At 36.1% G+C, this 72,089-nt stretch overlaps 1 protein-coding gene across 2 annotated transcripts; it reads left to right on the forward strand.

The window, feature by feature from the left end:
• The first annotated feature begins 18,550 nt into the window (after window positions 1–18,550).
• On the forward strand, window positions 18,551–29,588 carry LOC132564314 (sodium-dependent glucose transporter 1-like). 2 transcript variants are annotated; one of them, XM_060228980.1, is made up of 3 exons: window positions 18,551–18,842; window positions 22,051–22,336; window positions 25,629–29,588. In XM_060228980.1, exons 1-3 carry the CDS (start codon window positions 18,720–18,722, stop codon window positions 26,780–26,782), a joined length of 1,563 nt encoding a protein of 520 aa, XP_060084963.1. In that variant the 5' UTR covers window positions 18,551–18,719; the 3' UTR covers window positions 26,783–29,588. The 2 variants fall into 2 exon arrangements, with proteins under 2 accessions (XP_060084963.1, XP_060084964.1); XM_060228981.1 differs by lacking the exon at window positions 18,551–18,842 and adding an exon at window positions 21,680–21,719.
• The last annotated feature ends 42,501 nt before the right edge of the window (window positions 29,589–72,089 follow it).

The following is a 72,089-nucleotide window of genomic DNA, read 5'->3' on the forward strand; positions in this document are numbered from 1 at the left end:
GTACCTCTACACCAAAGTAACCAGAAACTGATGCTGTACCTCTACACCAAAGTAACCAGAAACTGATGATGTACCTCTACACCAAAGTAACCAGAAACTGATGTTATTCCTCCAGACCAAAGTAACCAGAAACTGATGTTAAACCTCTACACCAAAGTGACCAGAAACTGATGTTTTTCCTCTAAACCAAAGTAACCAGAAACTGATAATGTACCTCTACACCAAAGTAACCAGAAACTGATGATGTAACTCTACAACAAAGTAACCAGAAACTGATGTTGTACCTCTACACCAAAGTAACCAGAAACTGATGTTAAACCTCTACACCAAAGTAACCAGAAACTGATGCTGTACCTCTACACCAAAGTAACCAGAAACTGATGCTGTACCTCTACACCAAAGTAACCAGAAACTGATGATGTACCTCTACACCAAAGTAACCAGAAACTGATGTTAAACCTCTACACCAAAGTAACCAGAAACTGATGTTAAACCTCTTACCAAAGTAACCAGAAACTGATGTTATTCCTCCACATCAAAGTAACCAGAAACTGATGTTATTCCTCTACACCAAAGTAGCCAGAAACTGATACTGTACCTCTACACCAAAGTAACCAGAAACTGATGTTATTCCTCTACACCAAAGTAACCAGAAACTGATACTGTACATCTACACCAAAGTAACCAGAAACTGATGCTGTACCTCTACACCAAAGTAACCAGAAACTGATACTGTACCTCTACATCAAAGTAACCAGAAACTGATACTGTACCTCTACACCAAAGTAACCAGAAACTGATGATGTACCTCTACACCAAAGTAACCAGAAACTGATGTTGTACCTCTACACCAAAGTAACCAGAAACTGATGTTGTACCTCTACACCAAAGTAACCAGAAACTGTTGTTGTACCTCTACACCAAAGTAACCAGAAACTGATGCTGTACCTCTACACCAAAGTAACCAGAAACTGATGTTGTACCTCTACACCAAAGTAACTAGAAACTGATGCTGTACCTCTACACCAAAGTAACCAGAAACTGATGTGTACCTCTACACCAAAGTAACCAGAAACTGATGTGTACCTCTACACCAAAGTAACCAGAAACTGATGACCTCTAACCAAAGTAACCAGAAACTGATGTTGTACCTACACCAAAGTAACCAGAAACTGATGTTGTACCTCTACACCAAAGTAACCAGAAACTGATGCTGTACCTCTTCACCAAAGTAACCAGAAACTGATGCTGTACCTCTACCCCAAAATAACCAGAACCTGATGATGTACCTCTTTACCAAAGTAACCAGAAACTAATGCTGTACCTCTACACCAAAGTAACCAGAAACTGATGTTATACCTCTACACCAAAGTAACCAGAAACTGATGTTAAACCTCTACACCAAGGGAACCAGAAACTGATGTTAAACCTCTACACCAAAGTAACCAGAAACTGATGTTATTCCTCTACACCAAAGTAACCAGAAACTGATGTTGTACTTCTAAACTGATGTTATTCCTCTCCACCAAAGTAACCAGAAGCTGATGTTGTACCTCTACACCAAAGTAACCAGAAACTGATACTGTACCTCTACACCAAAGTAACCAGAAACTGATGCTGTACCTCTACACCAAAGTAACCAGAAACTGATACTGTACCTCTACACCAAAGTAACCAGAAACTGATGCTGTACCTCTACACCAAAGTAACCAGAAACTGATGTTGTACCTCTACACCAAAGTAACCAGAAACTGATGCTGTACCTCTACACCAAAGTAACCAGAAACTGATGCTGTACCTCTACACCAAAGTAACCAGAAACTGATGCTGTACCTCTACACCAAAGTAACCAGAAACTGATGTTGTACCTCTACACCAAAGTAACCAGAAACTGATGTTGTACCTCTACACCAAAGTAACCAGAAACTGATGCTGTACCTCTACACCAAAGTAACCAGAAACTGATATTGTACCTCTACACCAAAGTAACCAGAAACTGATGCTGTACCTCTACACCAAAGTAACCAGAAACTGATGCTGTACCTCTACACCAAAGTAACCAGAAACTGATGTTGTACCTCTACACCAAAGTAACCAGAAACTGATGATGCTGTACCTCTACACCAAAGTAACCAGAAACTGATGCTGTACCTCTACACCAAAGTAACCAGAAACTGATGCTGTACCTCTACACCAAAGTAACCAGAAACTGATGTTATTCCTCTACACCAAAGTAACCAGAAACTGATACTGTACCTCTATACCAAAGTAACCAGAAACTGATGCTGTACCTCTACACCAAAGTAACCAGAAACTGATGCTGTACCTCTACACCAAAGTAACCAGAAACTGATGCTGTACCTCTACACCAAAGTAACCAGAAACTGATGCTGTACCTCTACACCAAAGTAACCAGAAACTGATGTTATACCTCTACACCAAAGTAACCAGAAACTGATGTTATTCCTCTACACCAAAGTAACCAGAAACTGATACTGTACCTCTACACCAAAGTAACCAGAAACTGATGCTGTACCTCTATACCAAATAAACCAGGAACTGATATTGAACCTCTTGCATATAACATTTTTCAAAAATATTTTAAAAAATAATGCATTAATATTCATTGAAGGACAAAAATGTTTGCAAACTTAAGAAATATTTGGAAGGTAATAAAAATGAATAAATACAAATAAAAATGACAGAGAAATATCAGAGAATGAACTCAAGAAATTAGATAGATATATGTTTTACTTTGGTGATCAGTTAGGTCTTGAAATGTTTAAATTGCCTGTTTTATCATTTAGACAAGTCATCTTCTGAGTATTCTCCAGTTTGAAGGTTATCTGTGTATTTTCAAAGACAACATGGTCGATATTATGCTTGATAGTCAAATCCAACACTTCCATACTAAGGCATACTAACATTGGGTATAAAGAGGTATACCTTTTTCGTATCATTTCCCACCGAGAGACTATTTGTTTCATAACAGGTCAGCAAAAGCTTATTTTCTTTAAATGTATACAAGATATCTAAAACACCAGAGACCTACATGTATATATTATTTCATAATTCATGTATCATACTTAATGTTTCTATTTTTCTCCTTTCTTATAACTTTCTTATAACTTACAAAGTTGGTAAAAAGTTAATCTCCTGACACATATACATGTATATGGTAGCTGCTGAATGTGATGTATTGAAAAGCTGTTCTAAATAGCTCGATTTGGTCATTACTATTGCATACCTTGTCCTAAAATGTCATATACAGTTATATGTATGATAATATAATGTGCATGAATTAATATAGATGTGATATTATAGATATAGAGGTAGATTATCTGCCTCCATATATTATGTATCTTTTTATTACCTGGTACACGTAGAAGGGAAGATAAAAGGGAGATAATCAGTTAGAGTCAAAATCTAGTGTGGGTATAGGCTGTAATATGAAAGAATGCCCTATATGGAATTTTTCAAACCAATTAATAACATGTATCAGTATGATGTAAAGATGAAAGTAAATGGCTTCATCGTCTTACTAAAACAGGATTCAAGAAGGACATAAAAGTGTTTCATTGGACATACAAACAAGTGTTTGTGATTTTCTCTTTATCAATCCTTGATGACATTTCAAAGCATTCAAGAATAATTTATGAGATGGCTAGTTTTCAACAATGGAAGTATTTTTTTCTCCTTTGAAAATGACTTCTTGTTAGTCCACATTGACAGCAAAGATGTCTCCCGACTGTGACACGTGTATATAAGTATGGATCTCTTCCTCAGCAGGTTACAATGTGACAGGATTGACTTTCAAACACCATTTAACAATCATATGGCTCAGTTCATTATCCTTGACAGTTATTCATTTTTTTAGTTTGTAATTTAATAGCATTGATTACTGCAAACTGCAGTTTGGATTGAAATGAATGACCTGTACTTGAATTTGAAAATAAACTTTAAACATTATAGTATCTGCACTAAATTTTATGTCACGTGTCTGAGTCCTGTACATAAGTTTAAAAGTTTCTTTTACTGATAAGGTCAAATGGCATAGAGGCATTTCAGTGTATATGAAAAATTAGAACCTTCATTAAATCTTGTTACAATGAATATATATGCTATATACGGGTATCTTGTAAATATACACGCATGTAAATTATTATATAAATATTCATTTCAAAAATTCAAAAATAAACTTCCCGTGAAAATAAATAAAGATACAAACAAGCAGAATATTAAGTTATTTTTAATCTTAATCCTGCAAAGATTTAATTAGTCGGCATATTTGTTTGATAGTGCATGCTTTCACTGTAGTTAATAACGTCTGGGAAATGTTTCATTTTAATATCTAATAGCTTTTCATATCTTATGAATTATGTTCTTTATATAAAACAAAACAAAAAAAATTCTTGTTTCTTATAAATGGCTTCATCTCTACTGCAAATTAAAGAAAAACCAATTGTTAACTCTGACCAGAGACTTACCTAGATGTTGGTTTCTTTATACATTCGAAAGGTTAGTTTTCTGTTTAAATCGTGTTATTACTTAACAAGTAAAACAAATCAATGTCACCTCATATACATGTAGTAATGTTATTTTGACATATTATTTTAATATATGTGCTATATACATTTGTTATTGTTTTAATATTATCGTTAGGCGTTCGCGTGTCAGAACAGGAAGTCAGCCTTTCGTATTATTCGGTACGTGGCGCATTGCGACATGGATTTTAGCGCGCGCGCGAGTGTGGCACGTGAAAGTGAGAGTGGAGCGCGAGATGGATGTGACGTTTGTATTTGTAAACCAGTTTGTCCAGTCTGTCTTATCTATTATTAGTATATTTACGGGGGATATTGGGTGATCTAAGAGCGCACTGGTCATTTTGGGCAGAGCGGCCGATGCGGCAACATCAAGAAGTTTCCTAGTCATAATTGCTATTTGTGGGACACTAGCTGTAGGAGTAATGTAAGTACCCGATACTTAGTATGTAACTATAAGTATAATTTAATATAGTATCTATTTAATAATATATTTAATTTACGTAATAGTTTTGTTTCAAGTAAAAGTAAATGTTTTCGGAATCAAGTAAATTCAAATATTGGGTATGGTCAATTTACATTTTGTAATACACGTATAAGTCTATAGTTTTAAAGAAGAAGACTTTGATATGTATCGTACTTTCCTTTTGTATAGTGTAAGCTTCGAGCCAGAATTGGTGCTCAGCGGACTTCGTCCGGAAAAAAACCTCCTTCGCATTGAAGAAGTGGGTATTTTATACGTGTGTATTAATGTCTAATATTATATATTCGTTAATATATAATTATTAAGCTGTAATTTCTGTATAATTTATAGGAATGTAGTTAACAGTGTAATTGTTAAATTAGTTTTTTTTATATTATAACTGACTACGGTCAGGATGACATTAATTGATTGTGTGATAATTCGAAGTAATATATGTTGTATCTGTTGCAGGTTTCTTTTTTTTATTACTATCTGTGAAAATAAAAGCTTAAACGAACCCTCGGAGTTGTGGTTTTGGTATGGATGAAGCACGACTATTACATACACACACAGATATTCAACAAGTGAATTTTTATTTGTGTAATATGAAGATTTCGGTAGAAGAAATAATACCTTCTACAGGACGTATATTAGAATCTATCGTATATTATTCTGAAAAAAATGGGGTCATTGTCAATACGAATAAATAGAAAGAAATATATATATATAAAAAGTATATGTATATTATATGATTTTGTAGCTTAGCGAAAGCAGCTCTCATATCATGAAGAGCATATCCGGATTTTTCTTTCAGGCACTCTGCGGCCATGAGCAGAGCAGTGTAAACGAGACAGTGGGACAACACTAGTCATGGCTTGCCGGTACAAAATCGAACCACTGAAAATGTGAACAATTATTAAATTTTTACCTTTTTTTTGAAAGTGTCTTGCAGAGAAAGTTAGATACTTTGTACTATAAATCAGTGTTGAATAAACAGTCAGATATTGTCATTTTACATAATCATTGTGAATTCCTGCATAGGTGTCATTCACAAGATTTGCCGGACACTTTCTTTCCGTAAAAGGTATCAATTTGGGTACGGTATCAATTTGGGAAGCGTAACGTTAGAGACGTTTGTGCTTTTGCTGTTGAATGACGACTACTCTGTCCTAACTTATAGCATTGATATCACTGGATAATTTGGTATAATTGATTAATGTGGTATAATGGTATAGTGGTAAATTGGTAGACTATGGTATAATGGTAAAGTGGTGAATTGGTAGACTATGGTATAATGGTATAGTGGTGAATTGGTAGACTATGGTATAATGGTATAGTGGTGAACTGGTAGACTATGGTATAATGGTATAGTGGTGAACTGGTAGACTATGGTATAATGGTATAGTGGTGAATCGGTAGACTATGGTATAATGGTATAGTGGTGAATCGGTAGACTATGGTATAATGGTATAGTGGTGAATCGGTAGACTATGGTATAATGGCATAGTGGTGAATCGGTAGACTATGGTATAATGGTATAGTGAATTGGTAGACTATGGTATAATGGTATAGTGGTAAATCGGTAGACTATGGTATAATGGCATAGTGGTAAATCGGTAGACTATGGTATAATGGTGAATATAGTGGTGAATAGTATGGTATAAAATCCTATGGTATAATGGTAGACTATGGTATATGGTATAATGGCATAGTGGTAAATCGGTAGACTATGGTATAATGGCATAGTGGTAAATCGGTAGACTATGGTATAATGGCATAGTGGTGAATCGGTAGACTATGGTATAATGGTATAGTGAATTGGTAGACTATGGTATAATGGTATAGTGGTGAATTGGTAGACTATGGTATAATGGTATATAAATATAATTTACAATAGAGGTTTAATTATTGGGTTTTACTCATTATAAATCAAGAGTCTCACTGAGATTTACTCGCTATAGAAATCAGAGGTTCACCTACTGTGATTTACCCACTATAGAAATCAGAGGTTCACCTACTGAGATTTACCCACTATAGAAATCAGAGGTTCACCTACTGAGATTTACCCACTATAGAAATCAGAGGTTCACCTACTGTGATTTACCCACTATAGAAATCAGAGGTTCACCTACTGAGATTTACCCACTATAGAAATCAGAGGTTCACCTACTGAGATTTACCCACTATAGAAATCAGAGGTTCACCTACTGAGATTTACCCACTATAGAAATCGGAGGTTCACCTACTGTGATTTACCCACTATAGAAATCAGAGGTTCACCTACTGTGATTTACCCACTATAGAAATCAGAGGTTCACCTACTGAGATTTACCCACTATAGAAATCGGAGGTTCACCTACTGTGATTTACCCACTATAGAAATCGGAGGTTCACCTACTGTGATTTACCCACTATAGAAATCAGAGATTTACCTACTGAGATTTACCCACTATAGAAATCAGAGGTTCACCTACTGAGATTTACCCACTATAGAAATCAGAGGTTCATCTACTGTGATTTACCCACTATAGAAATCAGAGGTTCACCTACTGTGATTTACCCACTATAGAAATCAGAGGTTCACCTACTGAAATTTACCCACTATAGAAATCAGATGTTCACCTACTGTGATTTACCCACTATAGAAATCAGAGGTTCACCTACTGTGATTTACCCACTATAGAAATCAGAGGTTCACCTACTGAAATTTACCCACTATAGAAATCAGATGTTCACCTACTGTGATTTACCCACTATAGAAATCAGAGGAAAACACAGGTTTACTTATTGAGTTTTACTCACAATAGAAAGCAGAGATTTTAAGTTTTACCTTATGTCATTTCCTAAAGAGATCCACGATGGCTTGCATCCTTCATTGATAAGTATGCTGTTAATTTTGGCGAGGCCTTTTTCCAAGAAAGGGTGTTCATATTCTTCTTTGAATGGCTTTCCAAACCCTGGTAGATTATCGAAGTCTCCCTTCCTCATAGAATCAATAACATGATTTTCCACTATTTGTTCTATATCTCGTCTGAAATTTAAAGCAATGTCAATATGTGTCAATCAATTACATGTGTGTATCGTACACGGAAAGTGAAACCATGAAATATTCCATTCCTGGAGTATAACATTACATAATTATAACCATAACCTCCATTATAGATAATATTCTATAACTAATCATATTAGTGAATGAGGATACCAGAAGCTACAATAAAACCATTGTACAATATGACAAAGGATAGGACTGATAAATATATAAAAACAATGAAAGGGTCTAATTATCATTAATAATCCTATCAATTTTATTTCTTATATCTCAGATATTCTCAGTGACTTCCCTGTTATCGGAGTAATGACATCAATTACTTGTTTTACACGTATAATAAGACCTATCACAGATCTGATTAATTGAAATTACTTCCTTTCCGACAACATAGCTTCATGGTGTCAAATATGTATTGATGTCTTCAAATAAATAAAGGACGAGAATATCCTCCACAAGATTTGTTTTCATCAGATCCGTATTAAGCTTCTCACGATTTAAAAGTAGGTAAGGTATGTTGTGAACAAACAAAACATTTTGATGACATTATAACACTACATGCAAAATATTGGAAGCAAGGTAAATTTAAAAAAAAAAAAACAAAGACTACATTTATTAATCTGAAATTGATGGAAAAGCAGACCTAGTGATCTATATCCACGCATTTCACATGCGTTTTACACAAAACTGACAGCTTACTGTCCATTTCTTCTGATTGTTAAGTTAAATACCTACGGGCTAACCATCTCTGTGGTTTTTCTCCGATGTTTCACTATTTTACTGTCCGTCCTGTTGTATATACTCAGCTCGTTGCGAATTTCCTTTTCCAGTTCCTGCATATCCGTATCTTTGCTTGGCCTTACTATAGGTTCGACAGAAACGTTTAATTTTATGTTAGTACAATTCCCAACATTATGTTCCTGACCGACGAGGGGATGTCCGAGCGTCCAAAGCCTCGAGTGTCGTAGTGTCCGTACACATAGTGAACACAGCATTGTACTAAGGTTGAAATGGATTTATGTATCTGTTGATATAGACAAAAACAAGTTAGTGCACGTGATTGTAGACATAAATTCACAACTTTGTTATGTATACTGTGAAAGCATATATAGCTCTGGGACTGAATGTTTCGTGGTTAATATAGCTTACTAAATCTACTTATTTTTTTTATATATTTCCTGGACTAGATTGATTCGTGGATAAGAGTATCCAACGCAGAATATAATGTTGTCTTTCTGTGTAGGATGTTACAATCCAAATACAGCAGACATACTGGAATGTGACATCATCTATTCCTTTAGATCCTAGTACCAGCCATACACATCTACAAACATTATACATATCTATGATGGGATACCTACAAATAACTAGTACACCAGATACCGCAGCCATCCATCAGCCTTACATCGTAATAATACGAACGCCCAATCCTGCCTAGATAGCATTGCCATCCGCCGATAGAGGCTGTGATAAACATTTTAACACTTTTGTATTTAAAGTTATACACACCTGAGTAACCACATAGTCACTAGTGTTCCGCGTTACTCTTCTGTATGGTAACATGTGACCAGTTTTGTAGATAAATGTGTGTCATCAATGTATATCGTTTACTTTTTAATCGCAGATTAGAAAAGAGACGTTAAACTACTATATCACATCAAACGTCAGGTTATATTCTTGTCTACTTTCGTAGTTAACTCCAAACACTCTTCACCAAACAGTTTTAAATAAGAATCATAATCCCAAAAAGGTCAGTTTATTATAATAAAAACGGTCAATATGTTATAATAAAAACGGTCAATATGTTATAACAAAAACGGTCAGTTAATTATCATAAAAACGGTCAATATGTTATAACAAAAACAGTCTGTATGTTATAACAAAAACGGTCAGTATGTTATAACAAAAACGGTCAGTATGTTATAACAAAAACGGTTAGTATGTTATAACAAAAACGATCAGTATGTTAGAACAAAAATGGTCAGTATGTTATAACAAAAACGGTTAGTATGTTATAACAAAAACGGTTAGTATGTTATAACAAAAACGGTCTGTATGTTATAACAAAAACGGTCAGTATGTTAAAATAAAAACGGTCAGTGCGTCAAATCCCTACCATGTAAACATGTAACGTGTAACAAATTATAGAAGTGTTGAGATTATATCCTAACCTAAATCGGACGGTTACGTGTTAAAGGCGTCCGGCCAATCTGGGCCTTCGTATCCTACGTATTTAAATACCATCAGTTGTCAACATGTTTCAGCACGTGAACGGGCAAAGTTCGCCTTATAAAAGCCTTGTCACGATTGTGTATGTATTCTAACGAACCGTATACATATGTAGCAATAATCACTGATTTTGATGATAGAGGTCTGCTGATAGAAACCGCTACAGGATATAATACGGCCAGTTGTCTCAGACATGTGATATGATACGTACCATTGATTAGTCGGAGACTGGTCAGTTCAGTCCTTTTTGGTTGACAGCTTTCTCACAACTTTGTTAGCTGTTATAAACACTACAAAATTCCATTATGATGCAAGTTAAATTTCTATTGCATGCACTCTCTGATCTTTATCTGACAGATGACGTAGCTATAACTCTCTAATCTTATTTACACTCTGTCGAGGTCTGATAATGTCAACACCACAGTTGGTTAAAATCCCTGTGTTATTACGATAACATGTATAGTAGGCCAGGTAAAATGTGAGTTCACTCGTGTTATAGAGGAAATAATTCACATCAAATTAATCTTTTATCAATATTTAATAAAGAATATGAGACAATAACATCTCCCAATCAATATGTCAGCATTTGTTTGGAACAATTTTGATTTCCTTGAATTGACTTCCACATTAGTCTTACTGATGGACGAAACAGCAAGATGGCAGAGTTGACATCTTTATGATGTAACCTTTTTTTGAGAATGCTTCGTGTGTTTTGACATTCTTTCTCTAAATGTTGGAATAATTCGATGCCAACATATAATTGCTATACCATGAGGACATTTCACATTCCATATCATTATCTTCCATATTGTACAGAAACTGAAGAATGATGTAACAAAAAAGTCAATATTACCATTCAGGTCAATATATATACCTCATCATAGCGACGTTTTCTATAAAATCCTTACTGGTGACAGTTCTGCTATTCATTTCAACGATAATAATAACATTTTCTAAATCTTTATATACTGATATATAAAACTAAATCACCATCAATGCTTTCATAATAGACACTATTTCTTGGTGGAAAATATAACTGGCGAAAATATAATAATCATTGTAATCCAACATACACTTTCCGTTGAGTTTCAATATTACGGTGTGATCTGACTTCTACTAAAAAACATGTCCCATATTTATTACAATTTCTCCTCCCTGTATTCTAAGTACACACCAGAAATTGATACATCATCGGTTTCTTGCAACCAACTTTCATAAAGACAGACAATATAATGTTCACAATTAATATGCAAAAAGCCCTATCATCTTGACGTTTGTCTTCTCGTGCTCTAGAAACGGTTCATGATAGAGCAGATATATGTGCAACACTCTCCTACCTGTCTTGGTAGGACTTTCTTAGATGTAACCTGATGCACGTGGATGTCAGTTCACTTCCGGAAGTGGCACATGACTTTCGACACGTGCGTCATTCTCACAAGTGATATCTTCAATGTCCTCAGTAAATGTTCTTTGGGCCTCCATATTGACTGACGACGTGTTACGCGAAATACGTTCAGTACGCAACTGATTGTTATGTGTTTGAGGAACACGGTCTTTTGTGGAAACGTGCATACGATTATAAATTAATACACTCCAAAAGTCATTTATTAGTATTTGCACCAAAACTAGATGGTATCAATCCGCTAGACCACGGCAATTAGCTCACAATTAAATGTGTAAAAAAAAAAAAAAAAACAATAGTTACAGAGGTCCCCGAACACGATCATTACAGAACGGTGCAATGGTAGCGATGTCCATTGGACAGTTTCAAGGAAAATTTGTGAACTAATTTCAAACCGTTTCAAAAGTCACTCAATCCTTTACTAGGTATTTGTGCGCATGTTTATTTATTTTCTGAATATATAAGAATACAATTAAGTATATGTGGCACCTTAATTAAATGATTAATATTTGAAACGGTTATAGTTTCTTTGGTAATACTGTCCATGGCAGTTGTAGCTATTGTTAATTAGCATTATGCGTCGTGTCGCTAGATCACGTGACCGTCACTTTCGGTTAATATGTATTTTGCATTGCGGCCCGTGCCAGGCATATTGCGTATGGTTATGTAATGTGTGTAATTGTGTGTGGTGTGATGTGATGTGTGGTATTCTTTTGTTGACCGGACTGACCACTCAGGACACATGCGCGCTGTTAATCTTCCTGTCATTTCCCGCTTTTCTGTCTTTCTTTTCACTTGGGCAGCAGATTTCAAAGGGGTTGGACGTTATTTGAAATACAAGTATACATCTTCAGCACCACATGCAGGGTAAGTTGACGTGAACTATTATGTATTGTAAAGTAATTGTGTAGTGCGTTCGATAACGTTTTTTGTAAAAAGTAGTTTTATGTGCTCGTATTGTATAGCCGTGTTTTTGTCTTTTTAGGGATTTCTTTGTGCTGATAATAAATTTGATCCCAATACCATTGAACCACCGAGTCAGTCGTTATTCAAAACGAATCCTAATTCCACATATACCTCCTAATTAAGCCAATAATAAATATAGGACTGACACTTGTAGATATATCAGATACACACTGAATAGTTAGATAAGTGTCTTGTTTACAAAGAGCCACACGTGAACAGCCTTAGCGCGCTGACATATATTTTATGTACAATATTTATGTAAACATTAAATGGACGTCTCTTTCTGTTACAGCAATGAATAATTTAAAATCTCATACCGTCATAAAGGAAATTTTATATGCATTACGTCTGTAATACTCTCATTTTTCATTCCTTTTGTAAACAAAAAATATATGCTCAGGTAAATCGTAAGTGTTGTGTTTGATACACGGGCGACAAAGCCGGTACGGATCCGGACCTGTCACGTATATACCCGTATACTGGTAAACTTTTGTTGTATGAGGCAACGCCACTCGCCACGATCTGAGGTTAGAAACTGTGTACAATAAGGCTAATTAATGCAGGTCCAAAGTTATTTTCAAAACTGTTGAATTAAAAATGACTTTTATAATCACCGATCAATTTTAGTGTTCTTGTAATCGTTACCTAGTAATAACTTCACGAATTTCCGTTTAATTTTCAATTCGTAATATAAGTCAACCATTTTTACCAATGCGCAGATAATGTGCGATCCTATCGCACAGCTGTGCGCACGATACTGTATCGTACGTGTGTGCGCACGAAATTTATGGTACGTTTTACGACACCACAACTGTACATACTGTATAAAGCCTTAAGCCTTGTTCAATGTGTTTTGATTGTATTAACCTTGATTTCATCCTCGATACACCAGGGGTTACGATCACTTTCGCTCTCTCCATTCCTCATATCAGAATATTTTTGACGTTCGTGCAGAGTTACCTCCCCGCACGGAGCTTTCCTACTTGATTTTATTTTTATGTAAGCATGGCGGGTATTACGCGCACCTCACGGAAAGAAATTGCTTACAGGGGAACTGTGGTGAGTTCTTATGCGTAAGTAATAGTTCTTTTTTGTATTATATTAATATTATTTAATTGATGAAATGGTGCTTGAGCTGTAGTTTTTAGAGATCGCGTAGTATCGTTGTAGAATTTTATGGAAGCGCACTGCAACCGGTGCAAGGGAAATTTTAACCCATTTAAACATGCCAAGAGAATCATTTAGCAAAAGTAATTTTAAATGTTAATTATTAACAGGGATAATATCAATTTTATTTTTATTTATTTATATATATTTGTTTATTTTTTATTTATCGAAAAACACATGAGGAATAAATAGATTCATATATACTATCAGTCTATAACTCCCATCGTCACACACTTACAGAGTATAGTCATGCATCATTTTCACCACTAAACACACAGCATTTTGAGTTGCACACTATATCTTAACTATCATAGACACTATGTAACACAATCACTCTAAACATATATTTATAACTTGCAGCCATACTAGCACTCCAGCATTGTTACATATACAAACAACATCAGCATCTGACATCAACGTCATCATATACAATCATCATCCTCGTCACACATTAGCATCATCACATACCATCAGCATCATTATGGTCACCTATCAACATTAGCATCATCACACTTCAGCAGCATTACACATCCGCATTATCACATACCAAATCAGCATCGTCACACCTCAACATCATCATATATACGAACATCAGCAGCATCACACAGCAGCATCACACATCCTCATTATCAGCTTCTTCACACACTTTAACTTCCATGCATAAGGATGCTGCAGATTCTTAGACACAGTCAACATCATTATCTTCATCATCAAGCACACATAGACATGCTAATTTCAGTAATTTCTCCATAAACTAGTATGGACTCATAATAAGTGAGCAACTGACAGCTGTCACTATATCACTATAAGATAAATGTTCCTAGATATAATGAAATAGACAAATAAAAAACAAAACATGTGATGATTTTTTTTTATAATTCTTTAAACAGCAGACAACTATTAGCTGTTAATAATAAATGTAAATCAATATCAGAAATACTGTCAGTTCTTACCATTGCTTGTGAAGTGATTGATTCTAAGGTGACCGATAAGGCCCATGGGCCTCTTGTTTCTAATCTTAAATTAATTTTTCAATGTATTTTTATGCACAATATGCGTACCTCAAGTGATTTTGCTTATTATTTTAGATTTATGATCTTTACATTTATTTACTTCTTTTTTTTGTTTGATATTTATGTATTTTATACATCCGTCAAATGACAGGACATATTATGGTATTCTCGTCTTCCATCCGTCCATCTTCCGTCCGTATGTCCCTCTGTTCGTAAACATTTCAATGTCCCAGCGATTTTGAAATTTATTAAGCCTTAACAGATTTCTTTTAACTTTCATTGCAAGCTTAAGTACAATCAAAGCTAGATTGAGTTTGATTTCCATGATTTTTGATCCACAACTTTTAGAGTTACGGCCCATTAATGTCTGTAACCTTTTCAATGTCGGTGCAATAACTTTGCAAAGTATTACGCAATTACCATTGAAACAAATGCAATATATTATATACAGCATAAATAGTGTAGGGATAGTCAGACAAAATCACAGGCGTATTTCGTGACCTGAAACAGGCTCTGGTTTTTTTTTTTTTTTTTCGTGTGACAAATTAAAATGATTGTTCAATATATGAATATTGTCATCATTCCATTATACCTTCATAGATCCCTATTAGGATAAACTGACGGGACAGAGCTTGTTTGTTACACTATCAGAATAATGTAAATCACTCATACTGGTGGAGGAATTACAGTGATTCTAGCATTAAGTTGTATGGTTGCCAATTTATTTGCAGATAAGTCAATACCATTATTACTATTGCAGCCATGGTCTTTTGATGGCGTCGTTAACTTCACCTTGTCAGAATATCCTAATGGGGCAATATTTTGTACATCATGTGAGAAAAAAAAGCATATTTACAAAATTAATAACCAGAAGTAGCAAAATCACAGGGACTTTTCGAAATTATTTTTATTATCTTAATTATCTAGACAAGCCATTGTGGCGACATATAAATATGCAAGTGTTTCTGACTTCGTTTTAAATAAAAAAATAGTTGTGGAGTGATGGCTTTTGATAATGGATATATGTATATCTAGTTTTGATATATGTTTTATTTGACAAGGAATGTCAATTTATTGTTGTTAATAAAGTTACTGTTTCAATTTTGTTGTCATTGGTCCGTTTTTCCTTGGCCCGGAACTATTTCTGAAGGCGTCTATTTGCATCAACACTGCATCGTCATGCCGGTAATTACGGGCTTAAAATAGATTTTCTGTTGACCAATTTCATTTGACAGATGGGATTAAATCCCTAATGCGTCATATCGAGCGTAATAGCTTATTGGATAAATATTTATAGCAACCTATATTGAACTTGGGGAAACCCGTTCGTCCGCCATGGTGTTTCACGTTGTAATAGCAGCAAGCTGCAAGATGAACTCGAGTAATTTTACGGATGTTTCCTTTGATTGCTTTTCATTATAACTACTGGAGCATGCATAAAACATCCTTGTGTCGTTGTCACGAAATGTAATAGATGTAGCAACAACCATTTGTACCTTAACTTTAATAAAAACATGCCAAATGTCGTATCTTTCTAATGGGAAGCCTGTTACGACGGAGATGTGAAGGGGACGTAACTCTTGGCGAACGACTACTATGTTCTGATATGGGAACATAAAAAATGTAAGGTACCGTGTGCGACATCTTGAGGACAAGACGAAAAAACTATTTGACCCATTGATGTACACCAAACGATTCTCGAGGTCACATTACGGTGTAATGTAATGGCTTTGAAGTTGGTTGTCGTTCTTTGTAATCTTCATGTTTTGTTTTCATGTAATCATTAAAATTACTTCGGTTGTGCTTGCTATTTTAGCATAAGGGTTCACAGAGCGAAAGTGAGCGTAACTCCTGGAGTATCGAGGGTTCCTTAATTCTAGCTGACTTTATCTTCGGTTAAAATTCCGTACCCGAAAATCAGTAGTCATATTTCACACACTTATCAAACCAAAGTCTAGGATTACTGTATGTAACAGTATTCTATATTTACGCATTGTGACGTCGATGTTGGGTAAACCGTCAGAGATACGCATTGTGACGTCGTTGTTTGGTAAACCGTCATAGATACACATTGTGACGTCGGTGTTGGGTAAACCGTCAGAAATACGCATTGTGACGTCGTTGTCGGGTTAACTGTCAGAGATACGCTTTGTGACGTCGGTGTCGGGTTAACCGTCAGAGATACGTATTTTGACGTCGTTGTCGGGTTAACTGTCAGAGATACGCATTGTGACGTCGGTGTCGGGTTAACCGTCAGAGATACGCATTGTGACGTCGGTATCGGGTTAACCGTCAGAGATACACATTGTGACGTCGGTGTCGGGTTAACCGTCAGAGATACGCATTGTGACGTCGGTGTCGGGTTAACTGTCAGAGATACGCATTGTGACGTCGGTGTCGGGTTAACCGTCAGAGATACGCATTGTGACGTCGGTGTCGGGTTAACTGTCAGAGATACGCATTGTGACGTCGGTGTCAGGTTAACTGTCAGAGATACGCATTGTGACGTCGGTGTCGGGTTAACTGTCAGAGATACGCTTTGTGACGTCGGTGTTGGGTAAACCGTCAGATCTCCCTTAATTTTCATATTCACTTCAATCATCGAAAACACTTGATGATATTTAAATATTCAAATTTCTGATTGCTATGGTAACGTCATTATTGATAAAACACGATTTTTATCAAAAGGTGTGTAATCCCATGTTTCTAAATATATATAGACATTGCTTATCAAAATAATAAACTTGAAGAGTGTGAAAATTCATGGTGAAGCAAAATGATACTTGTTCTTCAGTTTCATCAAAAATTCTTGGGAGTAGAGGAGTTAAACATAAGTTTGACGGATTTAACCGCAGTTCTATAGTTGAAGAGAACTTTCGACTTGATCGTGATTACCCATTTTTCAAAAATCTATTCACTGTCAGCTTTGATTAGGACCCTACTGTGAGGATAGTTTGAATCCAGTAGCCCCTAATTGTCCTAAATTGACCTTAATTAACCATAGGGTTTACCGTAATTGACCGTTGTGTGTCAGTAAGCACTAATGGTCAAATATGGTCAAATTGGACAACTGAAAAACTGTCACTACATTCACAGTATTAATAGGTAGAGTAAACTTGGGTCAACAAGCCAATTTACTCGATGTTCAACGTACCTTATCTATCCAACAGTTTAAACTCCTTTTTAAATTTCCTCTTTGATCAATTTTGAATCTATCTCGATCAGATATATACGCGAGGTAAGATTTGACTGTGGCTATATTTCAACTGTCCTAGGCGGCAGTGTGTCATGTTCTCATTACGTTTGTCCATGTTCAAATGTCTTTGAACACTACAGTTCCATTTTGAATAGAATATACATTATCATGGCCAAAATCTTGTGTAGGTGTACATATACATAATGAGGGCCAAATCGAAAGCATGAACAGAAAACGTGAGCATACATATCGTATTTTACGTAATGTTTAGTCGACATCCAACAGAGTGTAACACGTGTGTGTTAGATATATACTAGTGTATTAGACGTATTCTTGTATAAGACCGCGGTGTGTGCGTGTATGTGTGTGCTTCAGCTCCTGTGTAACACTTGTGTGTTAGATATATACTAGTGTATTAGACGCAATCTTGTATAAGACCGCGGTGTGTGCGTGTATGTGTGTGCTTCAGCTCCTGACTATATTTTACATTATAGCCGATCTAGGGCTTTTGTGTGTTTGGTTTGGCCGATACCCTTTGTGTATAGCAATGCAGTGTCGGTATACGGGACAAAATCCACGTGCTGGCACTGTGATAGGATAATTTTAGATTGTTCGTGAGAGGTCAACGCTTTCTGAGGTTGAAGCTACACTTTGTCGTGTCAAAGCTGTATTATTCAGCTCATCAGTGACATCAACATGTCGAAGAAAAGATATAGAGACGACAACTGTATCTCTGTGATTTCTAGATTCAAACAGGACCAGTTATATCGCCACAAGGTATCCACGTCTCTCGCCGTGTACGGAATTTTCGCTGTTATTGTAAGTGCCTATACGTAAGAATAGCTTTGTGTTTCAGCTTCTTTTACAAATTATTGACCAATTTTAAAAGGTTTTACAGATGGCAGTTAATTACAATAAAAAGCCGCTATGAATGTTTAAAATCTTCAGCGAATTAAAACTAGTCACGTGGGTTTAAATAGCTTTTATAACGGAAAAAATATCTGGACTTTTGTGTGAAATTAAATTTGATAATGAACATCAAAGGCAATTTTATTCCTTCAGTGGTTTAAAGATCTGTAATATAAAAAAGAATGACACATATTTAAGTTTGTGTTGGAAAAGTTCAATGATATTTCAGAATTAGAGATATAGGTTGAATAATGAGGATTATAGGAAATGATATGACATAACAGAATACATATATATAGGCTGAAAGGTTATCTATGTAAACATATTGTTTGTATGAAATGGCCTCCAATTGAGTATTGCTGTACTAAGATTGGCACGAGACTATAAAAAATGATACTTATCAAATATGACAGAGTGCAGTCGAAAGTGCAGTTGTTGGAGATAACCTACCAATCTAAAAAATTAGCCACGAGAGGTCACTGGTCCAGCAACAGCTTGACAAACTACAAGCTGTCAACCGATTCCTATATACCCCTATATTTCCTATATTTTGGTTCAAAAACCTATATTTTGAAAGACCTCATATATTTCCTATTATTTTGAAAAATATTCCAATATCTTTCAGGAAATTTGTCGCCGATAAATGAAGAGATTGTAAATATTTCTTTGATACTGCTTTTGGCTTCTTTATTTTACAGGTTAGATAATTCTTAGGTCTTTAACAGCATCACCAGCCACCAGAAAATGATTCAGTGCATATCTTTATCACCTGTATGGGCACCTTGCAAGGCAGTACAACAGGATATTGACCTTTTAGGTGTCCCTTCAGATGATGACGATGAGCTATGCAGCAGTTCTCTGCCTGGGTTGTGAATGGTGAAAATGAAACGATTTTCGTTTGGAAAACTTCTATATTTTGCCTCCAAACTAGCAAAAAAAACTCCTATATTTGTTTGAAGAAGGTCGACAGCCTGAGGCTATTGTATAACATTGTTCTGGTCTGTAGTTCAACAATACAGACCTCTATGTTATCATACAGACTTCACAGGTAATTCAACACGTTTATCAGAAATAAGATACACCCGGATCTGATCAAGGTGAATCAGCTTTATAGAGTTTTTTTCTACGCCTGTCTGATGTGTTTTAGATTTGAACGAACTGTTGATGTACATGGACGTTTTAAGGACGGTGGCTAACTATGGTTATCAGTTCGCTGTAGATTTTACAATGTATCTTATTTTGTTAAAAAGACATGCCTGTTGTATAGTGTCACTGACTACAGTATTACTTCACACCTTGGATAAAAGCCATTTCTGCGTGTTACACAGATGCACTTGACCGTCATTTAATAACATTGAAAATGACTTTAGCTGAAATATGAACAGTTAAAAACTCCGCCTCTATTTCGTGTCACACATTTTAGAATTATTGTATTCAATGTTGTTCTGTTGTTCTGGCCTTATAACTAAAAGGGCCGTTGTAATAACACCGTTCAATAAATATCATCTGTTAAAACTTTGTGAAACGTGATTCATTTTGCAACATTCTGAAAAAATATAATTCTTAAAAATATAATGTACGAAGATAACAGTTTGTATTTTGATTTCATGAAAATCATATTTAAAGAAAAATACCCATATCACGATTCTTTAAACAAACTTTTTTCTTCAAACATACAGTAAAACATCGAACATGCCCTACTGCTGGTCATCATACAGCTGTTTCGTCCTCTTAGGACTCGTCAGCAATGCTAGTGTCTAGTAACGAATTAAACTGCATCATACAACTGTTTCGTCCTCTTAGGACTCGTCAGCAATGCTAGTGTCTAGTAACGAATTAAAATGCATCATACAACTGTTTCGATCTCCTAGGACTCGTCAGCAATGCTAGTGTCTAGTAACGAATTAAAATGCATCATACAACTGTTTCGATCTCCTAGGACTCGTCAGCAAAGCTAGTTTCCATTAACGAATTAAACTTCATCATACAACTGTTTCGTTCTCCTAGGACTCGTCAGCAAAGATAGTTTCCATTAACGAATCAAAATGCATCATACAACTGTTTCGATCTCCTAGGACTCGTCAGCAAAGATAGTTTCCATTAACGAATTAAACTTCATCATACAGCTGTTTCGTTTTCCTTGGACTCGTCAGCAAAGATAGTTTCCATTAACGAATTAAACTTCATCATACAACTGTTTCGTCCTCTTAGGACTCGTCAGCAATGCTAGTGTCTAGTAACGAATCAAAATGCATCATACAACTGTTTCGATCTCCTAGGACTCGTCAGCAAAGCTAGTGTCTAGTAACGAATTAAAATGCATCATACAACTGTTTCGATCTCCTAGGACTCGTCAGCAATGCTAGTGTCTAGTAACGAATTAAAATGCATCATACAACTGTTTCGATCTCCTAGGACTCGTCAGCAAAGATAGTTTCCATTAACGAATTAAACTTCATCATACAACTGTTTCGTTCTCCTAGGACTCGTCAGCAAAGATAGTTTCCATTAACGAATTAAACTTCATCATACAGCTGTTTCGATCTCCTAGGACTCGTCAGCAAAGATAGTTTCCATTAACGAATTAAACTTCATCATACAGCTGTTTCGATCTCCTAGGACTCGTCAGCAAAGATAGTTTCCATTAACGAATTAAACTTCATCATACAGCTGTTTTGCCCTCCTGGGACTCGTCAGCAATGCTAGTAGTGTCCAGTAACTAATTAAACTGCATCATACAGCCGCTACATCCTTCCATCATCAGTGATGCTAGGGCCTCATTATGAGGTAAATAGCACCATACAAATATAGAAATATCTACAAAAAAGAGAGCAAATATAACGATTCCAAATTTAGTAGCTTTTTAGAATTGTGCAATGAGGCATCAAAGACCGTTTTTACACCTACTTACAGAACGGAGATACACAAGAATGAAATAAACTGCAACTTGCATCCTTCTAATAATCGTCAGAGGGCGACCTGAAAAAGATTTAAATTGGTCAAAAGAAATGTGAATTTGTACTAGAGAGCATCAGAATTATGTTTTTAAAGTTTTATTTGTTAAAATAAATGTTGAGTTATATGATAATAACACTCATGTCCTTATGAATTTTTACAGGGAGGTATAAAAGGCCAAATAGGCCCAGCATTCCTCGACCTTCAGATTATTAGCAATGTCGGACTGGACAAAGGGTCGTGGATAGTGACTAGTTTGTATATAGGGTATACACTGGGAGCCCTAACCAATGGTTTCCTGTACCATCGCTGTACCGGAAGTGTTCTGTTCGCAGTCAGCTCTCTGTGTCTGTCTGTCATCATAGCTTTCATACCTTGGTGCAGAGAGTACAGCGTCATGGTGACCTGTCATACAGCTATGGGTTTGGTCGTCGGACTCATCGACGCAGGTAAGTTGTGTAATACTGTAATCAATGTCACGGCTGTGGGTTTGGTCGTCGGCCTCATCGACGCAGGTAAGTTGTGTAATATTGTAATCAATGTCACGGCTGTGGGTTTGGTCGTCGGCCTCATCGACGCGGGTAAGTTGTGTATTTACTGTAATCAATATCACGGCTGTGGGTTTGGTCGTCGGCCTCATCGACGCGGGTAAGTTGTGTAATACTGTAATCAATGTCACGACTGTGAGTTTGATCGTCGGCCTCATCGACGCGTGTAAGTTGTGTAATACTGTTATTCAATTAAAACGTGATGTATAAGCATAATTGTGTCAATGGAATGAAAGTGAGTTAAGTATGCAAATCCTCCTACAAGAGGACAATTTATTGTTCATTGGCTGAACCCAGACCTCTTCAACACTGGCGGCATATATTGCTGAAAAAATAAAATTTAATGTTTTATCTTTAAACCCAGGGGCCCATAGGTCCTGTATCGCTCACCTGGATATTAAAAACCAGCAACAGTACACATGCCTATAGGTTGGGTATTTCAATTATTCCAAGTTAAAGCTCAATCACTTACCCCTTTTGATAAGGAAAGACCAATGGGTAAATTCTTATATCATTGCTGTTTTTTTCTTTTTATGCCCTGTAAAGGTTTATATGGGTAATGATTTGGTATCTCAGCTATGTCAAAATATGGCCCAGAATTGAACAGAATTTGTTTATTTCTTGATGCCAAGAAATTCTATATATATGGTTTGGGGATGAGGATCTCAACTGATTCAAAGATATTACCCAGAAACTAAGTCCCTTGAGGTGCCAATTTTACATCATGGTTGCGTTTATCTCTTGATGCTAGCAATGCTGTATATATGGTTATCGGGCGGGGACTTTAAAAGAATTTGCTCTATTTTCCCTATTTGGTCCCTCCCCTCCTGCCCAAGGGGGCCGAGACCCATCGTTCATACAAAATTGATTTCTGTTCATCCAAAGATGCTTCAGACCAAATTTGGGCAAAATCCAATCATTCCTATAGGAGGAGTAGAATTTTAAAGGACTTGCCAAATTTTCCCCTTTCGCGCTCCGCCCCTCAGGCCCAGGTGGACTGGGACACACCATATGCACAAATACAAATAAGACCCTTTCCCCAAATGATGTTTCTGACCAAATTTGGTCAAAATTCCGCCAGTCATTCATTCAGTGTCCTTGCGACGTGAGGGGGCGACCTGTATCGACCTCGGTGAAGTGATAATGTCTGTAGCGGTGATCGTTTGATTATACTAGTCTTTGTACACGGCTTCAGTGCCTAATAGTGCCCTATCCTAACTCAAGCAGTCGAAACATGTCTAGAAGCGGAAAGGAAGAGCTTGGGGGCCTGTCTAGATTTGGTTTGTGTTAGGGTTATCTTGAAGTCCTTCTAATGCCTTAGAAATAATTGTATAGTCTTAAACTATCCCTAGACCCCTGTACCGGCGTTATCACGCCTTTTTTTTCGTAAAACCACCGTTGTCACCTATGGGACATCTTTTTCTGGGTCAATCCAAGGATCATAATCCAATATGGCTGACATTCAAACGTTCGCTTCAAACGAAATGCTTTATTATATTTAGTCGCCTACCTGTCTTAATATTGTTTACATGTGTATATGAAATTATTTAGCTATAGACCGTGATATTACCGCAGCTTGCAGTTTATAAAGAACGCACATGTTTATATTTTCATCTTTCTAACATGTTACATATATAATGGCAGCCCCGATGTCCAATAACGTTACGGGTGCGCAAGCGTGAACACATTTGTATCGGTTAGACGATTGACAGGATCGGGTAGGATTATGTCTTTCTCGACCAAAATAAATGTGTAAGAAATGTATTTATTTATTCTTATTCTGTATTCGCCGTTAAAAGTAATTTGTGATGCTTCATGTTTGACCACTTCAAGTCAAACAAATTTACATAAACATCATTAAAACGATCCTTTTCTTCCTGTGTCATGTAAAATAATCGATTGTTTCCACATTATTGCAGAACTCACAATTCAGTGATCTGTGTTACATCATAATATCAATGTTTTATTTCAATTTTGCTTTGCCTAATCTTAATCTTATGATAGTTATGTCATCTGATTTATTGTGACCGTATAATTTTGTCTTTCTAATTGTTTTTCTATAATTTGTCTCATGTTGTTTAAATAACTCTGGTCTCTCCCAATTCCGTCCCATTTTTGAGTATTTTGTTTTTCTATCAAAGCATAATCTTCTTGGTAAGTTTTACATTGATGTCGTTTATGATTAAGCACTTTCTTTGTCAGTTTGTCAACTCTTTCGTTACCGTGATACCCTGTTCATCTAGTTGTTGGATACATAGATTCGAATCTAGCGTGACTGATCTCGAGGTATTTCCGGTGTCTATAGATGAAGTACTGGGAGACTATCTTTGAGGATGACTGCTCGGTTTGGCTTGATCTATCAATCTTAACGCAAACCCTATAGTTATGAGTTCGCTATAATAAACAGAGCAATTGTCCCACATTCTGATGGATATGTTTATTTTGTTGTCAGGGGAGAGAACTCCTAGACCTACTCTACCTGTTGTTGGAAGTTTTAGAACGAACACTATCGTAGGTAACAAAACCATTGTATTGTCTTCGATGGTTGCCATGGATATAACTTTGGCTCCTGTTGGGCTTCAGTTTTTTGTTGGCAGAGTTAAGGATTTTGTAGTTAATTATGAGTTTACTAAGAAGCCAAAGCGGTAAGGGGTTTTGAAACTTTTCGTCTGTTTGAATATTGTCTACATGAAACTCCTTCAGTAAATTAACTACCTGATTATCGTAAGCAGGTTTCTTACGTTGTTTTAAATCGCCCAATTCTGCTAATATACTAACGGACGGGCCATGTGAGCTTAAATGTGAAAAAAAGTAAATTTCATATTCTCTTTCATATCTGACCGTTTGACCTGTTAAGAATATCTCTCCCCCCCTCTCTCTCTCCCTCTCTCTCTCTCTCTCTCTCTCTCTCTCTCTCTCTCTCTCTCTCTCACAACAAATGGTGTATGGTGTAGTATGAGCGTGAGTGTGTTGATGGGTTTTGATGGGACAGAAGAAAGATGGCGATGATGGGAGTCATGATATGATGATGATGATGATGATGATGATGATGATGATGATGATGATGATGATGATGATGAATGATTTTAAGGTTTGAATGATCTAAAAATAGACAAAAGTAAACGAGACTCACCGTGTTGTTATCATACCTAATGCCATGACAAACATTGACTTTTGTGTTTTGTCGTTGTAGCTGGGAACGCAGAAATCATCCGACTTTGGAAAACAAAAAGTGAAGCTATCCTAGTAGGTCTACATGTGATATTTAACGCCGGTGGTGTCATCTCACCTGTCATTATTGCCCCGTTCCTAGTGAGAAATGTGACTGAGGAGATGACCACGTCGGTACCACGGCTGACTATTAAAACATTAAATCTCACTGTACCAAATTCCAATTTATCTCTTCTACAGAATTCCAGCTTCAGTACAACTCGCGGAGATGAAGAGTCCAGAATCTACATCCCCTACTCAATTTCCTCCGTCTTTTGTATTCTTCATTGTCTGTGTTTTATAATTTTGTACATAACTGAAAAACAAACAAAAAACATTGGTAACCAGACAAAGAACAATCAAGGAAACTACAGTGGTCTGTATTCTCTAAATAAGCAGGAGACCGACCGTCTAAATGGACAAGCCATCACAAACCAAGTCACAGTAATATACGCTGAAGAAACAGATAAAAATGTGACCCATGACCTTTCTAAGTATGACTTCCAGATACCAAGGTCACTTCAGTTGCTTGGCCTCGTTGTCATGGTTACCATAGCAGCCATGAGTAATGCTATTGATTTTTCTTTTTCTACTTACTTGTCGTCTTTCTGTGTCGAGTTCCTACACTGGAGTAAGTCCATGGGTTCGGTGATCACGTCCTTGTTGTTTATCATGGTAGTGGTAGGTGGCACACTTAGTATGTTATTTACTAAATGTATCAACAGTATTGTCTATATAGGTGTACAGGTGACTATGTTACTTACAGCTCTATTGCTGTTCTTACTCAGCGCCTTATTTCACTTAACCGCAGGGATTTGGCTATCAGCGCCTCTCTTTGGATTCGCGAAATCGGCCATTTTTCCTTTAGTGATAGCGTGGACAAACCAGACCTTCATTCGCGTGTCTGGTAGAATATCGTCCGTGTTCTTTGTTGGAGCTATGGGTAGTTGTTCTGTCAATTTGTTCATGCTGGCATCCATCATGGAAAGTATGGGGAAAATCTGGTTTTGTTATGTATTGACTATAGAAAGTATTGTGTTGATTATATTCTTCATTATAGCAGTGATCCTCTCACAATACGTCAAGCACAGGAGAAGACAACCAGTGACCAGTAAACAGACTGATGCTGAGTTGTAACCCTAATGACACATAAGCTAATTAAGGTTAATTAGACATAGGGGAAAATGAGGAGAAGACAGTACACACCAGGGAAGCTTCAAAGCAAAACGACATATTTCTATATCCTGTGGATTAGGCCAATGGAGTTTGGTTGCCTGAAATATATAACGCATATTTTTTTTCTCCACACTGATAAAACCTGGTGCTATCTTATTTAAAACCTTGTACACTTCATAAGCCGTCATCTTCTTCAGTCTATCTATAACATAACTGTTGTTTTTAAAAAATGTTTGAAAGTTTAAGTATGAATATTTTGAATAAAGCAAATGACTCTGTCCTGAAGGAGTTCGTTCGGCTTTTGATGAGATTTCAAAAATCCCAAACCAATATACATAAAAGTTTGATAGAATTTGTGACCATCTCCAAATCGCTGACATTAGAGAGACAAATTGCAAAGATAGCTGCTTATATGTCTTTTTATAATTTTTTCAAACTTCTAAAGATTTCGGTTTCGATAGTCCAGAAGTTGCCCCCTTATTGACTGTGTCTATAAGACTGCCAATGTTTATTCCACAACCAAACGTAATAACAGAGGGAACATCGGCTAGGATAGCAACAACGAAGGATGATATATGTACTAGATGGTATTTTATATTGTTTTACCTCTATTTGGAGGTAGGGTATCAAAGTTTATATCACACAATCTAGATGCTATCAGCTATGGATTCGATGTTATTGAATGAAAGTCTGAACTGGTGTAGGATTGTGGTCCGTAACTTTGGGCATTCCAGTCATTACGGAAGCCTATTACAACAAATGTTGATTGGTTAAAAATAGTTTTAAAGATAAAAGAATGTAACATAACCTGTCAGTCTAAGTAAGCATTTGATCGCATCATTAACCTCTTAATGTTACCAACATGCTACATCAAAGGTAAAGAATTTCAGCAGCTCTCGTCTGTTGGATGTCGGTATGATTATACTATTGAAACTCTAATGTACAGTAAACTACCTTGTTTTATTACCAAAGGGGATCAGGTCAGTCGATCTGTCTGTATTTTAAGTGAGTTCTTTGTCCTCTAAATCAACCAAGCAATAGAAATGTATCGTTATTGACCTTAAAACTACATCAGGGATGCAAAGCTTCTCGTGTAAATTATACTTAACACAGGTTGTCTCCCTTGCTCCGTACTCGGTGTCAAATGAAATATTAAGTGGTGTAGCAATTACAAGTTATGGTAAATATTTTTCCTCAGATCACGTGGTAACTATATCATCAACTGGAATTTACCTCTCTTTCTATCGGACCAAACCATAAAATACCCGCTATCACGAAAAACTTCAGTACTGGTGGTAAACAACTCGGTACGGACTGTAAAATCAACACGCAACATTGACTGTCAACATTAACACTTTGTACTGACTGTCAACATTAACACTCCACACTGACTGTAAACATTATCACTCCACATTGACTGTAAACATTGCACTCCACACTGACTGTAAACATTAACACTCAGTACTGACTGTCAACATTAACACTCCACACTGACTGTCAACATTAACACTCCACACTGACTGTAAACATTATCACTCCACATTGACTGTAAACATTGCACTCCACACTGACTGTAAACATTAACACTCAGTACTGACTGTCAACATTAACACTCCACACTGGCTGTCAACATTAACACTCCACACTGACAGTAAACATTACACTCCACTCTGACTGTAAACATTAACACTCAGTACTGACTGTGAACATTAACACTCACTACTGACTGTGAACATTAACACTCAGTACTGACTGTGAACATTAACACTCACTACTGACAGTAAACATTATCACTCAGTACTGACTGTAAACATTAACACTCCACACTGACTGTCAACATTAACACTCCACACTGACTGTAAACATTAATTCTCCACTCTGACTGTAAACATTAACACTCAGTACTGACTGTGAACATTAACACTCACTACTGACTGTGAACATTAACACTCAGTACTGACTGTAAACATTAACACTCAGTATTGACTGTAAACATTAACACTCAGTACTGACTGTAAACATTATCACTCCACACTGACTGTAAACATTAATTCTCCACACTGACTTTAAACATTAACACTCAGTACTGACTGTAAACATTAACACTCAGTACTGACTGTAAATATTAACACTCAGTACTGACTGCAGACAATAACACTCAGCACTGATTGGAAACATTATTCGTAACTTCGATTTGTAATCTAATCCGATCGGAGTGTGCAAAAGACAAAGAAATGAAAAGTGTTATTGCTGGATTTTCAACACAAGAATGGTTTTAAACACTTGTCTTCTGTAGACTTTACTCCTAAATCCCCTAAATCTATAACGGTGTCAGCAAGTTCATTCATAAAGACTTTGTCGTCAACGAAAAAAAAACCATTTGTATCTGTAAACCTATCTCGATGCAGCTTTCGAACGGAGTCGCCTCTCTGCCATCAGACAAATTACTTGTTTATATAGCTAAGAATCGGATAGTTTGCCGTTCATAATTTAAACGTTTCTATCAAAGTACTTACAAGGTTTTCAAGACTTTTGGGAACTGCAGAGTAGAAATATTGTTTGACTTGTTTTTGTATTATCAGAAATCATTTCTTTCCTGACTACGGCAATATAAGTCAGAACTTGTGTATAAAATACTAAATGATTGAACGAGAATGTACACCTATCAAGAGGTAGGCAACGTAACATACTCAGTTGGTTTTACAACCCGATTTCTATCTCAGCGATGTGTTAAATGTTTCACAGAAATAAATATTGTAGTACAGTATGTGTTGTGTTTTGGTGATGTTTACCAAATGTAGATGAAATACCTGTTTTCCATAACTTCAAATATCTTCTTCTCAGTACCTCAATACCCAGGTATGTTAGAATTAAATACTCGTCATGGATGAAAAACCTTCGGGTGCTTGGCCAAAATTGTAAATTTCATAACCACTGGATCTCGCATTTCCCCTGTAGAGTTGGTAAAGTTTAAAATTATTTATTTCGTAAAATTACGTGTGTGAGCATAAATAGTTTATTTTTTATTGGAAAAAGTTCAAACTTGGTTGAAATTATAAGAGTTAGATGAGGTTTAATGATGTGGACATATTGATCCTGGCTGATCCCCAAGGGCCAGTGGGCAGGGTCGAAACGGGTCAGATTTGCTCAAAGATCTTCTTAATACCCAGACATGAAAGAAACTTTAAAATACTTTTCATGGATGGTAGGGTTCGTATTTTAAAAAAATCATGTTTTGGTGTAATGTCTTTTATTCCATACATGGTTAGAAGACTTACAATGGGACGGCAGTTGTAATTTGCGTGATAATCTGTTTATCAAGCTAGTGATCCTCATAAAAAACATGACACATATAAGTTGTCATGAACCTTGTTTAATGTACCGATTTGAATTGTGAGTAGTATTAGTAGAGTTTACGGCTTGGAGTAATCTGTATAACAGTAGCTAAGCGAGTGTGTTAGCCAATAATCCCCTGCTTATAGTAAGTACTTTTGAAAGCAAGCCAAATATCAAAACCATTTAACCGTTAACAATGTGTCATATTTATATGTGACAAGTATCTGTGGTCTGAGTTATCAATAGTACTCATTCCATATGCAATGTATTCTTAGCGACACCATAACAAACAAGTGTTTTGCATAGCATATATTTTCGGAGAGATTCAAAGTAATCTCCGGATCGTGTTCCGGTACGGAATGACGACTATTACAGTGCAAAGGACGCTCCATTCATTAGTTAATATGTTATTTGAGCACGAGATATTACAGTGCAGAAAGTATTGGAAGGTATGAAAGAGACTCCGATAATCGGACAGATGATGTTTCATTTGAGCACGAGACATTACAGTACAGAAAGTATTGTAGATTATGAATTATGTTATTTGAGCGCAATAAATTAAACAAATGAAAGTTCATTTATGACACCTAGGTCAATCGGTTTAACAACAAAGCTTTGGGAATTTTTTTCTGTTAGTACACGGTCACATGACATCTTTGATACGGTCCTCGTACATGACAGTGTAAAAACCTTCACCGTGAATGTTACCTCTGTTTGTTTTAAGCATTACCTGGTAGTAAAACAAGGTACATAGCATTACCTGGTGTATTTAACTTAAGTGTCCGTTGTCAGTTCGATTAAATATCAAAATTTTATTTCACCTGAATGTTTATTCAGCAATATCAAATAAATGATGCGTGACGGTAATACTGAGTGGATGGTAAGCGACTTATAGTCTATAAAAGTAGGTATATTGGGTCCATATATAGGTTTCAGGTCCAATGTTTGAACTTGTTCTCAGTGTGGCAATCTTGCGTCTCATCTCTGTTTATCTGGCTGACTCAACGAATATCAATGTGCCAATATAAACCTAGCTGATTTGAATGATTTCAAATTATGGAAATGTATAAATCAGTATGCAGTGAGATGTTGGTGCAAGTTTTCAAGCACAATGCCAACAAAGAACAGTGATATAGTCTACCTATCAGTAATTTTGTAGATCGGAAAAGTATATTAGTCACGGACTGCAAAGCTGAAAAAGATTTCAAAAGGTTTGCGTAACATACATTCAAATAGCTTCAGTTTAACGCATAATATATTCTGAGCTTGAAATTACTTAACATAAATACTCAATCTTTTATTTAATTGATAGATTTCTATAACATTCCTCCTAGTATAACTAAATACCGGCGCTGTTTGTAAAGTCAGTATTGATTGGTTAGTATGTAAGAAGGTTAAAAAAATAGTCTGTTCAAGAAAGAAGGCAAATTTTAAGACTTCATTTATACAGGTTGATTACGGGGAAGTTTTACGGTCTTCATATTGATAACGTCGAGAAATATTCTGTTTATATATAATAGAAATTCTTATAACACAACCAGTAGAAGACTAGAGTGTGACGTTACAATTTAAAACGATTAATTCAATATTGAATTCAATATCCATTGTACCGGAGACTTAAAAACTATTTACACATTTACCTTAATACATTTGATGCCCAATTTACTAAAAAATATTATTTCTTAAATACTACAGCAATATATTTCTCTCGTATTGTAATAATGATTGTAATCTTTCTAAATAGTGGAAGAAGATGACTATGAATTATTCTTTATCAACATAATGACGATGACACCAAAGTAGGGATGTTCTTTCCGTGTACTTCGATTTTCGATTTTTTTTTCAGTCCTTTTAATCTTTAACCTCCAATATATTGAATATTAAATTAATAAATCCGTTACGTATTGCAAAAAAATATTTGCATTTCATGAATATAAAAACCTGTGCAAAAGTATATATTTAGTTGGCACAGTGGTAACACACTCGCCTTTCGTCTAGCCTTCCGGGGTTCGACTCCCGCGCGGACATGTAACAGCTTGAAAAGATATGGCTGACTACGTGGGTTTTCCCGGGTACTCCGGTTTCCATCTACAATAAGGCACCTCGCGCGCTAACATACGGGCCTACAAGAGCAATTTTTATCAGCTCAAGGTTTGTTGCGCAGATTTTGTAAATAGATAAAGGTAATATTAAAAATCTACATTGTTTATCTGTCATATTGACTTGATAAATTCTGATGATGTTTTCATACCTATATATGATCTATGATCTTGACTTGTAAAAATCTGATGATGTTTTCATGACAAGGGTTACACTCTGACATCGGTGTAATAAGATATAATGTACCGAGATATATAGGGGTAACTGTGTCAGTATATCAGACAAGGGTTACACTCTGACATCAGTGTAATACAATATAATGTACCGAGATATATGGGGTAACTGTGTCAGTAAATCAGACAAGGGTTACACTCTGACATCAGTGTAATACAATATAATGTACCGAGATATATAGGGGTAACTGTGTCAGTAAATCAGACAAGGGTTACACTCTGACATCAGTGTAATACAATATAATGTACTGGGATGTATAGGGTAAACTGTGTCAGTAAATCAGACAAGGGTTACACTCTGACATCAGTGTAATACAATATAATGTACCGAGATATATGGGGTAACTGTGTCAGTAAATCAGACAAGGGTGACACTCTGGCAGTGTTTAACTTTATAAGTGTTTCTACCTAGTTCTTCAGTACGAAAGCCTAATGGTGTCAAAGCAGAAAAATTAAAACGTGGAAACATGCAATAACGCGAAATAAACATGTGAATACGTAAATAAACTCGAAGTAACGTGTTTTTTTTACGTAATAACGCGAAAAAATGCGTTATAACGTGAATAAATACGTAATAATGCGAATAAACGCGTTATTACGCAAACTGAATACTCGTTATAACGCGAAAAAACACGTAATAACGTAGATTTAAAACTCGTAATAACGCGAAAAAACACGAAATAACGAAGATTTTAAACTCGTAATAACGCGAAAAAACACATAATAATGCAGAATTTTGAGTATTTAAACCGCGGACAATCGTTGAGACAGTATTTCGGAACAAACAACAATGAACGAAGAAGACTTTTACGAAATTCTCGAGTCGATATCCATGGCCGGGGCAGAGAAAATGCGGGACGAGAAGGTAAGCAACATTATATATGGGTAAAGATTATTAAAGTGTTAAGCGATCATCAACCTTAGAATTATGTATTTCATTAACATTTAAATCTGTATTTGATTAGTTAAAGATTCATGATTCTTGTTAGGTGTGTTCGTCAGGATAAATTTAAACGTGCAACGTCAGCTGTTGAGATTACGAGATTTACATACATTTGAAGGAATAACAGTATGCACTTTCTGTTACAAGTACATTGAACTATGAATATATCGTAGAGGAAAATGATAATTACAAGCACATTGGGTTCTATGCAATAAAGGTTTAGCAAAATGTTGCATCAAAACTTGAAGCTAAACAAATCACAAACCGTTTGGAAAGTTGTAATAAAAAAATTAGTATAGTTAGAGAGGGAGGTGGTAAATACGTAAATTGGCACTTTTGCTGTTTATTATTTTCAATGAATGAAAGCTTTTGGTTATAAGAATCCCTATATGATGTTAATTATGAACTTTTGAAGAGCTAAGGAGAAGGACCAGAAAATGTTTGATTCTATACTTACTCAAGCGATTGATGTAAATATCATTGGACATGATCTATTATTGGGAATCAAAATTGTACTGGTGATGTTCATTTGATATAGGGAAATCTTACATGCATGACCTTGAATGAGTTCCCAGTTGATACGCCGTGAAACGATGTTTGGCTGAAGTGCATGCCGATTGATCAAGTCAACTTTGATTTCCATTGTGACGTCACATACACAATGATGTCATTTCTCCACCAAAATGGTATCACAATTAGCTAGGTAATACTGTTACATATACAGAAAATAAGGAATTTGTATTTTCGCTGAAAACTGGGGTATAATCATATAATAAGTTTTGCACACAGTTTGTCTTTTGTTAAATCATTCACAGGGAAGCTGTTATTATAACCTATTTTTTTATCATTAGGTGTTCTTCTAATGACGTCACACGGTCAAAAGTCAAGTTTCTGAGTGAACAACAAATTTTGGCGTTGAAAAGAGAAAACTCTTGGTCCGATTTGCGTAAAATTTTTCACCGATGTTACTGTTTCAGGCTAACCACTGACTTCTACCCAACATGTCAAACCACTAAAGTTGACCTTTAAGTAAAGAAAAAATGGTCACCAACCAGTAGATTCAGACAGTTATCATTCAACTAAGGCAGTTAATAAAAACTCGCATGCCATTGCCCCACTTACTACCCACAATGAATTTGCACGACAATTTGACATTTTCTATGGCAAGTCGACTGTATCCATCGATGACCCGAAAATGTAATCAAAGTAACACAAGTATTGATGAAGCGATTGTCCCAAAACTCTGTAGGTATCCTTATATTAATAAGATGGGGGACGGATATGAAAACTGAACTATTCCATAATTTCTGTTGAAATCAATGCCCTTTAATCGAAAAAAACCTGGTCATTTAGTGAAAGTTAATATGAACTCGGGAGACCGTTCAGGCCAATTGGCGTTTTTTTCAGAATAACTATTGATTACCTGGTATTTAAAGCAATTAAGTGCATTGATGATACAGGATAAAATGCCACAATGATATGTTGGTCTTACAGTTGTCATTAGCGATTTAAAGACGTTATTTAGGGATATTCGTTCTTATTTACGAGATAACAAAATAAAATCTTTGGTGACATAGTCGACACTAATCGGCTTCCATGCGTACCGTTATCCTTTTATCAAAATTACAAAAACGAAGACGAAGAGTTCCTTTCTTATTCATGTATGTATATAATTCAACTTACCTATCATAGCCCAATATATGGGTCTTTGCAACACCAATCAGCTTTCAATAAGACATCTTTAATGGTCTTATGTTTCAGATCACTCCAGATCTAGTCAATTTAATGAGCGTTGAGGAATTGACCAACTACTTGCCACTTCACGGAGATAGGCTTAGGCTGAGATCTCACCTACAAAAACAGCAAAAGCCTCAAAATAGAAAAAATACTCTCCTAAAAACTCTTCAACAAAAACTTGATCAGGCATCTGGTACGAGAAGGGACACTGGCTCCAAAACAACTACTACAGAAGAAGAGATGAGGAATCCTAATCGTCCTTTCGGAAATCGTCATGCCGCCAAGCCAAAGCGACAAATAGAGCTTGGCTGGATACACAAGACGCATTTGCGTAGCACTCAGGTAAAAAAAAGAAAGGAGGTGGCACGCGAAAGTTGGAGGTTCCCAAAACAGCGCGCAAAAGAGATATTATGAATGAGGCCATATTGTTTTTTCCAAATGACGTGTCCACCAAAGGACCAAAAAATAACTTTGAATTTGATTTGTGGGATTTCTCGGATAGTCCAATCGATGAGAATATGACTGTATCCGAAATGTATGAAACAACTAAAATGCCAATATTAAGATTTTACTTGGCAACAGCTATCAAAGACAACGACGTCGTCGCATCTAGCAGCCAAACTTCCGTGTCTGAAGATCGTGGACACAAGGACACCCAAAATGATCTGCTCTCTCAGGCAATTGAAATAGCTGAAATTCCACTGGGAGAAGAGGAAGGTTTTCTCCCTGATCCAGCTAGCTCAGATGAGGCAACAGAAGTTCCTTTGAGGGCAAAAGAAGTTTCAATCAAACTTCATCGGGGTCATTTACTAAGGGAACTTATCAGCGCATTTGTAGATATTGACCCGATAAAAGATATCATCTCTGTCCAAATGATCATGCCAGATGGTAAGTACGAAGCAGCAGAAGATGGTGGTGGAGTAACTCGAGATGCCTTGGCGGACTTTTGGATTACCTTTATGACCAGTGTACACTTGGTACTAAATTCAAAGTTCCCTTCCTCCGACATGACTTCGGGGAGACACAGTGGGAGTCAGTTGCAAAGATAATCATATTTGGATGGAAGTCGTGTGGTTATTTCCCAATACAGCTTTCCCTGCCGTTTTTACAGATGTGCTTGTTTGAGAAAGTAATTTCACCAATCCTCGATGCATTCTTTGGGGTGATTCCTGAAGATGAAGCTACTACACTGAAGAAAGCGATTTCAGATTTCAACTCCGTCGACCAAGACGACCTCCTTGATGTCCTTGACCTTCATGAATCTAAAAACCGTCCAACAGCTGACAACATCACAAAACTTCTGGAAGAAATAGCCCATAAAGAACTAGTTCAAACGCCTATGTTCATTATTGACTGTTTCAAGCCTTATCTAGAGCAACTTCAGATGACAGAAAATCAACTCAACCAACTTTATTGTGACCTCGTCCCAACCCCAAGACATGTTATTAAGATCTTGAAGTTTCCAGAGAAAATGGTTGCTGAAGAACAAACCACTGCGAATCATCTCAAAAGGTTTGTGCGAGAACTTAACAGTGAATCACTTGGTAAATTTTTGCGCTTTTGCACAGGATCTGACTTGCTTGTAGGAAAGGCGATCACTGTTTCCTTCGTGAACGTCACTGGTTTAGGAAGAAGGCCTGTATCTCACACATGTTCTTGCCTCCTTGAGTTGTCCAAGTTCTACGACAGTTTCCCTGAGTTCAGATCAGAATTTATGGCAGTTTTATCATCAAACGTGTGGGTAATGGATATCATATAGAAACCTGAATATCCATTCTATCTTTGGAAGATAATTTTCTCCATACACTGCAGAAAAGGAATACACTGTATAAAATGTTCAGTCGTTTGAATCATAAATATAAATGTTAGATAATCTAAATATTATCCCCCACTTTTAACGAAGCAGGGGATACTAATCTTGGTTTGCCCATCTTTCCGTCTGTCAGTCTGTCTGTCACACTTCGTCTCCGTGCAATAACTTCTGCGTTTCTTTTGACCAATCAAGCTCAAATTTCATACACAGGATTTTCACAAATAGTGCTTGCTTGGGATTGCTTTACAGCTTCGGAGGTCAAAGGTTAAGGTCATTTTATTCAAAATTAAAATATTTCAACACAATAACTTGAGTTTTCTTGGGCCGACCAACCTTAAACTTCACACACAGGTTGCTCTCGAACAGTGATTACTTGAATTTCTTTACAGCGTCAGAGGCCAAAGGTCAAGGTCACTGTTGCTATAAATAGATAAAAAAACAGTTTCCTCCAATGACTTGAATTTTTTTTTTTTTTTGACGGATCAACATCAAACTTCATCTTAGGTTCCTCCTTAAGAGTGCTCAACATCAGAGGTCAAAAGTCAAGGTCAGTGTTAACATAAGTGGATGTGAGTTTCTTCGGGCCAACCAGCCCCAAACTTGGCTTCCTTGGGAGTCTCAGAAATGTTAATATACAATATGCAGGGAAGGTGGGGGATATAATTTCCGTGAATATGTTTGTTCTTCATTAAATCAGAGGAGAAAAAAACATTTCTCCATAAATTTAATTGAAATATTCAATTGCAGGATAGGACATCAAAGAAAGTTCTTTGGTTTGACTTATAAAATGATATAGAAATCTAAGTAACCTTCATTCGCTCTCCGGAAGAAAAGGAATTTCTTCGCTTCTCCACCTTCGGTTACCGTGAATGACTGTTATAACATTTTTCACTTCACTCTCATTTCTTAGTTAAATTGTGTGAGTTCCCTTAATATGGAATTACTTGATAGTTTTTTGTCACATAAACGAAAAGGAAAAAAATGAGATATTTCCAGTGTGTAATATGATAAAATACTGATTTTGTATGTTGTTATATTTTCTTTAATGCTTCATTAGTAATATCAATGTGGCGTACATGAGAAACATGGACAATCAAGGTACAAAATCTTTAATGGTTTATAACTAGTTTCAATCAATGTATGAAATTCAAAGGAAATCAGTTGTACAGTGATGAAGGAAAAATGTTGCAATGCTTTCTCATTTAACAAACGCCATACATGTATCATTTAATTCGTATACAACTAATTCATAAAATTGAAAAGTATCGAATTAATCTCTGTTCGTACATTGTTCTGACAAAATAAAATGATCTCGTTTTCTTTACTTGTTATTGTTTGTGATATTTCAGGAAAAGTAATTAGGTATTACCAGATGTACTATTAAGTCAATATAAATGCAATATAGGAATCACGCCCATAACAGTGATGTTTTGACGATATGACATTTTTGCGATTTTCCCCTGTCAAAATCCATAACGACGGCCGTATTGTGTTATCGGGTTTGTCCAAAAAGACACAGTGCACGATTTGGGGCTTAGATGAATCTCGACATACCAATTCAGTGCTCGGGACAGGATTTGCAAACATAAGAAGTTAAGAAAATATAGCGGAAACAACAACTGCGTGCGAAAAATTTGAATTGGTTAAAAGCAACACCAACTTGGGGGTTTTGAAATAGGAAAAGTGACCTTAAACTGTATGAAACTTTTACGACAAAATTCAACTTTTCTGGAAATGTTCTTAAAGTTCAGACTGATCAGATTGTAGAGGGGGATTTAAAACCAACATAATTATATGTTGGTGCACTACTTTTTCTGCTTTATGCCCCTGAATAGTGTAAAGTCAGAAAAAATGATTTTCATAAACATCTTTTAGCTTCTTCTTTTTATTCATAACATATTTTCTATGATATTATCTGTATATTCCAAACATTGTTTTATTCTGTGAATGTTATAGAGTGCCTGTATTGATACAAAACACAAAATAAGAAAAAAAACGATGTTATTCATATGGGTTAGTTACGTAAATCGTTGGAAATATTCAAAATCCGGTATTCGACATTTTGTAAAATTCAACTTTTTTTCAAAATTCGAGAATTTCACTTTTTAAGACCAGGAGATGATTTTACTGAAAAGAAAAAAGGAGGGGTCGCTTTTAATACCTTAAGCGAGTTGAACTTAAAGGCCATTTTAAACGTGAAAAAAAACAACTTTGATAATTACTGTCGGAACTTAATCAAATAAAAGTTTATGACTCTATCATCTGAAGCAATGACAATTTGTGTAAATAATTTTAGATACATTCAAATGAATGTACTTATCAACGAAAAAAAAGGTCGACTTTTCACGTTTAAAGCCGACTAACGGCGTCAACTACATCGTCAGAAAAATGTAGTCCGTCAGCAAATCTCATCTAAAACGTCAACTTCCTTGAAGCACGTCAAAACATTTATGACTGATTTGGTGTAAGAAAACGTGAACGTGTTCGTTCATATGTCATATAGGATTTTGTCAAAAAATTTTATTCCACTTATATCTTATGTACTCTATAGATATCTCATATAATATATTAGATATCTCATATATTATATAAGATATCTAATATATCTGCGGCTGTGGATTATCATGTTTATCCAACTCGAGTTAGTTAATTTTCAAACTTTATAAAAGGACACTCGCTTTGTTCCTAACAGCGGAAACATACACGGTTTATGACATGAGCGCAACGTGAAATAACTCAGCATGTTATGGTAAATATCTCATTTATTATATAAGATTGTTACGTTATATGATATATACATAATTAGACATCTTAATTGATTTCTATACAAGATCTCTTTTATATTATATAAGGTATCTTATATACTTTATGAGAGATCTTATATAAACTCAAGTCTCATACCTGTATAAGATATCTGAAATAGAACGAGATTTCGTGGCAACGGAAAGGACAAACTGAATGCTTCCAAATACAGGCGTTACTATTTTCTCTCGTACGTCTGGATAAACTGGTTTCATGTTGATGATCCTAAAGTGTGATTACAGAAAACTTGTTCATGTTTTATGCGAAATCAAAATTTAAAGCCGACACGTTGTAAATTTTATTCCAATTTCTGTAGACCACGTGTTAACGAATTCGCTTTGCCACCTTAATTACGAATCAAGAGTCTGGTTGAACCAGATTATATACATGTAGGTTCCCTGAGAGGGAGAGTTCCCTTTTCACATCTGACGAAACTTCACATTTATATAAGATATCTTATAAAGTAGAGAATTATTTCAGATATCTTATATAGCATATTAGATATGTTATGTACGATACCAGATATCTTATATGACATCAGGTGCAATTCCTAATAAGACATCTTATATGATATATATTATATGAGATTTCTTATATACTTTATGAGATATCATATGTATCCTATGAGATATCTTATATATCTAAATAAGATACAGTTGTATCTTGAATAATATAAAAAAAATATCTAAATAACTTCAATATAATAAGGATCGACATTACTCCCTGAATATATGTTCAATCGACTTACCATAACACTTCAAACTCACACATTTCATATTTCATAGGTTATGTCTCATGATTTAGTATGTTCCATTGGTTACATTTTTAGTTGTTGTTATCCATATCATATCTTTCTGTGAATTGTTGCTATATACATATATAGGAAACAATTCTCTGTGATTTAATTAAGCATTAAACAGCATTCTGTTCCGTGTTATGGTCCTATAACACGGAACAGGATTGCAGACAAATTGAATAATTCCAGTTGTAAAAAACTTTTTAATTCAATATTTTCGATGTATGTTCCACAAGTAGAACAGCCAAAGGAATTGCCAATGGAATTTTATCTCGTGACTTTCCCTACAAAAAAAGTAGTGCATGACAAAATCCCTAAAAACTCTAATATTCTTTTAAAAAATTAACCAATCAATAGTTGCACATCATATATAAAATTATTGTAAGACTAAAGATAAGAGGTATCTGACCGGGATGCGTTGTTTTCTTTACGGAATGGTAGTTACCGCGGAGACGTTTTTGTGACGTCGTTTTCAAATGAAGTGACGTCAACAATCAATTGTTAACATATCACTTACGCCCGTGGTATGGTCTCATAACACGGATCTGGTCTTGGTAGTGTTATATATTGACAATGCAGAGTAAATGTAAATATATTAAAGAACTGAGTAAATTTAGTTTGTTACTTTTCTTTTCTTTACAAAAAGTCCCATTCTATGGGTTAGAAGCACTCACAACATATATGTACTTATATTTGATGAGATTTTTGCGTTAGCCGGTCGTAATTTAGTATTCAGACGTTTGATTCCCTTTGCCTTACTGTATGTGTTATATCCATCTAACTGAGATTCTCTGGCCCTACACCAGACGTTAGACTAGTGTCCGTCAAAATGGAAACTCGGGCTACATGTCCATATGCGCCCTGAGCAGTGCACTTACTGAATAATAATGTACGACATAGTAAAGAGTTTGATTAGCTCAGTTATACAACAAAGTGGTGAGAAAGCATTGTATGAAGTAGATTGGCCAAACGGAACTCAAATTATTGCGAAAAAAAGACCTGATTTTTTATTCACAGTAACAGTGACCTTGAGCTAATATTTTGACGTCACAAAGATTATGACATAATAAGTGAAATATCGACGTGATGTTTTTAAGGCTAACATGTAGCAGAAAACGCAAAGTCCATATCGACCTCCGCGGAACTATGCTTTAGCCTATGGGAATCGAAGAAAAATGGATCACATCTTATACATTTCTGTATTATGTAATTTTCGTTAGCAAAATCATAATAATTCATTTCATTTCAGATCTTTTTATTTTCATTTTTACCATACTTTCAATAGATGAGTTGACAAGAAAACAATACAACCGATGGAGATGTACATATGTTCAGCTTACTCAACAGAAATGCTGTATGACGTCAGCAGCATTAGACATACACCACTATACACTGCATATCTCTGCTACTTCCGACGCTCGATTATCTACAAAACATTGTCTAATCCAGACCGAATCAATCGACGTAATAGTTGATAAAGATGTCTTGCCTCGTTTGTATCAGATGGTCTTTGCAAATTGTTTTCTTCAAGGATCAAATTACACAGCTCAAGAACAGTTTCATCTGTGCATGTTAATGTTTTAGGACTAGATTCGGTCTCACAGATCATGATCTCATCCTCAAGAACGGGGCAAATGTGATCTTCTAAGTGATATAGTTGGGGTAAACTATACATCAAAACTGGTCTCTTGTTTCCTTCAGCACCTCTGGGCTTTGTGCGTATGACGTGAGTGTTCCATGTGTCTCGTAAGTCATCAAGCTCTCTCTATGATTAAATACAAATACGTAAGATGAAAGATTCAAAGCATATGAAATCAACAAGACAATTGAGAAAATACAGTTTCCCATCAGATTTTACAATATTCTAGTTCCAGTGTGAAATACTACAGGTGTTAGAGACTGAACAAAGTTTTCCTTCGATGGACAGTGACGTCAAAGTAACTGTCACGGTGACCTACTTTTGGTGCACGACACACCATGTCACCAAGATGCAACCACAAGCCAAGTGAGAAGTTCCAGTATGAAAAACTATAAGTATTACAGACTGGAAAAGTGTTTTCTTTGATGAAGGTCAAAGTCTAATCACGGTGACATAGTAATGGTACGCGATAGAACGTCTCACCAAGGTGCAACCACATGCCAAGTTTAAAGTTCTGGTATGAAATACATGTAGTATACGAGTCACACTCAGACAAGGTTTCTTTTGATGGAGGTCAAATGTCAAAGTCAAGGTCACGGGGACCTATATTTGGTACGCGACACACCTCTCATCAATGTGCACCCGCATGACAAGTTCCATTATGAAACAAGCATTCTGAGAGTATTTCTAAAGCAATACATGTCCCCTACCGGTCCCCACAAACCTCCCTACCAAAATAAATGCACCAACTAATTAATACTGGTACTGAAATAAACATCCTTCTCTTTGTGATTCTCTTTATCTCACGTCAAACTAGATCAAACGCAGCAAGAGTCGGCCTTTATTCCAATTATCTCAAAAGAAATTCCTATACCAAATTTCAGGTCAATATCTCAAAGGACAGCAGAGAGAAGTCCGGAAAAATAAGTTTGAAGAAAGGGCAATAACTCAAGTAAAACCTGGTAAAACATGACAAAAGTAAAACTTGATCTGTATTACCTCAAAAGAAATTTACTCAAAAGACAGCTGAGGAAAGTCCGGAAGAATAATTTTGAAAAAGGGCAATAACTCACGTAAAACTAGGTCAATCAATAGAAACCTCAAACTTGATCTAGATTTCCCAAAAACAAATTCATACCTCAAATTTCAAGTCAATATCTCAAAGGACAACCGAAAAAGGTCCGGAAAACTAATTTTGAACAAAGAGCAATAACTCATGTACAACTAAGTCAATCAACACGAACTCAAATTTGATCTGTATTTCCCCAAAACAAATTCATAACCAAAATTTCAAGTCAATATCTCAAAGGACAACCGACAAAAATCCGGAAAACTAATTTTTAGCAAAGGGCAATAACTGTCGTAAAACTTAGTCGACACAAACAAAACATGAACTTGATCTGTATTTCCCGAAGACAAATTCATAACTCAAATGGCAAGTCAATATTTCAAAGGACAACACCCCCCCCCCCCCCCCCCCCCCCCCCCACACACACACACACACACACACACACACCCCCACCCCTACCCATTTAATCTAAAGTGTTAATATGTGAATCAAACTACTACAGTAATTCCTTAATGAAATTTTCAAAACTTTCTTCGTTACAACACCAACCATTTTTAAATTATCAATGTTTACTTGACCATTAGTACATTTAGGTAGTCTAACATCCTTTCTACAATTTTTCATACACGAGTAACATTTTTTTTAGATTAAGACAACATACAGACTCGGACTATGGGCGTAAATAACAAATACACATACCTGAATAATCTCTAGAAAGCAAAACTGCATAAGAGATTTGTCTAGTAAATCACCACAGTATAGGTCATTCATATCATTTTTCATGTCAGCAAATATATCCATGTAGTACTGTCCTAACTCTTTCCGCAGCAATCCCCAAAACCATTCGATTCTCTGATTGTGTGTGCTCCTGCCCGTTAGGAAGCTCTTTGCACCACTATATTCGTCTGTGTGATCACGGCGTAAAAACATCTGCATGTTACCAATGTAAACATTTTCAGTTCCAAGATCTGCCCTGATTCTTTTCGGACACCCTCCTTTCTTCCTCACCGAATCCAGGTAGTAGTTGGCAATAACCTTCGGATCGCTGTTTGTAGTTGCTGCCTCCAACCAAATCAAATATCGTGAATAACCATCAATGCAGCCATTGATAGCGATGCCATAAGGCTTTAACTTGTCATATGAATCGATGTGCCAAACAAAATTTGGCCCGGGGCTAAAATATTGCCGCCTCCTCAGTCGTTTTCTTTTTCTGTTTTGAATCCCTATAGGATCTAGCAGTTTCATAAGTTGGTACACAGTATCCCTTGCAATATTATACCCAGCTTGTTTGCATTTTAAGTGCATCCATCGATATCCATGCAATCTTCCCGATGTTTCAAGTTGCGAAAGAATGAAAACTGCAATCTCAAGTGAATCGGAATAGTTCTTCCTCCTACATAGTCCTAATTTCTTTAACTTCCGTTTTAAAGTAGATATACTGATTACAACTTTATCTGAATGAGCTAGTATGGCCAATATTTCCTGGTTGCTGAATCCTAATTGAAAATACACTTTTATGCTTTTATCAACTTCGTCCATCTTCGTTAATATTTAGATCTAAATAAGCATTTAAAATACCCTTATATACCGTGTTTTTCCGCGTTATTACGTGTTTTAAATTTACGTTATTACGTGTTTTATCGCGTTATTACGAATTTTAAATTTACGTTATTACGTGTTTTTTCGCGTTATTACTAGTTTTAAATTTACGTTATTACGTGTTTTTTCGCGTTATCACGAGTTTTAAACTTACGTTATTTCTTTTGCGTTATTACGAGTTTTAAATTTACGTTTTTACGCGTTATTACGAGTTTTAAATTTACGTTTTTTACGTCTTTTTTCGCGTTATAACGTGTATTCAGTTTGCGTAATAACGTGTTTATTTGTATTATTTCGTGTTTATTTACGTTATAGCGCATTTTTTTGCGTTATTACGTAAAAAATCACGTTACTTCGGGTTTATTTGCGTATTTACATGTTTTTTTCGCGTTATTGCATGTTTCCACGTTTTAAATTTTTTGCTTTGACACCATTAGGCTTTCGTACTTCAGAGTAGTCAAATATAAAAAATAACAGAACAGATATATTTGCCAAAACACCACAATTACTTAGAAGGCTAAATTTAGATAATTATTACCGATAAAATGCTTGATATAATTTTGTCTGTCATGCCTGTGTGATATCATAATATTTTGGTAGCTTTCACCTTACTCTATTACCTTAGACGATTTTCCGTTCGTTTTCGTCTATATTTTTTATCATGATAAGGCTGTGTTATCTAGAGAGTTACACGTGACAGAGCTGGTCTCACTTCAACGTAGATACCAATCACGATATTTGTTGTTGATTCAAAACAATGATGACTTAAACCGCGGAAGGTTTCGCTAGATCAGCCAATGAAAAGCATTTAGTATACACATGTACACTAACTAAATCCTCCCACGCGCTTGTGATGTTACCATGAAAGTTAAATTTTAATGATTCCGGTCGAGTTTGTAAACCGTGTCTAGGCAACAGCTATCGATTTTGCTGAACTATCTGTTCTCTTCGTCATGGTCATGGTAATGATTAAACCACCTTTGGTTATGGTCAAGCTTGACTTCACACACTCTCAAACAAACTCTTGTTCTGGTTTCTGACATATGTTTTTATTAATTTTGGTCGCTTACAAACAAATTTACAAAACTGTGTGTCGGGCCATTCGAGTTGTGAAATTATCATAAGATTAAAGTGACCGTATAGTCATGGAAACGTCACACTCTAACATTCTACTCATTGTGTTGTAAGATTAAAGTGACTGTGTTGTCATCGAAACGTCACACTCTAATCTTCTACTGGTTGTGTTGTAAGATTAAAGTGACCGTGTAGTCATCGAAACGTCACACTCTAACCTTCTACTGGTTGTGTTGTAAGATTTAAGTGACTATGTTGTCATGGAAACGTCACACTCTAATCTTCTACTGATTGTGTTGTAAGATTAAAGTGACCGTGTAGTCATCGAAACGTCACACTCTAATCTTCTACTGGTTGTGTTATAAGATGAAGGTGACCGTGTAGTTATCGAAACGTCTAACTCTAACCTTCTACTGGTTGTGTTATAAGATGAAGGTGATCGTGTAGTCATCGAAACGTCACACTCTAATCTTCTACTGGTTGTGTTATAAGAGGAAGGTGACCGTGTAGTCATAGAAACGCCACACTCAATCCTTCTACTGGTTGTATTATGAGATCAATGCGATCGTGTAGTCATAGAAACGTCACATTGTAACCTTCTACTGATTGTGTTATACGATCGAGGTGACCGTGTAGTCATGGAAACGTCACACTCTAACCTTCTACTCATTGTGTTGTAAGATTAAAGTGACCGTGTAGTTATCGAAACGTCTGACTCTAACCTTCTACTCGTGTAGTCATAGAAACGTCACACTCTAATCTTCTACTGGTTGTGTTATAAGATGAAGGTGATCGTGTAGTCATAGAAACGTCACACTCTAATCTTCTACTGGTTGTGTTATAAGATGAAGGTGACCGTGTAGTCAACGTCACACTCCAATACTCTACTGGTTGTGTTATAAGATGAAGGTGATCTTGTAGTCATGGAAACGTCACACTCTAATCATCAACTGGTTGTGTCATAAGATGAAGGTGACTGTGTAGTCATAGAAACGTCACATTGTAACCTTCTTGGTTGTGTTATAAGGACATCTGTTCTTTTGACATACAAACCTGATGTTTCGAAACAACGGAGAAGGACTGACTCATTTTTGTTCACCTCTCGCGCTGGTGTATTAGGTTGTAACGACTTAATCGAAAAGCTGTTAACATGATTACAGAATTAATTATTCCACCATTAGATAATATGCATATATCGTTGAAGAACGATATAGTAAAGCTAGGAACATTACATTTCACTTCACTTCTAATGACAAAGAAATATAGGACATTTACCGTACTCCTACAATATGATAGAACCGACATCTTGTGACATTACATTTCACTTCACTTCTAATGACAAAGAAATATAGGACATTTACCGTACACCTACAATATGATAGAACCGACATCTTGTGACATTACATTTCACTTCACTTCTAATGACAAAGAAATATAGGACATTTACCGTACACCTACAATATGATAGAACCGACATCTTGTGACATTACATTTCACTTCACTTCTAATGACAAAGAAATATAGGACATTTACCGTACACCTACAATATGATAGAACCGACATCTTGTGACATTACATTTCACTTCACTTCTAATGACAAAGAAATATAGGACATTTACCGTACACCTACAATATGATAGAACCGACATCTTGTGACATTACATTTCACTTCACTTCTAATGACAAAGAAATATAGGACATTTACCGTACACCTACAATATGATAGAACCGACATCTTGTGACATTACATTTCACTTCACTTCTAATGACAAAGAAATATAGGACATTTACCGTACACCTATAATATGATAGAACCGACATCTTGTGACATTACATTTCACTTCACTTCTAATGACAAAGAAATATAGGACATTTACCGTACACCTACAATATGATAGAACCGACATCTTGTGACATTACATTTCACTTCACTTCCGTACATTCACTTCTAATGACAAAGAAATATAGGACCTACAATATGATAGATACCGACATCTTGTGACATTACATTTCACTTCACTTCTAATGACAAAGAAATATAGGACATTTACCGTACACCTACAATATGATAGAACCGACATCTTGTGACATTACATTTCACTTCACTTCTAATGACAAAGAAATATAGGACATTTACCGTACACCTACAATATGATAGAACCGACATCTTGTGACATTACATTTCACTTCACTTCTAATGACAAAGAAATATAGGACATTTACCGTACTCCTACAATCTGATAGAACCGACATCTTGTGACATTACATTTCACTTCACTTCTAATGACAAAGAAATATAGGACATTTACCGTACACCTACAATATGATAGAACCGACATCTTGTGACATTACATTTCACTTCACTTCTAATGACAAAGAAATATAGGACATTTACCGTACACCTACAATATGATAGAACCGACATCTTGTGACATTACATTTCACTTCACTTCTAATGACAAAGAAATATAGGACATTTACCGTACACCTACAATATGATAGAACTGACATCTTGTGACATTACATTTCACTTCACTTCTAATGACAAAGAAATATAGGACATTTACCGTACACCTACAATATGATAGAACCGACATCTTGTGACATTACATTTCACTTCACTTCTAATGACAAAGAAATATAGGACATTTATCGTACTCCTACAATATGATAGAACCGAAATCCTGTGACATTACATTTCACTTCACTTCTAATCCAAAATCACCGTCCAAAATCATCTACGATTTTACTCTCATTGAGTTTACACTACATTTTAGGCGAAATAGACAGATTTCCATTTCAACGAGACCTCAAGAAGACAAACATATCAGTTTTTAATTTGGAAAATAATAACCACATATTATTCCATAAACGGTATAAACAAATTTTAGAACAAATATAGGATGTAAGTGATTTTAGAACAAATATAGGATGTAAGTAATTTTAGAACAAAGAGTAATTTTAGAACAAATATACACAAATATAGGATGTAAGTAATTTTAGAACAAATTTTAGAATTTTAGAAAGTATTTTAGAAGAATGTAAGTGATTTTTAACATTTGCCATTTTTTATTGTTTCTGTGTTTTAGGCTTAAAATCAAATGAAAGTTTTCAGGTGATCCTTTTTATTAATTTATATGTATCATTCTGTTGTTTTTAAATAAAGGAATTCGTCCGCGAAGATTACAAAATGACTGGTTTTCATGAAAAAAAGATAAAGAAGTGAAATTTTATTTATCCGAAATCTTTTGACATTTGTATTGATAAAGAGAGTGCAGCAATTATCACCAAGACAGAAGTTTGTATTTAGAGATTTTGTCATTCATCCTTAAACATTCCTTAGATTTTAATATGGCCTATCCCCTACAACGATAGAGTGTAAGGTACCTTCGTTCCTGATTCTAAAATACAGTGTGATGATTGTTATAGAAATTTTCAGAATTTGGGTAAAGTAGAATTGTTTTCTATTTTTGATGTTTTAAATCCTGATATGAACTACTTTTAGATAGAGAAAAAATTTTATGTGCCTTCGGCCATTTGCTTTTGATATTTTCAAAATGCAAGTTGCATCAACTGGGATATCGTTTTATCCGGAAAACTGAATAACACAGACTCAGGTCCGTAATCCAACTTCGAAGGTTCATAAGTTCAGAAATGTTAAATACAACTGTCATATTTTATTTCGTTTTGAAAGCGATATTGATGTTGACATAGGTATATTTTATACTTTGACATGCAACAAAGCCCGATATGTTCGACATTTCAATCCCTCCATGTTTTTGGTAATACCTACTTATTGTCCTTGGTTCCAATACTTTAAATTCCTTCAGTTTTACATAAGAGTTACATACAATTCTTCATAGTTGGCCAAATAAGCAATTGCAGTCGAACAGCGTTATCTCGGCGGGATCACAGCGAAACTTCGAGATAACCGAATATTCGATGTAAGTGAGTTCAAATGTTTTGTAGCAAGTTAGGAAGGGCCGCCAAAGTGCTTCGAATTAAACTGGGTCTTCGATTTATACGAGTTCAAGATAACGAGGTTCGATGATGTCCTTTTTATGCCAAGAAAATCAATCACTTTTCCCCAGGTTGATTTTTTGGGACTTTCGTTATGTATGTCGCTATATATCAATCAATATGTCAAGTTCATTATCCAGATCCATAAAGAAAAAAGACATGTTCCTAATATCAATTTTCCGCGAAAGACATCGACAGCCATCCGATAAAATCAAAACACATGTTTATATCGATCGATGAAGATTGTAGGGTTTCTTTGATTTGTCCGTTGTTCTATAATAATCTGTAATTATTGGACTGACCAATCCAACAGGACGCTCACTGTTGAGTGTTAATGTTGTATATTCCGTGGTTGTGTGTTGATGCTGTGGTATGTATCTTGGTTGTGTGTTGATGCTGTGGTATATTCCTTGGTTGTGTGTTGATGTTGTGGTATATTCCGTGGTTGTGTGTTGATGCTGTGGTATATTCCGTGGTTGTGTGTTGATGCTGTGGTATATTCCATGGTTGTGTGTTGATGCTGTGGTATATTCCGTGGTTGTGTGTTGATGCTGTGGTATATTCCGTGGTTGTGTGTTGATGCTGTGGTATATTCCATGGTTGTTTGTTGATGCTGTGGTATATTCCGTGGTTATGTGTTGATGCAGTGGTATATTCCGTGGTTGTGTGTTGATGCTGTGGTATATTCCATGGTTGTGTGTTGATGCTGTGGTATATTCCGTGGTTGAGTGTTGATGCTGTGGTATATTCCGTGATTATGTGTTGATGCTGTGGTATATTCCGTAATTGTGTGTTGATGCTGTGGTATATTCCGTGATTATGTGTTGATGCTGTGGTATATTCCGTGGTTGTGTGTTGATGCTGTGGTATATATCTTGGTTGTGTGTTGACGCTGTGGTATATTCCGTGGCTGTCTGTTGATGCTGTGGTATATATCTTGGTTGTGTGTTGATGCTGTGGTATATTCCTTGGTTGTGTGTTGATGCTGTGGTATATATCTTGGTTTTGTGTTGATGCTGTGGTATATATCTTGGTTGTGTGTTGATGCTGTGGTATATTCCGTGGTTGTGTGTTGATGCTGTGGTATATTCCGTAGTTGTGTATTGATGCTGTGGTATATTCCGTGGGTGTATGTTGATGCTGTGGTATATTCGGGGGGTGTTGACGCACAATCACGGAATATACCAAAGCATCAACACACAACCACATAATATACGACAGCGTCAACACTAAAACACGGAATATACCACAGTATCAACACACAACCACGGAATATACCACAATGGTATATTCCGTGGTTGTGTGTTGATGCTGTGGTATATATCTTGGTTGTGTGTTGATGTTGAGATATATTCCGTGGTTGTATGTTGATGCTGTGGTATATTCCGTGGTTGTGTGTTGATGCTGTGGTATATTCCATGGTTGTTTGTTGATGCTGTGGTATATTCCGTGGTTATGTGTTGATGCTGTGGTATATTCCGTGGTTGTGTGTTGATGCTGTGGTATATTCCATGGTTGTGTGTTGATGCGTGTATATTCCGTGGTTGTGTGTTGATGCTGAGGTATGTTCCGTGGTTGTGTGTTGATGCTGTGGTATATTCTGTGGTTGTGTGTTGATGCTGTGGTATATTCCATGGTTGTGTGTTGATGCTGTGGTATATTCCGTGGTTGTGTGTTGATGCTGTGGTATATTCCGTGGTTGTGTGTTGATGCTGTGGTATATTCCGTGATTATGTGTTGATGCTGTGGTATATATCTTGGTTGTGTGTTGATGCTGTGGTATATTCCTTGGTTGTGTGTTGATGCTGTGGTATATTCCGTGGTTGTTTGTTGATGCTGTGGTATATTCCGTGGTTGTGTGTTGATGCTGTGGTATATTCCGTGGTTGTGTGTTGATGCTGTGGTATGTATCTTGGTTGTGTGTTGATGCTGTGGTATATTCCTTGGTTGTGTGTTGATGTTGTGGTATATTCTTTGGTTGTGTGTTGATGCTGTGGTATATTCCGTGGTTGTGTGTCGATGCTGTGGTATATATCTTGGTTGTGTGTTGATGCTGTGGTATATTTCTGTGGTATATTTCGTGGTTGTGTGTTGATGCTGTGTATATACCGTGGTTGTGTGTTGATGCTGTGGTATTTTTTTTCCAGGGTTGTGTGTTGATTCTGTGGTATATTCCTTGGTTGTGTGTTGATGCTGTGGTATATTCCGTGGTTGTGTGTTGATGCTGTGGTATATATCTTGGTTGTGTGTTGATGCTGTGGTATATTCCGTGGTTGTGTGTTGATGCTGTGGTATATTCCGTGGTTGTGTGTTGATGTTGAGGTATATTCCGGTGTTGTGTGTTGATGCTGTGGTATATTCCGTAGTTGTGTGTTGATGCTGTGGTATATATCTTGGTTGTGTGTTGATGTTCTATCTGTGGTATATTCAACGTGTGTGTGTTGATGCTGTGGTATATTCCTTGGTTGTGTGTTGATGCTGTGGTATATTCCGTGGTTATTTGTTGATGCTGTTGTATATTCCGTGGTTGTGTGTTGATGCTGTGGTATATTCCGGCGTGTTGATGCTGTGGTATATGTTCTTATATCAATTTTCCACGAAAGACATCGACAGCCATCTGATAAAATCAAAACACATGTTTATATAGATCGATGAAGATTGTAGGGATTCTTTGATTTGTCCGTTGTTCTATAATAATCTATAATAAATGGACTGACCAATCCAACAGGACGCTCACTGTTGAGTGTTAATGTTGTATATTCCGTGGTTGTGTGTTGATGCTGTGGTATATTCCGTGGTTGTGTGTTGATGCTGTGGTATATTTCGTGGTTGTGTGTTGATGCTGTGGTATATATCTTGGTTTTGTGTTGATGTTGAGGTATATTCCGTGGTTGTGTGTTGACGCTGTGGTATATTCCGTGGTTGTGTGTTGATGCCGTGGTATATTCTGTGGTTATGTGTTGATGCAGTGGTATATATCTTGGTTGTGTGTTGATGCTGTGGTATATATCTTGGTTTTGTGTTGATGCTATGGTGTATTCCGTGGCTGTCCGTTGATGCTGTGGTATATATTTTGGTTGTGTGTTGATGCTGTAATATATTCCGTAGCTCTGTGTTGATGCAGTGGTATATATCTTGGTTGTGTGTTGATGCTGTGGGATATTCCGTGGCTGTCTGTTGTTGCTGTGGTATATACCGTGGTTGTGTGTTGATGCTGTGGTATATTCCGTAGTTGTGTGTTGATGCTGTTGTATATTCCGTTGTTGTGTGTTGATGCTGTGGTATATTCCGGCGTGTTGACACACAACCACGGAATATACCAAAGCATCAACACACAACCCCATAATATACCACAGCATCAACACACAACCACATAATATACCACAGTATCAACACATAACCACGGAATATACCACAGTATCAACACACAACCACGGAATATACCACAGTGGTATATTCCGTGGTTGTGTGTTGATGCTGTGGGATATATCTTGGTTGTATGTTGATGTTGAGGATTCCGTGTTGTGTTGATGCTGTACATTCCGTGGTTGTGTGTTGATGCTGTGGTATATTCTGTGGTTGTGTGTCAACACGCGGAATATACCACAGCATCAACACACAACAACGGAATATACAACAGCATCAACACACAACTACGGAATATACCACAGCATCAACACACAACCACGGTATATACCACAGCAACAACAGACAGCCACGGAATATCCCACAGCATCAACACACAACCAAGATATATACCACTGCATCAACCACAGCATCAACACACAAGCAAAATATATACCACAGCATCAACGGACAGCCACGGAATACACCACAGCATCAACACACAACCAAGATATATACCACTGCATCAACAAACAACCACGGAATATACCAAAGCATCAACACACAACCACGGAATATACCTCAACATCAACACACAACCACGAAATATACCACAGCATCAACACACAACCACGGAATATACCACAGCATCAACACACAACTACGAAATATACCACAGCATCAACACACAACCACGGAATTTACAACATTAACACTCAACAGTGAGCGTCCTGTTGGATTGGTCAGTCCATTTATTATAGATTATTATAGAACAACGGACAAATCAAAGAATCCCTACAATCTTCATCGATCGATATAAACATGTGTTTTGATTTTATCGGATGGCTGTCGATGTTTTTCGCGGAAAATTGATATTAGGAACATATACCACAGCATCAACACACAACCACGGAATATACCACAGCATCAACACACAACCACGGAATATACCACAGCATCAACACACAACCACGGAATATACCACAGCATCAACACACAACCACGGAATATACCACAGCATCAACACACAACTACGGAATATACCACAACATCAACACACAACCAAGATATATACCACAGCATCAATATACCACAACATCAACACACAACCAAGATATATACCACAGCATCAACACACAACTACGGAATATACCACAACATCAACACACAACCAAGATATATACCACAGCATCAACACACAACCACGGAATATACCACAGCATCAACACAAAACCAAGATATATACCACTGTATCAACACACAACCACGGAATATACCACAGCATCAACACACAACCAAGATATATACTACAGCATCAACACACAACCACGGAATATACCACAGCATCAACATATAACCAGGGAATATACCACAGCATCAACACACAACCAAGGAATATACCACAGCATCAACACACAACCACGGAATATACCACAGCATCAACACACAACCACGGAATATACCACAGCATCAACACACAACCACGGAAAATACCACAACATTAACACACAACCATATATACACACATCAAACACACAACCACGGAATATACCACAGCATCAACACACAACCACGGAATATACCACAGCATCAACACACAACCACGGAATATACCACAGCATCAAACACACAACCACGGAATATACCACAGCATCAACACACAACCATGGAATATACCACAGCATCAACACACAACCACGGAATATACCACAGCATCAACACACAACCACGGAATATACCACAGCATCAACACACAACCAAGGAATATACCACAGCATCAACACACAACCAAGATACATACCACAGCATCAACACACAACCACGGAAGATACCACAGCATCAACACATAATCACGGAATATACCACAGCATCAACACACAACCACGGAATATACCACAGCATCAACACACAACCACGGAATATACCACAGCATCAACAAACAACCATGGAATATACCACAGCATCAACACACAACCACAGAATATACCACAGCATCAACACACAACCATGGAATATACCACAGCATCAACACACAACCACGGAATATACCACAGCATCAACACACAACCACGGAATATACCACAGCATCAACACACAACCACGGAATATACCACAGCATCAACAAACAACCATGGAATATACCACATCAACACACAACCACGGAATATACCACAGCATCAACACACAACTACGGAATATATCGCAACATCAACACACAACCAAGATATATACCACAGCATCAACACACAACCACGGAATATACCATTGTGGTATATTCCGTGGTTGTGTGTTGATACAGTGGTATATAACTTGGTTGTGTGTTGATGCTGTGGTATATTATGGGGTTGTGTGTTGATGCTTTGGTATATTCCGTGATTGTGTGTCAACACGAATATACCACAGCATCAACATACACCCACGGAATATACCACAGCATCAACACACAACTACGGAATATACCACAGCATCAACACACAACCACGGTATATACCACAGCAACAACAGACAGCCACGGAATACACCACAGCATCAACACAAAACCAAGATATATATATATACCACAGCATCAACACACAACACACAACCAAGATATATAACACATCAACACACAGCCACGGAATATACCACAGCAACACACACCAAGATATATACCACAGCATATATACCACAGCATCAACACATAATCACGGAATATACCACAGCATCAACACACAACTACGGAATATACCACAGCATCAACACACAATCACGGAATATACCATAGCATCAACACACAACCATGGAATATACCACAGCATCAACACACAACCACGGAATATACCACTGCATCAACACATAACCACGGAATATACCACAGCATCAACACACAACCATGGAATATACCACAGCATCAACACACAACCACGGAATATACCACAGCATCAACACACAACCACGGAATATACCACAGCATCAACACACAACCATGGAATATACCACAGCATCAACACACAACCACGGAATATACCACAGCATCAACACACAACCACGGAATATACCACAACATCAAACACACAACCACAGAATATACCACAGCATCAACACACAACCAAGATATACCACAGCATCAACACACAACCACGGAATATACAACATTAACACTCAACAGTGAGCGTCCTGTTGGATTGGTCAGTCCAATAATTACAGATTATTATAGAACAACGGACAAATCAAAGAATCCCTACAATCTTCATCGATCGATATAAACATGGGTTTTGATTTTATCGGATGGCTGTCGATGTCTTTCGCGGAAAATTGATATTAGGAACATGTCTTTTTTCTTTATGGATCTGGATAATGAACTTGACATATTGATTGATATATAGCGACATACATAACGAAAGTCCCAAAAAATCAACCTGGGGAAAAGTGATTGATTTTCTTGGCATAAAAAGGACATCATCGAACCTCGTTATCTTGAACTCGTATAAATCGAAGACCCAGTTTAATTCGAAGCACTTTGGCGGCCCTTCCTAACTTGCTACAAAACATTTGAACTCACTTACATCGAATATTCGGTTATCTCGAAGTTTCGCTGTGATCCCGCCGAGATAACGCTGTTCGACTGCAATTGCTTATTTGGCCAACTATGAAGAATTGTATGTAACTCTTATGTAAAACTGAAGGAATTTAAAGTATTGGAACCAAGGACAATAAGTAGGTATTACCAAAAACATGGAGGGATTGAAATGTCGAACATATCGGGCTTTGTTGCATGTCAAAGTATAAAATATACCTATGTCAACATCAATATCGCTTTCAAAACGAAATAAAATATGACAGTTGTATTTAACATTTCTGAACTTACGAACCTTCGAAGTTGGATTACGGACCTGAGTCTGTGTTATTCAGTTTTCCGGATAAAACGATATCCCAGTTGATGCAACTTGCATTTTGAAAATATCAAAAGCAAATGGCCGAAGGCACATAAAATTTTTTTCTCTATCTAAAAGTAGTTCATATCAGGATTTAAAACATCAAAAATAGAAAACAATTCTACTTTACCCAAATTCTGAAAATTTCTATAACAATCATCACACTGTATTTTAGAATCAGGAACGAAGGTACCTTACACTCTATCGTTGTAGGGGATAGGCCATATTAAAATCTAAGGAATGTTTAAGGATGAATGACAAAATCTCTAAATACAAACTTCTGTCTTGGTGATAATTGCTGCACTCTCTTTATCAATACAAATGTCAAAAGATTTCGGATAAATAAAATTTCACTTCTTTATCTTTTTTTCATGAAAACCAGTCATTTTGTAATCTTCGCGGACGAATTCCTTTATTTAAAAACAACAGAATGATACATATAAATTAAGAAAAAGGATCACCTGAAAACTTTCATTTGATTTTAAGCCTAAAACACAGAAACAATAAAAAATGGCAAATGTTAAAAATCACTTACATTCTATATTTGTTCTAAAATCACTTACATCCTATATTTGTTCTAAAATTACTTACATCCTATATTTGTTCTAAAATTACTAACATCCTATATTTGTTCTAAAATTTTTTACATTTGTTGGAATAATATGTACATTTATTATTTTCCAAATTAAAAACTATATTTGTTCTGTACCACTATATTTGTTCTAAAATTACTTACTCTATATTTGTTAAAATGGAAACCTGTCTATATTCGCCTAAAATGTATACATCCTATATTTGTTCTAAAATGAAAATATGTAGTTATGATTTTGGAAACTGATATGTTTGGATTAGGAAGTTGAAATGTGTCACAGGATTTGGCATTCTATCAAATGCAAGGAGGTGTACGATAAATGTCCTATATTTCTTTGTCATTAGAAGTGAAGTGAAATGTAATGTCACAAGATGTCGGTTCTATCATATTGTAGGTGTACGGTAAATGTCCTATATTTCTTTGTCATTAGAAGTGAAGTGAAATGTAATGTCACAAGATGTCAGTTCTATCATATTGTAGGTGTACGGTAAATGTCCTATATTTCTTTGTCATTAGAAGTGAAGTGAAATGTAATGTCACAAGATGTCGGTTCTATCATATTGTAGGTGTACGGTAAATGTCCTATATTTCTTTGTCATTAGAAGTGAAGTGAAATGTAATGTCACAAGATGTCGGTTCTATCATATTGTAGGTGTACGGTAAATGTCCTATATTTCTTTGTCATTAGAAGTGAAGTGAAATGTAATGTCACAAGATGTCGGTTCTATCAGATTGTAGGAGTACGGTAAATGTCCTATATTTCTTTGTCATTAGAAGTGAAGTGAAATGTAATGTCACAAGATGTCGGTTCTATCATATTGTAGGTGTACGGTAAATGTCCTATATTTCTTTGTCATTAGAAGTGAAGTGAAATGTAATGTCACAAGATGTCGGTTCTATCATATTGTAGGTGTACGGTAAATGTCCTATATTTCTTTGTCATTAGAAGTGAAGTGAAATGTAATGTCACAAGATGTCGGTTCTATCATATTGTAGGTGTACGGTGAAGTGAAATGTAATGTCACAAGATGTCGGTTCTATCATATTGTAGGTGTACGGTAAATGTCCTATATTTCTTTGTCATTAGAAGTGAAGTGAAATGTAATGTCACAAGATGTCGGTTCTATCATATTATAGGTGTACGGTAAATGTCCTATATTTCTTTGTCATTAGAAGTGAAGTGAAATGTAATGTCACAAGATGTCGGTTCTATCATATTGTAGGTGTACGGTAAATGTCCTATATTTCTTTGTCATTAGAAGTGAAGTGAAATGTAATGTCACAAGATGTCGGTTCTATCATATTGTAGGTGTACGGTAAATGTCCTATATTTCTTTGTCATTAGAAGTGAAGTGAAATATAATGTCACAAGATGTCGGTTCTATCATATTGTAGGTGTACGGTAAATGTCCTATATTTCTTTGTCATTAGAAGTGAAGTGAAATGTAATGTCACAAGATGTCGGTTCTATCATATTGTAGGTGTACGGTAAATGTCCTATATTTCTTTGTCATTAGAAGTGAAGTGAAATGTAATGTCACAAGATGTCGGTTCTATCATATTGTAGGTGTACGGTAAATGTCCTATATTTCTTTGTCATTAGAAGTGAAGTGAAATGTAATGTCACAAGATGTCGGTTCTATCATATTGTAGGAGTACGGTAAATGTCCTATATTTCTTTGTCATTAGAAGTGAAGTGAAATGTAATGTTCCTAGCTTTACTATATCGTTCTTCAACGATATATGCATATTATCTAATGGTGGAATAATTAATTCTGTAATCATGTTAACAGCTTTTCGATTAAGTCGTTACAACCTAATACACCAGCGCGAGAGGTGAACAAAAATGAGTCAGTCCTTCTCCGTTGTTTCGAAACATCAGGTTTGTATGTCAAAAGAACAGATGTCCTTATAACACAACCAAGAAGGTTACAATGTGACGTTTCTATGACTACACAGTCACCTTCATCTTATGACACAACCAGTTGATGATTAGAGTGTGACGTTTCCATGACTACAAGATCACCTTCATCTTATAACACAACCAGTAGAGTATTGGAGTGTGACGTTGACTACACGGTCACCTTCATCTTATAACACAACCAGTAGAAGATTAGAGTGTGACGTTTCTATGACTACACGATCACCTTCATCTTATAACACAACCAGTAGAAGATTAGAGTGTGACGTTTCTATGACTACACGAGTAGAAGGTTAGAGTCAGACGTTTCGATAACTACACGGTCACTTTAATCTTACAACACAATGAGTAGAAGGTTAGAGTGTGACGTTTCCATGACTACACGGTCACCTCGATCGTATAACACAATCAGTAGAAGGTTACAATGTGACGTTTCTATGACTACACGATCGCATTGATCTCATAATACAACCAGTAGAAGGATTGAGTGTGGCGTTTCTATGACTACACGGTCACCTTCCTCTTATAACACAACCAGTAGAAGATTAGAGTGTGACGTTTCGATGACTACACGATCACCTTCATCTTATAACACAACCAGTAGAAGGTTAGAGTTAGACGTTTCGATAACTACACGGTCACCTTCTTCTTATGACATAACCAGTAGAAGATTAGAGTGTGACGTTTCGATGACTACACGGTCACTTTAATCTTACAACACAATCAGTAGAAGATTAGAGTGTGACGTTTCCATGACAACATAGTCACTTAAATCTTACAACACAACCAGTAGAAGGTTAGAGTGTGACGTTTCGATGACTACACGGTCACTTTAATCTTACAACACAACCAGTAGAAGATTAGAGTGTGACGTTTCGATGACAACACAGTCACTTTAATCTTACAACACAATGAGTAGAAGGTTAGGGTGTGACGTTTCCATGACTATACGGTCACTTTAATCTTATGATAATTTCACAACTCGAATGGCCCGACACACAGTTTTGTAAATTTGTTTGTAAGCGACCAAAATTAATAAAAACATATGTCAGAAACCAGAACAAGAGTTTGTTTGAGAGTGTGTGAAGTCAAGCTTGACCATAACCAAAGGTGGTTTAATCATTACCATGACCATGACGAAGAGAACAGATAGTTCAGCAAAATCGATAGCTGTTGCCTAGACACGGTTTACAAACTCGACCGGAATCATTAAAATTTAACTTTCATGGTAACATCACAAGCGCGTGGGAGGATTTAGTTAGTGTACATGTGTATACTAAATGCTTTTCATTGGCTGATCTAGCGAAACCTTCCGCGGTTTAAGTCATCATTGTTTTGAATCAACAACAAATATCGTGATTGGTATCTACGTTGAAGTGAGACCAGCTCTGTCACGTGTAACTCTCTAGATAACACAGCCTTATCTTGATAAAAAATATAGACGAAAACGAACGGAAAATCGTCTAAGGTAATAGAGTAAGGTGAAAGCTACCAAAATATTATGATATCACACAGGCATGACAGACAAAATTATATCAAGCATTTTATCGGTAATAATTATCTAAATTTAGCCTTCTAAGTAATTGTGGTGTTTTGGCAAATATATCTGTTCTGTTATTTTTTATATTTGACTACTCTGAAGTACGAAAGCCTAATGGTGTCAAAGCAAAAAATTTAAAACGTGGAAACATGCAATAACGCGAAAAAAACATGTAAATACGCAAATAAACCCGAAGTAACGTGATTTTTTACGTAATAACGCAAAAAAATGCGCTATAACGTAAATAAACACGTAATAATACAAATAAACACGTTATTACGCAAACTGAATACACGTTATAACGCGAAAAAAGACGTAAAAAACGTAAATTTAAAACTCGTAATAACGCGTAAAATCACGTAAAAACGTAAATTTAAAACTCGTAATAACGCGAAAAGACACGCAATAACGTAAGTTTAAAACTCGTGATAACGCGAAAAAACACGTAATAACGTAAATTTAAAACTAGTAATAACGCGAAAAAACACGTAATAACGTAAATTTAAAATTCGTAATAACGCGATAAAACACGTAATAACGTAAATTTAAAACACGTAATAACGCGGAAAAACACGGTATATAAGGGTATTTTAAATGCTAATTTAGATCTAAATATTAACGAAGATGGACGAAGTTGATAAAAGCATAAAAGTGTATTTTCAATTAGGATTCAGCAACCAGGAAATATTGGCCATACTAGCTCATTCAGATAAAGTTGTAATCAGTATATCTACTTTAAAACGGAAGTTAAAGAAATTAGGACTATGTAGGAGGAAGAACTATTCCGATTCACTTGAGATTGCAGTTTTCATTCTTTCGCAACTTGAAACATCGGGAAGATTGCATGGATATCGATGGATGCACTTAAAATGCAAACAAGCTGGGTATAATATTGCAAGGGATACTGTGTACCAACTTATGAAACTGCTAGATCCTATAGGGATTCAAAACAGAAAAAGAAAACGACTGAGGAGGCGGCAATATTTTAGCCCCGGGCCAAATTTTGTTTGGCACATCGATTCATATGACAAGTTAAAGCCTTATGGCATCGCTATCAATGGCTGCATTGATGGTTATTCACGATATTTGATTTGGTTGGAGGCAGCAACTACAAACAGCGATCCGAAGGTTATTGCCAACTACTACCTGGATTCGGTGAGGAAGAAAGGAGGGTGTCCGAAAAGAATCAGGGCAGATCTTGGAACTGAAAATGTTTACATTGGTAACATGCAGATGTTTTTACGCCGTGATCACACAGACGAATATAGTGGTGCAAAGAGCTTCCTAACGGGCAGGAGCACACACAATCAGAGAATCGAATGGTTTTGGGGATTGCTGCGGAAAGAGTTAGGACAGTACTACATGGATATATTTGCTGACATGAAAAATGATATGAATGACCTATACTGTGGTGATTTACTAGACAAATCTCTTATGCAGTTTTGCTTTCTAGAGATTATTCAGGTATGTGTATTTGTTATTTACGCCCATAGTCCGAGTCTGTATGTTGTCTTAATCTAAAAAAAAATGTTACTCGTGTATGAAAAATTGTAGAAAGGATGTTAGACTACCTAAATGTACTAATGGTCAAGTAAACATTGATAATTTAAAAAGGGTTGGTGTTGTAACGAAGAAAGTTTTGAAAATTTCATTAGGGAATTACTGTAGTAGTTTGATTCACATATTAACACTTTAGATTAAATGGGTAGGGGTGGGGGTGTGGTGTGTGTGTGTGTGTGTGTGGGGGGGGGGGGGGGGGGGGGGGGGGTTTGTCCTTTGAAATATTGACTTGCCATTTGAGTTATGAATTTGTCTTCGGGAAATACAGATCAAGTTCATGTTTTGTTTGTGTCGACTAAGTTTTACGACAGTTATTGCCCTTTGCTAAAAATTAGTTTTCCGGATTTTTGTCGGTTGTCCTTTGAGATATTGACTTGAAATTTTGGTTATGAATTTGTTTTGGGGAAATACAGATCAAATTTGAGTTCGTGTTGATTGACTTAGTTGTACATGAGTTATTGCTCTTTGTTCAAAATTAGTTTTCCGGACCTTTTTCGGTTGTCCTTTGAGATATTGACTTGAAATTTGAGGTATGAATTTGTTTTTGGGAAATCTAGATCAAGTTTGAGGTTTCTATTGATTGACCTAGTTTTACGTGAGTTATTGCCCTTTTTCAAAATTATTCTTCCGGACTTTCCTCAGCTGTCTTTTGAGTAAATTTCTTTTGAGGTAATACAGATCAAGTTTTACTTTTGTCATGTTTTACCAGGTTTTACTTGAGTTATTGCCCTTTCTTCAAACTTATTTTTCCGGACTTCTCTCTGCTGTCCTTTGAGATATTGACCTGAAATTTGGTATAGGAATTTCTTTTGAGATAATTGGAATAAAGGCCGACTCTTGCTGCGTTTGATCTAGTTTGACGTGAGTTAAAGAGAATCACAAAGAGAAGGATGTTTATTTCAGTACCAGTATTAATTAGTTGGTGCATTTATTTTGGTAGGGAGGTTTGTGGGGACCGGTAGGGGACATGTATTGCTTTAGAAATACTCTCAGAATGCTTGTTTCATAATGGAACTTGTCATGCGGGTGCACATTGATGAGAGGTGTGTCGCGTACCAAATATAGGTCCCCGTGACCTTGACTTTGACATTTGACCTCCATCAAAAGAAACCTTGTCTGAGTGTGACTCGTATACTACATGTATTTCATACCAGAACTTTAAACTTGGCATGTGGTTGCACCTTGGTGAGACGTTCTATCGCGTACCATTACTATGTCACCGTGATTAGACTTTGACCTTCATCAAAGAAAACACTTTTCCAGTCTGTAATACTTATAGTTTTTCATACTGGAACTTCTCACTTGGCTTGTGGTTGCATCTTGGTGACATGGTGTGTCGTGCACCAAAAGTAGGTCACCGTGACAGTGACTTTGACGTCACTGTCCATCGAAGGAAAACTTTGTTCAGTCTCTAACACCTGTAGTATTTCACACTGGAACTAGAATATTGTAAAATCTGATGGGAAACTGTATTTTCTCAATTGTCTTGTTGATTTCATATGCTTTGAATCTTTCATCTTACGTATTTGTATTTAATCATAGAGAGAGCTTGATGACTTACGAGACACATGGAACACTCACGTCATACGCACAAAGCCCAGAGGTGCTGAAGGAAACAAGAGACCAGTTTTGATGTATAGTTTACCCCAACTATATCACTTAGAAGATCACATTTGCCCCGTTCTTGAGGATGAGATCATGATCTGTGAGACCGAATCTAGTCCTAAAACATTAACATGCACAGATGAAACTGTTCTTGAGCTGTGTAATTTGATCCTTGAAGAAAACAATTTGCAAAGACCATCTGATACAAACGAGGCAAGACATCTTTATCAACTATTACGTCGATTGATTCGGTCTGGATTAGACAATGTTTTGTAGATAATCGAGCGTCGGAAGTAGCAGAGATATGCAGTGTATAGTGGTGTATGTCTAATGCTGCTGACGTCATACAGCATTTCTGTTGAGTAAGCTGAACATATGTACATCTCCATCGGTTGTATTGTTTTCTTGTCAACTCATCTATTGAAAGTATGGTAAAAATGAAAATAAAAAGATCTGAAATGAAATGAATTATTATGATTTTGCTAACGAAAATTACATAATACAGAAATGTATAAGATGTGATCCATTTTTCTTCGATTCCTATAGGCTAAAGCATAGTTCCGCGGAGGTCGATATGGACTTTGCGTTTTCTGCTACATGTTAGCCTTAAAAACATCACGTCGATATTTCACTTATTATGTCATAATCTTTGTGACGTCAAAATATTAGCTCAAGGTCACTGTTACTGTGAATAAAAAATCAGGTCTTTTTTTCGCAATAATTTGAGTTCCGTTTGGCCAATCTACTTCATACTTCATACAATGCTTTCTCACCACTTTGTTGTATAACTGAGCTAATCAAACTCTTTACTATGTCGTACATTATTATTCAGTAAGTGCACTGCTCAGGGCGCATATGGACATGTAGCCCGAGTTTCCATTTTGACGGACACTAGTCTAACGTCTGGTGTAGGGCCAGAGAATCTCAGTTAGATGGATATAACACATACAGTAAGGCAAAGGGAATCAAACGTCTGAATACTAAATTACGACCGGCTAACGCAAAAATCTCATCAAATATAAGTACATATATGTTGTGAGTGCTTCTAACCCATAGAATGGGACTTTTTGTAAAGAAAAGAAAAGTAAGCAAACTAAATTTACTCAGTTCTTTAATATATTTACATTTACTCTGCATTGTCAATATATAACACTACCAAGACCAGATCCGTGTTATGAGACCATACCACGGGCGTAAGTGATATGTTAACAATTGATTGTTGACGTCACTTCATTTGAAAACGACGTCACAAAAACGTCTCCGCGGTAACTACCATTCCGTAAAGAAAACAACGCATCCCGGTCAGATACCTCTTATCTTTAGTCTTACAATAATTTTATATATGATGTGCAACTATTGATTGGTTAATTTTTTAAAAGAATATTAGAGTTTTTAGGGATTTTGTCATGCACTACTTTTTTTTGTAGGGAAAGTCACGAGATAAAATTCCATTGGCAATTCCTTTGGCTGTTCTACTTGTGGAACATACATCGAAAATATTGAATTAAAAAGTTTTTTACAACTGGAATTATTCAATTTGTCTGCAATCCTGTTCCGTGTTATAGGACCATAACACGGAACAGAATGCTGTTTAATGCTTAATTAAATCACAGAGAATTGTTTCCTATATATGTATATAGCAACAATTCACAGAAAGATATGATATGGATAACAACAACTAAAAATGTAACCAATGGAACATACTAAATCATGAGACATAACCTATGAAATATGAAATGTGTGAGTTTGAAGTGTTATGGTAAGTCGATTGAACATATATTCAGGGAGTAATGTCGATCCTTATTATATTGAAGTTATTTAGATATTTTTTTTATATTATTCAAGATACAACTGTATCTTATTTAGATATATAAGATATCTCATAGGATACATATGATATCTCATAAAGTATATAAGAAATCTCATATAATATATATCATATAAGATGTCTTATTAGGAATTGCACCTGATGTCATATAAGATATCTGATATCGTACATAACATATCTAATATGCTATATAAGATATCTGAAATGATTCTCTACGTTATAAGATATCTTATATAAATGTGAAGTTTCGTCAGATGTGAAAAGGGAACTCTCCCTCTCAGGGAACCTACATGTATATAGTCTGGTTCAACCAGACTCTTGATTCGTAATTAAGGTGGCAAAGCGAATTCGTTAACACGTGGTCTACAGAAATTGGAATAAAATTTACAACGTGTCGGCTTTAAATTTTGATTTCGCATAAAACATGAAAAAGTTTTCTGTAATCACACTTTAGGATCATCAACATGAAACCAGTTTATCCAGACGTACGAGAGAAAATAGTAACGCCTGTATTTGGAAGCATTCAGTTTGTCCTTTCCGTTGCCACGAAATCTCGTTCTATTTCAGATATCTTATACAGGTATGAGACTTGAGTTTATATAAGATCTCTCATAAAGTATATAAGATACCTTATATAATATAAAAGAGATCTTGTATAGAAATCAATTAAGATGTCTAATTAAGTATATATCATATAACGTAACAATCTTATATAATAAATGAGATATTTACCATAACATGCTGAGTTATTTCACGTTGCGCTCATGTCATAAACCGTGTATGTTTCCGCTGTTAGGAACAAAGCGAGTGTCCTTTTATAAAGTTTGAAAATTAACTAACTCGAGTTGGATAAACATGATAATCCACAGCCGCAGATATATAAGATATCTTATATAATATATGAGATATCTAATATATTATATGAGATATCTATAAAGTACATAAGATATAAGTGGAATAAAATTTTTTGACAAAATCCTATATGACATATGAACGAACACGTTCACGTTTTCTTACACCAAATCAGTCATAAATGTTTTGACGTGCTTCAAGGAAGTTGACGTTTTAGATGAGATTTGCTGACGGACTACATTTTTCTGACGATGTAGTTGACGCCGTTAGTCGGCTTTAAACGTGAAAAGTCGACTTTTTTTTCGTTGATAAGTACATTCATTTGAATGTATCTAAAATTATTTACACAAATTGTCATTGCTTCAGATGATAGAGTCATAAACTTTTATTTGATTAAGTTCCGACAGTAATTATCAAAGTTGTTTTTTTCACGTTTAAAATGGTCTTTAAGTTCAACTCGCTTAAGGTATTAAAAGCGACCCCTCCTTTTTTCTTTTCAGTAAAATCATCTCCTGGTCTTAAAAAGTGAAATTCTCGAATTTTGAAAAAAAGTTGAATTTTACAAAATGTCGAATACCGGATTTTGAATATTTCCAACGATTTACGTAACTAACCCATATGAAAAACATCGTTTTTTTTCTTATTTTGTGTTTTGTATCAATACAGGCACTCTATAACATTCACAGAATAACACAATGTTTGGAATATACAGATAATATCATAGAAAATATGTTATGAATAAAAAGAAGAAGCTAAAAGATGTTTATGAAAATCAATTTTTCTGACTTTACACTATTCAGGGGCATAAAGCAGAAAAAGTAGTGCACCAACATATAATTATGTTGGTTTTAAATTCCCCTCTACAATCTGATCAGTCTGAACTTTAAGAACATTTCCAGAAAAGTTGAATTTTGTCGTAAAAGTTTCATACAGTTTAAGGTCACTTTTCCTATTTCAAAACCCCCAAGTTGGTGTTGCTTTTAACCAATTCAAATTTTTCGCACGCAGTTGTTGTTTCCGCTATATTTTCTTAACTTCTTATGTTTGCAAATCCTGTCCCGAGCACTGAATTGGTATGTCGAGATTCATCTAAGCCCCAAATCGTGCACTGTGTCTTTTTGGACAAACCCGATAACACAATACGGCCGTCGTTATGGATTTTGACAGGGGAAAATCGCAAAAATGTCATATCGTCAAAACATCACTGTTATGGGCGTGATTCCTATATTGCATTTATATTGACTTAATAGTACATCTGGTAATACCTAATTACTTTTCCTGAAATATCACAAACAATAACAAGTAAAGAAAACGAGATCATTTTATTTTGTCAGAACAATGTACGAACAGAGATTAATTCGATACTTTTCAATTTTATGAATTAGTTGTATACGAATTAAATGATACATGTATGGCGTTTGTTAAATGAGAAAGCATTGCAACATTTTTCCTTCATCACTGTACAACTGATTTCCTTTGAATTTCATACATTGATTGAAACTAGTTATAAACCATTAAAGATTTTGTACCTTGATTGTCCATGTTTCTCATGTACGCCACATTGATATTACTAATGAAGCATTAAAGAAAATATAACAACATACAAAATCAGTATTTTATCATATTACACACTGGAAATATCTCAATTTTTTTCCTTTTCGTTTATGTGACAAAAAACTATCAAGTAATTCCATATTAAGGGAACTCACACAATTTAACTAAGAAATGAGAGTGAAGTGAAAAATGTTATAACAGTCATTCACGGTAACCGAAGGTGGAGAAGCGAAGAAATTCCTTTTCTTCCGGAGAGCGAATGAAGGTTACTTAGATTTCTATATCATTTTTATAAGTCAAACCAAAGAACTTTCTTTGATGTCCTATCCTGCAATTGAATATTTCAATTAAATTTATGGAGAAATGTTTTTTTCTCCTCTGATTTAATGAAGAACAAACATATTCACGGAAATTATATCCCCCACCTTCCCTGCATATTGTATATTAACATTTCTGAGACTCCCAAGGAAGCCAAGTTTGGGGCTGGTTGGCCCGAAGAAACTCACATCCACTTATGTTAACACTGACCTTGACTTTTGACCTCTGATGTTGAGCACTCTTAAGGAGGAACCTAAGATGAAGTTTGATGTTGATCCGTCAAAAAAAAAAAAAAAATTCAAGTCATTGGAGGAAACTGGTTTTTTTTATCTATTTATAGCAACAGTGACCTTGACCTTTGGCCTCTGACGCTGTAAAGAAATTCAAGTAATCACTGTTCGAGAGCAACCTGTGTGTGAAGTTTAAGGTTGGTCGGCCCAAGAAAACTCAAGTTATTGTGTTGAAATATTTTAATTTTGAATAAAATGACCTTAACCTTTGACCTCCGAAGCTGTAAAGCAATCCCAAGCAAGCACTATTTGTGAAAATCCTGTGTATGAAATTTGAGCTTGATTGGTCAAAAGAAACGCAGAAGTTATTGCACGGAGACGAAGTGTGACAGACAGACTGACAGACGGAAAGATGGGCAAACCAAGATTAGTATCCCCTGCTTCGTTAAAAGTGGGGGATAATATTTAGATTATCTAACATTTATATTTATGATTCAAACGACTGAACATTTTATACAGTGTATTCCTTTTCTGCAGTGTATGGAGAAAATTATCTTCCAAAGATAGAATGGATATTCAGGTTTCTATATGATATCCATTACCCACACGTTTGATGATAAAACTGCCATAAATTCTGATCTGAACTCAGGGAAACTGTCGTAGAACTTGGACAACTCAAGGAGGCAAGAACATGTGTGAGATACAGGCCTTCTTCCTAAACCAGTGACGTTCACGAAGGAAACAGTGATCGCCTTTCCTACAAGCAAGTCAGATCCTGTGCAAAAGCGCAAAAATTTACCAAGTGATTCACTGTTAAGTTCTCGCACAAACCTTTTGAGATGATTCGCAGTGGTTTGTTCTTCAGCAACCATTTTCTCTGGAAACTTCAAGATCTTAATAACATGTCTTGGGGTTGGGACGAGGTCACAATAAAGTTGGTTGAGTTGATTTTCTGTCATCTGAAGTTGCTCTAGATAAGGCTTGAAACAGTCAATAATGAACATAGGCGTTTGAACTAGTTCTTTATGGGCTATTTCTTCCAGAAGTTTTGTGATGTTGTCAGCTGTTGGACGGTTTTTAGATTCATGAAGGTCAAGGACATCAAGGAGGTCGTCTTGGTCGACGGAGTTGAAATCTGAAATCGCTTTCTTCAGTGTAGTAGCTTCATCTTCAGGAATCACCCCAAAGAATGCATCGAGGATTGGTGAAATTACTTTCTCAAACAAGCACATCTGTAAAAACGGCAGGGAAAGCTGTATTGGGAAATAACCACACGACTTCCATCCAAATATGATTATCTTTGCAACTGACTCCCACTGTGTCTCCCCGAAGTCATGTCGGAGGAAGGGAACTTTGAATTTAGTACCAAGTGTACACTGGTCATAAAGGTAATCCAAAAGTCCGCCAAGGCATCTCGAGTTACTCCACCACCATCTTCTGCTGCTTCGTACTTACCATCTGGCATGATCATTTGGACAGAGATGATATCTTTTATCGGGTCAATATCTACAAATGCGCTGATAAGTTCCCTTAGTAAATGACCCCGATGAAGTTTGATTGAAACTTCTTTTGCCCTCAAAGGAACTTCTGTTGCCTCATCTGAGCTAGCTGGATCAGGGAGAAAACCTTCCTCTTCTCCCAGTGGAATTTCAGCTATTTCAATTGCCTGAGAGAGCAGATCATTTTGGGTGTCCTTGTGTCCACGATCTTCAGACACGGAAGTTTGGCTGCTAGATGCGACGACGTCGTTGTCTTTGATAGCTGTTGCCAAGTAAAATCTTAATATTGGCATTTTAGTTGTTTCATACATTTCGGATACAGTCATATTCTCATCGATTGGACTATCCGAGAAATCCCACAAATCAAATTCAAAGTTATTTTTTGGTCCTTTGGTGGACACGTCATTTGGAAAAAACAATATGGCCTCATTCATAATATCTCTTTTGCGCGCTGTTTTGGGAACCTCCAACTTTCGCGTACCACCTCCTTTCTTTTTTTTACCTGAGTGCTACGCAAATGCGTCTTGTGTATCCAGCCAAGCTCTATTTGTCGCTTTGGCTTGGCGGCATGACGATTTCCGAAAGGACGATTAGGATTCCTCATCTCTTCTTCTGTAGTAGTTGTTTTGGAGCCAGTGTCCCTTCTCGTACCAGATGCCTGATCAAGTTTTTGTTGAAGAGTTTTTAGGAGAGTATTTTTTCTATTTTGAGGCTTTTGCTGTTTTTGTAGGTGAGATCTCAGCCTAAGCCTATCTCCGTGAAGTGGCAAGTAGTTGGTCAATTCCTCAACGCTCATTAAATTGACTAGATCTGGAGTGATCTGAAACATAAGACCATTAAAGATGTCTTATTGAAAGCTGATTGGTGTTGCAAAGACCCATATATTGGGCTATGATAGGTAAGTTGAATTATATACATACATGAATAAGAAAGGAACTCTTCGTCTTCGTTTTTGTAATTTTGATAAAAGGATAACGGTACGCATGGAAGCCGATTAGTGTCGACTATGTCACCAAAGATTTTATTTTGTTATCTCGTAAATAAGAACGAATATCCCTAAATAACGTCTTTAAATCGCTAATGACAACTGTAAGACCAACATATCATTGTGGCATTTTATCCTGTATCATCAATGCACTTAATTGCTTTAAATACCAGGTAATCAATAGTTATTCTGAAAAAAACGCCAATTGGCCTGAACGGTCTCCCGAGTTCATATTAACTTTCACTAAATGACCAGGTTTTTTTCGATTAAAGGGCATTGATTTCAACAGAAATTATGGAATAGTTCAGTTTTCATATCCGTCCCCCATCTTATTAATATAAGGATACCTACAGAGTTTTGGGAC

Source organism: Ylistrum balloti, unplaced genomic scaffold, assembly GCF_031769215.1.
Source record: "Ylistrum balloti isolate Yb309-2 unplaced genomic scaffold, AGI_CSIRO_Ybal_v1 Utg372164, whole genome shotgun sequence".
NCBI classification, from domain to species: Eukaryota; Metazoa; Mollusca; class Bivalvia; order Pectinida; family Pectinidae; genus Ylistrum; species Ylistrum balloti.

What these genes read in the sequence shown, in the direction of transcription:
- LOC132564314 (XM_060228980.1), top strand. Translation starts at nt 18,720, where the DNA reads ATGTCGAAGAAAAGATATAGAGACGACAACTGTATCTCTGTGATTTCT. An exon ending in ACGGAATTTTCGCTGTTATT is followed by an intron (nt 18,843 to 22,050) that starts GTAAGTGCCTAT and finishes GAATTTTTACAG; the next exon opens with GGAGGTATAAAAGGCCAAAT. An exon ending in CGTCGGACTCATCGACGCAG is followed by an intron (nt 22,337 to 25,628) that starts GTAAGTTGTGTA and finishes TTGTCGTTGTAG; the next exon opens with CTGGGAACGCAGAAATCATC.